Source organism: Sciurus vulgaris, assembly GCF_902686455.1.
Source record: "Sciurus vulgaris genome assembly, chromosome: 8".
NCBI classification, from domain to species: Eukaryota; Metazoa; Chordata; class Mammalia; order Rodentia; family Sciuridae; genus Sciurus; species Sciurus vulgaris.
The window spans coordinates 19171844-19243932 of NC_136468.1; the positions used below are offsets into that span (position 1 = coordinate 19171844).

General features: G+C 39.4%; 1 protein-coding gene across 1 annotated transcript; it reads left to right on the plus strand.

Annotated features, from left to right (window-relative positions):
• Positions 1 to 5097: 5097 nt before the first annotated feature.
• Positions 5098 to 41577, plus strand: MTPN (myotrophin). The gene is made up of 4 exons (XM_079152221.1): positions 5098 to 5448; positions 18956 to 19069; positions 19916 to 19999; positions 38455 to 41577. Exons 1-4 carry the CDS (start codon positions 5377 to 5379, stop codon positions 38539 to 38541), a joined length of 357 nt encoding a protein of 118 aa, XP_079008347.1. The 5' UTR covers positions 5098 to 5376; the 3' UTR covers positions 38542 to 41577.
• The last annotated feature ends 30512 nt before the right edge of the window (positions 41578 to 72089 follow it).

Consider the following 72089-nt stretch of genomic DNA (forward strand, 5'->3'; position numbering starts at 1 on the left):
CAGCCCCAGCCCTGTGATCATTCTTCTTATTTGTGTTTTGAAGTAGACCTTAAAATTCTTGCTTTTGGGAGAATGTTTAGATCTTGTTATCAGTGTTCTCTTTCCCTACCACCATGCAAAGTAAAGTGACTGCCCACCCAGGTAAGAATCTTGGTTAATTAAGGTCCTTAATTCTGTTACGAAAACTCACTCATTGAGTAATTAAAAAAATATTCATTGAACACCTACTATTAGCCAGGTGTAATGCTAAATACCTAGTACATACCTTATAGCAAGATAAAAAAAAATCTTGTCCTCATTGAAACTGTGTTATAAACTGCATGATTATATGGCCCCAAAATTCCTATGCTGAAATCCTAGTCCCCAGTATGATGGTATTTGGAGTTGGGGCCTCGGAGTTAATTAAGACAGGAGGGTGAGGTCCTCATGCTGAGATTGGTGTGCTTATAAAAAACAAAAGAGCTTTCTCCCTCCCTTCCTCCCTCTCCCCTCCTTTTCCTATTCCCTCTTCCTCTCCACCCCTCCATTTCTCTCCCCATCCTCTCTCCTCCCCTCTCTCCCACCATGGGACAAAATCAGGAAATGGGCCGTCACCAAAACCCAACCATACGAGTACCTTGACACCCTGATTGTGGTCTTCCTAGCCTCCAAAGCTATAAAAAATAAATGTTTGCTGTTTAAACCACCCAGTCTGTGGTGTGCATTTAAATATTTGTATAAACACACATAGTCAAGCATACTATGACATTCTTCTTCCTAATGCAAGAGGCAGATGATAAATAATTACGTCATCCCAGATAGGCTGTTATTTCACCATAATATCCAACTCCTGAAATTTTAGTGGTGTTAAACATAAAACATTAATCTCTAAATGATGCTACAGCTACATGCCTATAACAGGCAATAAGGGAATCTGCTTGCCAGTTACTCCAGAACCCAGGCTGATGGCTACCACTCTACTGGAAAAGAAGGTAATGCAGAAACTCACAATGGCAAATCAAAGTTTAAATGTTTTGCTCATAACTCATTTGTTATTTGTCAGAACTACTCATATGTCCCCACCCAAACACTAAGGAACCAGAAAGTGCCCCAAAGGTGACAGTCTGCCTTCTGATCCTTATATAATGGGTTTACCCTTCTTCCCACATGTTAAACATATGCATACTGCCTTCCAGGGAAATAACCAGAAAAGTTCTTAACTATTACAGTATAAATCTTAAAGTCAGGACTTCACAGTAGTTGGTCTCCTCTTGATCTGAAGGTACATAAACTAAAGAAATGAAATATTCCTTCTTCTACCTAGCATATAACAGTAGAGTAGGAACATGATAACCACAATCACCACCCCCATTCAAGAAGAGGAATCCTGCCCAGGCAGACTGTGCATGGGCTGTTCCTCCAGGGCAGGACGTGTTCCTTGATTAAGCCCTGATTCTGATCCATGGTACAGTCCACCCCTGCACACTGCTTCTGGAGGTCCTCAGCTTCGCCTTCTAAAAGGGCTCTTCTTTCCCACATTCCCACTTGTCCTTATTTCAAGTAGGCACTGGGGAACATGTTCTCCATGGAGTGTGAGCAGTTTTCTTGAGTTGCTTCCTGTCCAAGGAGGACCAGGTTCTTTTCAAAACTATTTACAGCTCCTATAAATATGACTGATAAATATTTTGCCATTGCTCTCAAAATTGTAGTCAGTTTCTTCTACATTTGGTACAAGTCAGCTCCAGTTATCATAATCCCAGTCACTGTAATTTCTGAGATACAACTCTCTCATGTCTTTCTTTCTCACAGGTACCTTAAGCCTATCAGGCTTTATCATGGGAAGGTCTGGATCATTTTGTCCAACCGAGAAGTTTGACTGAACACTACCTTAATCTAGGATTTGGTCCTTGTCATAATTCTGAGTTTTAATCACCATTTGTTACTCAGTTTTATTTTTTTATTGATCGAGGATGAGAATCACTTGCACCTTCCACTTGGGCAAGTCTCCAAATTTCTGGACTCTATTATAGTCATTTTGTTCCTACTTGCAAGCTGGACAATTATTTCCTGGACTGATCTTGTCCTTTACTACTTTATGTAATCACTAGTTACCAATACACGACACCAGCTTTCCATTTCCAGCCTCTTCCAATAGAGCTTCAAGTTTAAGGAGAACATTATTTGCCTCCCATGCTTCACCATGCTAGCACAGGAGTTTCACTAGAATGTTTAACTCCTAGAAATACGAATCGCCATCCTTACGACTCCTATTACTTTGTTGTGTGCTACCTAGCTCCAAAGCCAAGGCAACTTATTTACATTTTTTATTCTAGTAATCTCCCCATCCTGGCAATAATCTCTGTATTAGTCAAGATTGGCTCATCCAGGAATAAATGCCCAAATCTCTTAAAGCAATAAAAATTTAATTCTTGTTCATACTTCATATCCATCATGGGCTGGTGGGGCATCCTGGGCCCCAGACTGACTGTGTATCCCTTATCTTGAATATTGCTGGTTGCTGTAGCTCTGGAGGGTCTTGTGTTGGTAAGTCTGGAAGTGACTCATGTTACTTCTGCTCATAAACTAACAGGACAAAATTAGTTACATATTACTCAATAACAAAGAAGCCAGGAAGAGCAATTCTCTCTTACATACAGAATTGCAGACAAAAGGAAGTATTTGTGGAACATCATGAATGCCTATGAAAACAGACATTAAAAATAATGAAAACATTTGTGATAAGTACCATGATGGAGGATTAAAACTGGCTATATGACGGAAGGAACCGAGAGGCCTACCTGAAGTGGATGGTCTTGGGAGTCTTCTCTGAAGAGGTAACATTTTCACTGAAACCTGAAGGAGTGAGAATTAAATGAACATTTTAGGCTGGAAACAACAGGTATAAATACCCTAAGGTAAAATGTGCCTGGTTTTTCATGAGACTGACAGAAGACAAGATTTATGAGAATAGAAGCAGCAATGCAAGGTGGGAGAAAAATGTCATAAGACAGGAGAAACCTCTCAGGGACATATTGCAGAGGGCCCTGAAAGCCACAGCAAATAATTAGAATTTTAACCAAGTGCAGTAGGAAGTTATTGAAAATTGTTTGGACAAGAAGAACATAGTTATGTTTTAAAATGGAAGCTCCTATGTGGGCAAATACCTGGAAAAGGACAAGCTAAAATAAGGAGACCCACGGAAGGCTATGAACACAGAGATGACAGTGGCTTGGGTGGTGATGAAGAGGAGTGGTCAATACTGAAGGTGCTAGAAGTGAACCAATCTAAGATATATTTCAAAACTTTTACTGGTGGAAAAGTTAGGAACAACAGGAGCTATTAGGTCTACCATATTTCTGGTTTTAATGACAGGGTGGAGGTGGTGCCATTTATCAAAATAGGGAAGTACAAAAAGAAGCAGGTTTAGAATCTAAAGGAGATTCAAGCCTATTTTAAGTTCAAGACATTTGAATAGGTAAGAAGGTAAAAGTAAGAAAAGATCACATAGGAGAAGTCTGGGTTGCAGAAGTCAAGAATAATCATTTTAACAACACAGATCACACAAGCAGAAGTGTGTCATGAAGGAGAGGACTGCAAGGTTTACTTAACAAATTCATCCTTGAGATTTATTTCTACAAATGTATCATCATTACGTATGTGGATTCATATTTCCAACAATTGGAAAGTAAAATTAATGGAATAACAACATACATAGCTGGTAAAATCTTTAGAAAATTTTTCTTTGGATTTGAAATCTTTGCTATGACTAAATGACAGCAAATTTATATTTATTGAACACCACTATTATCTCTGTTTTGCACACATGGAAAACTAAAGCAGAGGTAAGAAAGTTGCCTGATATGACACAAAATTAGTAATGGTGGGTCCCATGTTCAAAAACTAAGCAATCTGGCCCCAGAGTGTGTTTCGACCCCTATACTATGTGGTAACTGTGGTATAGTAGCCTGACTTATTTGTTTAGGAAGTTGTGAATAATAAATTTTATACATATATATAAAAGTTGTAATGAGAGTTTTTATTGCATCTCTCAGTGTTCATGCATGCATGTCTGGATCATTAGGGTTATGAGCTACAATTCACCTGGTGGATGTGCCCTAAGGTATTACAACCAACCCTAGAAAAAAGATACTGACTTCTTAAGAAAGGTCTTGAAGCTCCAAACATTTAAAGAGTAATAATAATAACACAAAGTGTGCCAGGCAGGTTTGCTCTGCCTTGTGTCATCGAACCTAATTTCTAGTGCTGGAAGTCATTGGATGGGCAAGAACATGATTTTTTTTTTTTTACATCACACGCTTAAGCTTTTCCCTGTACAGAACATCGTACATAGTATTAACGCATTAATTAACATTGCTATCTTGTGTTGAAGTTTCCTTGCAGGCAGGAACGCTTTATTCTATCCTATCTTCTTGGTGCTTACCAGAGTCTGGCATGTAGTAGGAACCCAAATAATGCTGCACAGTGGAGGATGAGGAGGAATGGAAGAGGGAGGGAGAGAAGGAAGGAAGGAAGGGAGAAAGGGAGGGAGAGAGGTGAGGGAAGGAAGGAAAGCATGAACAAACCAACTCATCTCCTAACCAGCAAATGACATCCAGGACTGGGAATTCAATTAGATGCCACAAAGCAGAGCAAACCTGTCTCGTGGTATAGTTGAGAGAGTGTGTGTGTGTGTGTGTGTGTGTGTGTGTGTGTGTGTGTGTGTGTTAAAAACGGCTCGAAGCAAAAAGAAAGAAGGTAAGCAATCCAAATCAAACACTTCTGAACATTTTTAGGTGAGCAAGAAGCCCTCCAGGATCTTGTATTGGACAAAAAAAATTAATAATAAATCTTTCCGGTTTATGGTAGTGCAGAAACATCCCAATCCCACCTGAAATCCTCTAATTCCTTCGCCTGGTCCCTGCCTGGCCTGACCTGGGCTGCACCCGCTACACTCGGCCTCCGGCCCCGCCTACTCGCCCCCACTCCTCCCTCCGCCCCGGTTCCAGCCCGCGTGGCCACCGCGCCTGCGCACAAGGGACGTTCGTGCCGTGGTCTGTAGGGGCGGGGTCCGGAGCGCGGCGTTCCGCGTGGGGAAGAGGAAGAGGAAGTTGGGGGAGGGTCCTAGCTGGGAGTGAACCGGAAGTGTAAACGCTCCCACTTCTTTTCGGCCAGGCGGAACCTGCTCTGCTGGGCCCGGTGGCCGCAAAAGAACTTTCTCCCGCCCCAACGGTGGCCGCGGCCAACTGCCTCGCCCGCCTGGCAGCCTTACCCGCTTTCCCTTCACCTCCTCTTCGGCTTCGCGCGGCCCTGTCTCCTCCTCGTGCGGCGGTATCCGCTTGCTGCCGCCACCGCCTCGCTCGCCTTCTGCCTGGCCAAGCGGCCCGCCCCGCTGCAGTGATGTGCGACAAGGAGTTCATGTGGGCCCTGAAAAACGGAGACTTGGATGAGGTGAAGGACTATGTGGCCAAGGTAAGCGGGGATGGAGAGGAGGTTGAGGAAGCTGACGGTCGCTCCGCCGGCGGGGGCGGCGGCGTCGCCGGGGAGCGTCCAGGCGGAGAGAAGGGTCTGGGTAACTTGGTGTCCTGTGCCAGGTGACTGCTGCGTTGGTACCCTCAGGGCTCTTGCCTGCTTGACGCCTTGGAGGAGAGGGATGGAACTGGCCGAGTCTCCTCTGAGCCCTGATCATTTGAATATGGCCCTCTTTTATCCCAGCGCTCCTAAAATCTTTAATTGAATGAAGCGATTCTCCATCTTGGACTTGGCCATTTACCGAGTGAAGTAAGCTAAGTAATTGGAGTCATAGGAACGATTTCTTTAACTTGGGGCCTGATAGGAATTGAAAAGAATTCGTTGACCGTGAGAAAGAGTACTGAAAATAGCAATAGTTAGAATTCTGAAACTTGGTATCACTTCAGTGTGGAGTCTTAACTTTGGGTGTGGCCTTTTTCCTCTTCCCCCCACCACAACAAACACACATTTGCCTCAAGTGGTAAGGTCGTCGATCGGCACCTGGAGTTTTGAAGAAATCTGCGTAGTTTTCAACAAGCATGTTAACTTTGGCTCCTCCATCATCTGAAGTGCTTACTTGTGTCATTGCCATGCAGTTTAGTCACAGTATATTTGGGGGGTAAGATCATGATTAAGAAAGCCAAACTCAAAGCTGAACCCAAAATGTCAAACTGAATCCACATTGTGGTGGAGTGGTGAACTTTTAAGTTCCAACCTAACCTACCTTTGGATCCTGCAACTCTGCATTTAGTGATTATAAAAGAACTTAATGTGATTGTAATGTCATGATAATTTTTTAAACATCTCTTCCAGAACAAAACTATAATTTTATGACATAAACAAGAAGGGCATCTTGTTCAACTTTATTTATTTGTGTGTGGGAGGGGGAGGATTGAACCCAGGGGCACTTAACCACTGAGTCACATCCCTAGGCCCCTCCCTTTTTAAATTTTTATTTAAAGACAGGGTCTGGCTAAGTTTCTTAAGCTCTGGCTTTCTGGCTAAGTTGCTGAAGCTGACTTTGTACTTAATGATCCTCCTGCCTCAGCCTTTCCAGCCTCTGGGATCAAAGGGGTATGCCACTGCAACCTACTCAACTTTAAAAGTATGAGAACCAGGTATAAATTTCACTAGTGTGACCACTGATACACAACTACAGAGGTCTGTGTTAGGAAGTAAGCAGAACAGAGTTTCATAAAACTTGCCTGATTGTGCAAGGCATGATGGTTTTCCCTCTGTTTAACTGTTACAGTTTAGACTTTTTGCATGTATTTGATCTGCTTAATTGTTATTTGCAATGGATTTTTAGAATAAGCTGCCTTCTATTTACTGCCTTCTTACCTAGTGGCAGGCTGAAACCTGAATTATTGCTTATTTCAGAGTAAGTTTAAAAAAAAGAGAGAAATTACTTGGAGCACTTCAGTCTGTGAGAAATTTACCAGTTTTGGGACATTGTTGTACTCTGTAACTGAGTAGCCCTTGGTTTCCCGTCATTGTGGAACCTAGGGTATTTGAAATACAAAAAAGTTGAAAAGTACTAACTGAATTTTCAGCTAACAAAAAAATAACACAGTTTATGTAGTGTCTTCCTGATTTATTTTACATCTTCCTTGTGAGTCTTATGAAATGTCTGTTAGTCCCATTTTACAGTTAAGATTACTGAGTTGAAGGGCACTTAAAAAAGGAATCCAGAATTATAGAGATCATGTATGATAAAGCCAGAACAACTGCTCACTCCAGAACTGAGACTTTTTATAACTGGTTCATACAGTCACAATCCAAGCGTAATTGTGACAGCATATAATACCAAGCTTTCTAGTGGGACATCCCCAAGATCCACATTCAGGCAGATATTTGTGCAGAGAAGCTACACACTAAAACTTTAATGGAAAAAATATGTGACAATAAAGGTGGATTGATTAAACTTATTTCCTGGTCATTTTTAAAGTTAGTTATGTTCAGCCTGACTTCCCCTGCCCCCATTACTACTATACTACCTACTATCATAATAAAATGGATGTACCTGAAGGGGAGGAGAGACTTTGGAATAAAAGTTAAAAGCGTTGAGAACTGGTTTACCCATAAAGGTTTGACTTTAATGAACTCCTATGAACAGATCATTGAGCTTTTTGCTTTCTTAGTGTTCATTGAGAAGTGTGGGTCTTAATGTCTTTTACTTTGTAAATAGGGAAAATTAATTTTAAAAAACCTACCATTCTGGTTTTATACTGACTGAGCTGCCTTATTGTGTCTATTCACACTCAAGTTCTTATTATATGGCTGCTTCCACTCAGCAACCACCTTCTGTACTTATTCATCAACTCACCTTTTTCATCTGTCAATTTATGAACATTCATTATCTTCTGAGTTTATAGGACATGCTTTTATCTGAGTGTGTATAAAGAAAGTATTAAAGAAACACTCAGACTTGTCTAGTTTTCATTATGAGTATTGACTTTAAATTACTCTAGTGAGAGAATACTCTTATTAACATAACAAGGATGAACTTATAGGTAGCATTTGAGTGGTTTTCCTATTTTAACTAATATTTTAAAAATTCAGTAATTGTACTGCTCTACCTGCTTCGGACTTTTCTACAGAAACTTGAAATAGAGATAGTCTTAATTGTTGATGTTGAGTGAGCTTTTGCACTCTTGAGTTTAGAGTTCCCAAAACCACTGAAAATTGCATGTTTCTAAATGGAAAAAGCAGAGTGTAGAGAAAAATGTAGATTTACCATAGTAAATGTTTATCTATAACATTAAAATGATATCTGAAGCAATTTAAAGTTTTTGAACATTGTTTTTTGCCTTCTTGACTGACCTAAAGGCCATGTTTAGTTAATTCATCTGCTTTTATTGGACACCAAATACTATTAGATCTGGGCTAGTCCTAGTAACTAAAAAATTTTGAGCACAGTGCTCAGGAAAGTTAAACGTCTATATTTAGTAGACTTATGTGAAAACACTCAGGCTTTTTAAAGTAATATGTAAATTACAAGTAACATCTCACATAAAATTTGGTAGTCCAATTGGAAGCAAGAGAAAGGCAGAAAGTAAAAATAGCCTGAGCAACTATAGTGGATACTCACAGCCTAATTTTCGATCTATATACTGCATCTGGGTGACAGCATTTTTGCTTCTGTCTTCTATTTCTGTCTTAATGTTAATTTCTCCCATTGAAGTTAATTTTGGCACTACCTGAATGCCAGATTCCTATTGGATACCTCTATTATATTCCAAATGAGCTTTTTTCCTCTCAAAAATTTTATTCCTATTGTCTTCATTTTGACTTGTGACCTCATAACCCAGCCAATCACCCAAATTAGAAATTGGGAGATTTTTCTAATTTCTGAGGGTTGTCAAGACTACCTTCTTCGTCTCCCTCATCTACACCTCACTCTCCATTCTTAGCACTGCTATTTTAGGCCATTTGCTGCTTTTCAGCCTGAATTGTATTTTCCTTAAATATAGTCTCCCCTCCCCATATGTCCTTCCTGGTCTGCTTACAGAGTTTACCTGGAGGAATCTCTGTATAATGTGAATCTAAGCATGTTATCTTCAGCCAAGCTCCTTCTCTTAAGATACCCTTGTGATTCCTTGTGATTGCTAATTTAAAAAAGGCAAACTCCTCCTTGGTTTGGCATACTAGGTCATAATGATCTGACCCAGGTCTGCCCTCTGCTCCAGAACTTACCATGTTATTTCTTACAGGAAGCAGGAGCACTTTCCACGTACTCTTCGTTCTCCTTGAGCAGTTTGACTCCACCTCAGTCCCTAGCCCCCAAGCTGGTAAACTCATGTATCTTCCTAGCATATCACCTCTTCCAGAAAAACATTTCAACTTCATATGGAGCTCTGCTGCTTTTACTGTTTCACTTACCATTTTGCTGTGATTTTTGCTTATGTATCTGTCTTTGATTAGGCTCTGAGAATCTAGAGGGTAGATACTGTATTTTTTTTAATCTTTGTATCTCCAGTATAGTGTCAAAGAACTTCACACATTAAAGTTCATGTTCCTGGGAATTCTCTTCTTCCTTAATTATGATTTCAATGAACTAATACATGTAATAGTAATTACCATTGAGTGGTAAATTTATGTACTCTGCAAATGTTTTATATGTTTCATTTGCTTTCTATCATAGTGTTTCAATATCACCATTTTAAAAATGAGGAAATCAAGCTTAGAGAAGTAATTTGACAAGGTCACAAATTAAATAGTCTTACTGGGATTCAGACTTAAGGATGTCTGAATTGAAAACCACACACTTTTATTTAGACCGTATCATCTGCTTTGAAGTAAGTTGACTGGTTTCTTCCTTTAAACAGTTTATAAGGAGCACTTTAAGAAAAATGGGAGAGGGGCTTGCAAGAGGTAGAACAAATTAGTTCTGATTATGAAGACAGAAAATAACTACTTTGGGTTTTTTTTAATTTTAAGTGTAACAATTTGGAAATAATTAGTATACAGACATACATTTCTGTAAACTTTAATTTTCACCAAAGGCTCTTTTCTCAAGGTGTGTCCATAAATAGAGTGATTGATATCTTGTGGGAACTTTTTCTGTACTTGAAGTCATAATTTTACTTCATAATTTAGGTTCCTAATTGTAATCTTTCACAGTCTAGAAGAAGTTAAAATTGTGTCTGTTTGCTTTAGGACAAAACAAGTAACTCATTACTAAGATTTCTATTCAGAGCAGTTTAAATTAAACAGCACTTTTTTAAAAGATTTGTTCTTGACATTTTGTATATTTGAGCACTGTGGTGCATATATGTGTATTGTTTCATTTACTTTTCACATCAACCCACGAATGTAATTAATAAGTTAACACCATTTTAGAGAGGAAGAACTGAGGCAAAAATTAAATAATTTGCCCAAAGTCATAAAATTTTTTGGATGGTGAAGCTGAGATTTGAACCTAGTTCCATGGGTGCTGAAGAGCTTCAGAACTCCTCACTATTAACCACTTCACATACCCTTCACCTTCATTTCTGAGTAATGCCAGATAACTCAGGGCATACTATATTATTGTGTATATGAGTATTATAAAAAAAAAAATCAGGGCAGGATGATAACAATCCATTGAGACTACTTAAAGATAAACTTTCTGATGGACTTTGAAGATCCAGCACTCTTTCAGGTGAATGCTTATGAGTTATATTGATAAGTAACCCCTTAAAGTCTCCAGCAGGCCTGATAAATGTACTCTTGTTTACATGTACTTCTGTTTCACTTGCTGTGAAATACTATACATCAGGTCTCTAACTTCCCTTTCTCTGTGGTTTCCTTTCCCTCTCCATCCCCCATTTTAATTACATGTGCCTTTGACACTGTGATAAGTTTAAAAAGCAACAATTGTGTGCCATGTGAGAGAACATGATCTCTTGAGCCTGAGAAAGGTCTCAACTCTAATCTTTAGAAATTTCTAGACTTATTGGGATCATTCTTCACTTTCCTAATTTAATAGGCAATTTAGAAGAGGACCTAATTCGATCTGTCTTTTGATTGGTTATAGGTTGTTTCCTGGTGTTTTTTGACTCAGTTGTTTTTATATTATAAACATTTATCACTTTATATTGCTTTTTCTGCAGCAGGACTGGTGACTCAGTAAGAAAGCTATTTTCAATTTCTGTAAGATACAAATGCCATCAATAAATACAGAGTACTTATTAATACTTAGTACAGTATAGATAATTTGCTTTATATTAGGCTTTCAGCCTTTTTTTTTTTTTTTAATAACATGAAGGAGATCTTTTTTACATTGAAATGTAAGTGTTCTCAGGTTTTTTTTTTTGTTTTTTTTTTTTGAAATTTTAGACATTATTCCATTAGTGCAGCTAATTAAAAGTTTAAGAATTAAAACTGATTTAAATGTCTATTATTTAAAAATAAAACTATTGAATAGAATCAAAAACAAACATTTCTTTGAATATTCCTCCTACTTGTGATTTCTTTCGTTAATATGTAAAACTTACTAGGTGTCTTAAAGTCAGAAAAGTGTACAGAAGACAAAAATTAGCCCATAATTCTACCATCTAGATAACTCCTATTAACTTTAAGACATAAAATCACTGATTCCACCACAGATTAGAAAATGCAACAGTTAGGACTGAAAGGGCTGGCCTCCCACCACTAGTCCCTGTGAACAAAGCAAGCCATTCTTAACAGGTTCACATATTTAATTTTGGGAAAACATTAAAAATTCACTTACTCATCCCTTTTCCCCACTTAGATTTTATAACCATACCTGCACTTTGTTTTATTTAAATTTATCCATTTGTCTTAAAGATTGAGATTTATTGATTACCCTCTTTTTAAATGGGGTACAGTATTCCATCTTATAGGTATGCCATAATTTATTTCACTAATCCTCTATGATAAACATTTTGGTTCCAGTTTGTTTAAACAACCTTATAGTGGATCACCTTTGTGTATGTGGTGTGTGTGTATACACTGATGTATACACATTCATATATATATACACACACACATATCTTGACAGATGATATATGTGTACACATATATCTGTGTATGTGTACATATGTACATGCACATGCGCACATCTTAACAACTTTGAGGATATATCTGTATTACACTCTTGATAAGTTCATGGCACATTGGTGTATGAGACTGATGGTTCCCTCACATTGTAGGTAGAACTGGGCATCATAAAACTTTAGTTTTTGCCATTTGGTTAGGTGAAAAATGGTGTTGCTTCATTTTGCATTAATTAGGAGAACATCTCTGCAGAACTTTATTAGTCATTTATATTCTTTTTCCAAATTTTTCATTTATATCTTCTGTTCATTTTTCTTTTAGGTCATTGATCTGTTTCTTACAGATTTATGTGAGCCCTTTATAAATTAAGGAAATTAATTTTTTGTCATATCTTGCAAATATTGTTCCCAGTCTGTCTCTTAACTTTAGTTATTTCATTGTGCTAGAATAGTCTTGTGACTTGTGTATTGTGTACATGTTATTTATTTTGAAGTAAGGCATGAAATAGGAGAAATAGGAGTATAGTTTATTAAACTATATACCATTGTGCCTGTAATATGATGAGTAGTGTACATTAGCTATTGATGATAATAACTGTAAGTTTGTTTAGGAGCAAGACTACTTAAAATGTAGTCCACCTCTCTTATAGATAGGGAGAAATTGGATATTAAAGACCTTGACCAGAATCATACTGCTAATTGAAGTTAGGAGTTCTTTTTTACACTTTCCCTTATGAAATGTTTTTTTTTTTTTTCCACCACACTCTTGTTTTCTAACAGAGTGCTTTATTTACTCTTTATTGGGATATTCTTTTTTGCTCCACTCCTTCTGCTTGTATCAATCAACTTTTTCATTGCTATAATGAAAACCTGAGGCATACTAACTTTAAAAAAAGAGGTTTATTTAGTTCACAGTTCTGGGAGTTCAAGGGCATGGAGCTAGCATTGATTGAGTTCTAGTGAGTGCCTTCTTAGCTGTCACATCATGGCATATTATCATATCTTTTTTAATAACTCTCCGAGAACCACCTTATTGCCTTCCCAAGGGCCTCCCTCTAAGCCCTGCCTCTTAAAGGTTCTATCAGCAGCTCCCCTAACACATTGAGAGTCAAACTTTCAACACATGTGCCCTTGGGGAACAAACTACATCCAAACTGTAGCACTGCTTATTTTTAAAAGTTTTTGTTTATGTCTCTTTGGTTTTGCATAACATTTCATAACCGCTCATGCAGTTAATCCCTCATTTATGCCACTGTGGTATACAATACAGAGCTTTTTAACTGTGTTTATGCTTTATTGTAGAGTTATTTAAACTTGAGTTTATGAGCTCCTGACCTGAGAAGTCAGTGGACTTGAATTTGAAAAACAGTGATTTGCTCTATGAAACGTATCTTTAAGTTTAGAGCATTCCAAAAGAGTTTTGTCTTAATGACTGGTTAAAAAAACAAAGGTGCATTTATAGGTATAGGCTCAATTATTACCATTTATTGTTTCTTGACAACTCAGTGAATCTCCCCTAAAAAATAATCTGCAGGTCTTGATTTAAGATTCAGTGCTCTGTAGGGGAGCGTTTGTCTTGTGAGGTAAAATAAATGGCTTCCCAACAGTTGAAGCCCCTTCCTGTCTTTGAGGCTTTCTCTATTATGAATCTTGATGAAATGCAGGACCTGGCTCCCACCACAACAAAAGCCAAGAAGAACAAATAAATTGCTTTCTCCTGCCAAAACAGGAAATGGGCTCATAACCCAAATATGACCATTTGAATGCTTATGTCTGGAGCCAAGTAGAAAGACTCAGGCACAGTAAAAGATGTATGGCAGCGATAAAACATCTGGTGTCCAAAAACCACAGTAGTGGAATGCCAGTTGTGACATCTCTTCTATGCCCAGGTGGTTCTTATGACAGGTTAAGTCTCTTTATTTCTTGCCCATTTCTTCAACTTTCCCAGCAATTCTGGGAGCTACTTTTAATATATTTTAATGCTTTACATTTATTTTTAATTAGTCTGAATTGGTTTATGTTGCTTGCAGTTAAAACCCCCTTATTTATTTTTACCTGTCAGTCTTCCCAATATACCATGGATTTTTTGAAGATAAAAATTATCTTTATATTCACAACAATTATCACATTGCTTGTTATCAGCCTTACAGTTTAGTTAAATTTGGGTTGGATTGGTGTTTGCAGAAATTAGTTCTTCTTTTATTGTTTCCAAGTTGGTTTACCATATATCTCTTTGTAACAGATGTTCTTAGTATAAATGATGTTCTTTCATTTCCTCTCTTAGAAATAGCTCTAAGTTTTCAAACTCTTTGTTGTTTTAAACTCAGTGAACTTTGTTCAGCTTTTCTACATTGTATATGCACTTATAACCTCTCATTACCATCATTTTAGAATTTCAATTCAGAAATTTTAAAACCACACAGTCTAAAAGTAAAGATAGTTTTTTGCTTATTGTCTGTGTAAAGAATCATCAGTGCATTTTTTTCTTGGTATTAGTGAAAAAAATATTAAAACCTATGCTTAATGTCATATTACTTACAACTACATAAAAGCACATGGCCTCTCTTTATTATTTTTTAAAACTATGTAAAGTGCTTATTATTTTACTCTTTATTTCAATTTGACCAAGGTATTTAATTGCATTAAGCCTCAGCTTTCTCACTTGTAAATGAGTGAGAAAATTCATATGTTTTGTACAATTTTAAGGATAGTAAATGTCAATTCACAAAGTAGTGCCTACACATTGCAGCTGTGCAGTAAATATTTTCTATTTGTGATGTTGTCTATGTAGATCATTTCTTAATTGAAGGCTCATAAGAGAAGCCAGGACAGGGGTTGGCAAATTTTTTGGTAAAGGATAAGCTAGTAAATATTTAAGACCTGTTAGCTATGTAGTCTTTGTCACACTATTTATCTTTGCTATTGTGCAGAAGCAGCCATAGGTGATATATATAAACACATGAGCGTGTTGCTTGTATTCCAGTAAAACTTTATTTACAAAACCGCCAGAGAGAATTTGAATGAAATGCTGAAAAGGAAAATGCAGAATATAACTTGTAAATTTGAACTGTAGGCAAGAGGTCTAGAATTATTCTGAAAATTAGGGGTCAATATTAGTAAATATGCAAAAAGGAACTAATTTAGATTCTTAAACTACAAGGAAATTCAAAGGGCTGGCAGTTCAGCTCAGTGGTAGAACACTTGTCTGGCATGCCCAAGACCCTGGGTTCAATCTCCAATACCACAAAAAAATCTTTGAAAAGTTATAGAAAGGAAATTCTACAAAATCTTTTCAATTGCCAACTTGAAAATGTTCACCAAAAATATTCCAGAATATTCTTCCCAACCCTGATACCAATTCCATGAACCGACTTGGTTTCCAACTCCAACAGTGAAAGAGAAGGATAGTTAGCACAGTTTTTACTGTTTCAGGCGTGATTCATTTATCAAATATCGTAGTGCCAGTTGTATTGGATAAGCATGGAATATACTAGGAACAGTACTTCTGAGGCTGGGTTTTCTTTGGAGGTTCATTTAGAGTGTACAGGAAAACAGCAAATAAGATAGTTATATGGGTTCTGAATAAATTATATCCCTGTTTAATATATGAAATATGAACAAAACTTAGCAACATTTTGGAGTGGTAGGATTAAGAGTAAATATTTTCCTTTCTCTTCCAACTTTTCCTTTATAATGCAACTTAATTTTATAATATAGTACAATTCTAATAATGATTATGTATTTTCAGTTTTTCAATTCATAACATACTGTTTTATTTGTATTTTTGATTCTCTATAGCCTTTAATTTTAAATGTTACATCTCATTGTATTTGAAGTATTCATTAACACTAAATGTTAACAATGACATCATTTTAGGTGACTTGAACTTATAAATAAATATAACTTTCACTTTTTTATATTGGATTATTATCCTATTAACCATTATTTTAAAGATTTTGTTACTTACAAGTGATTACCTCCATTAAATATTTTGAGACCCTGTGTTGGGAAAATAATGTAGAAAGAGGATAAAACAGAATGGAAACAGAATGCCTTATCTTTGAATACTTTATTCCAGGTACAGTGTACATGATTAATTTCAGTGCATACAGATATAATTTAATTCTTGACAACTATCCAGGTAGGCCTTATTCCCATTTTGTAGTCAGAAAAAAAATGGGAATTAATTGGCCGAGATCCAACAGCTAATGTAGTAGGACAGGATTTGAACTCTGATCTGACCCATTCCAAAAGAGTATTCCTATTCTCTTTGCATTGAAATATTTCAGAACTACAAATGAAATACATAAATGCAAAAAATTAAAGATGAGGCATTACAGAAGACTGTGATTGAACCAGCAAAAAATGGGAAGAACATATACATTTGAACTAATAGAAATTGAAATCTTCAGAACTGAAAATATGACTCAAGGTTGTAAATAGACGGTCTACACTTCTTTGCAAAATTAGTAAATACAGATGAGCAAGACACATCCTAGCTAAAATTTTGAAAATCTGAAATTCTATGGGTAGAATAATATTAGTTTCAAGGCAATAAAATGAACTTGCCTTTAGATTGTTTTCTAATACAGGATACCAGAAAACAGTGAAACAATTATGTTAGGAATACAAGGTATAAAAAAATGTTTAATATTTTTAAAATATGTTAATACTCAGGTTATCATTCTGTATGGTGGTTACAGAAAAACAATCTTAGGAAACCTTAATACTGTTCTCACTCAGTAGATTTGTACATGTTACACCTTGAAACTTCAGACTGAATATTTTATCTTTCTCCTCTCTTGTCTCCCCCCCACCCCACTCCCTCTTTCTCCCTTTCTTCTCACTTACCCGTTCATTTACAAATATAGCTTTTAGGACTATAAGCATTGAATTAAGATACTTGATATTTCCTAGGCTTTATAAGATTTTAAGAATAAATTCAACTACAGAGCCATGAATTAGTGTCTTATAAATGAAGCTACTTTTCAATCACATCAAAATTTTTTTGCAAACTTAAGATACCACCATAATGTTTTGAATGAATTTTCTTAATTTTGATAGACTTTCATAATATAACTATATGCATTTGGTTATTAAAATTTTAATTTTATACCACAAATAAAAGCTTTTCTAAAAATGCCATGAAACAATTAGAAATAGTGGAAATTTTTCTTCCAAAGAAGAACTTAACCTATTTACATTTATTGTCACAATGTGTCATAAAAATTAAGTATGAATTTACCAAGTAAATCAGCCTTTTAAAAGTAAAAAATCAGAGTTTCCATAATTTAAATGACTCAAGTAGTTACTTTAAAAAAAAAAATGTAGACAAAAAAAGCAAGTTGATTTTATATTTCCCAGACCTCTCATGCCTGCCTCATGCTCATGCTGGGGGCACTAAACCACTGAGCTACATCCCCAGCTTTTTTTTTTTTTTAATTTTGAGACAGGGTCTTGCTAAGTTACTGAGTCTGACCTCAAACTGGAAATCCTTCTGACCCAGCCTCCTGAGTCTCTGGAATTACAAGCATGTGCCACCACTTGGTTTGACCTTCTTCCTTTTTATTGTCATCTGTTTTCCTGTACTTTGTAAAGTTCCAGATAAAGTATTACCATCTTTTTTCTTTGCTTTGCCTCTCAATGGTAGATTTTAAATCTGAACTAATTGCTATGCTATAATTTATAATTTTGGGTACTGTTTATACACTGTTGTCACCAGTAAATAACACATGATTCTTCTTTGCCAAGTTATATACTGTGTAAGGATTTTTGAGGAAGGGACAGGGGAGAAAGAAGGAACGTACAGAGGGAGAAAGGTAGGAAAAGAAGGAACATAGCATTCATTTTAAAAAGATCTGTCATTTAAAAAATATTGAACACTGCAGTCTTAGGGAATTCTGCATTCTGCATGGAGACAGGTAATACTTAACTGACTTCAAACACAAACTATATATACAACAGTGGTCCAGTAAGATTATGCCATCTACCTATGTAAAATCTGAACTCCTTCAAAGGTTAGGAACAAATACTGAGCTAGAAGCAGCATGGTGGTATAGAAAGAGAAAGAGTGTAGAACTCTGCCATTACTGAGTCACCTCTTTTTAGCGTTAGACTTTTCATGTATTGGAAGTTCTCTATCCTGTTAGGTTAGTTTGAAGATTAGAAATATGCATATAGCACAGTACTAAATACATAGTAGCTGGTCAGTAGAAAAAGATAAATGTCATTATTGTAAAAATCTCTTAGTCCTCAATGAATGAAAACTACTTTTTGAGGGCTTAAGTTTGTTTTCTGACAATGTATCCTGTCCATCACTAAGATTAAGTCATGGTCTTCTGATAAGTCCTTTTTTTATAGCACTTATATTTTGAAATTATATATTTCATTGTACAGTTATTTTATTACACTCTCCCACACACACAGTAGATGGTAAGCTCCATGCACGTGGAAGCCATGTTTGATTTCGCTCACCATTGTCTTTCCAGCACCTAGTTCAGTGCCTGCTATCCGGTGGGACTTTTAAGTAAAAGTTGAAAGAATGAAATGGATTCTCTTTTTTAAATGAATTCCTAGTAGCTAATAGTTGTGGTAATGATAGCTGCCTCCATCAAAAAATAGCAGTGCTTTCTTTATAGAATTAAAGCACATATTGTATGAAATGTACAGAATATCTCACTACCTGAACTTTTTTTTAATTCCTTAGAGATAATGGAGCTCAGCAATACATTTCATTATATTTAGTATTATTGTGCATTGTTTTCAGTTTGATAAATCATGACTTGAATTACTATTATTTTGTATGTTAACGCAAATTTCATTTCAAGTTTTTATTTCACTTTGTAATAAAGACAATTGTTACATGAAACTTAAGTCTTTAAGAAAATAAAAATATCTGGTCCTCTTTTCCTTTCTTCAGTCTCCTGTCACAATAATAAACATTGTTTTCTTTTGGCTTCCCTTATAAGGGAGAAGATGTCAATCGGACACTAGAAGGTGGAAGGAAGCCTCTTCATTATGCGGCAGATTGTGGACAACTTGAAATCCTGGAATTTCTGCTGCTGAAAGGAGCAGATATTAATGTATGTAAAGAGCATACATTAATACATAATAACATGCATAATGTATATAATTCTAGGGAAAAATTTCATGTTGATTTGGGTAATTTGTTTTGTATAGATTTATAAAATAGTTACAGAAATCTCTTCTAATAATACAGTCTGAAATTGTGCCATATTTCCTGTAACTTTGAAACACAGTTGGGGTTTTTTAAAAGTAAGCCAAACAGACTGACTTTTTTTAGCTATTAAACTGAGGGTTCACATTTCCCCCTTGGCTGTTGCCTTTTAAGTTCTAAATCTTGAGGAGTTAGCACTGTCTATACGTAACAAATGCTGTCATGTAGTGGAACATAGGACTCAGTAGTCATAGTCTACATTTAAACTGGATAGTGGGGCAAAGGTCAGTAATCAGACAGAAGTAGTCATCTCTGGACTCTAGCTAGCCTTTTATAACTTCTGCTTTTCAGACTTTTAGAAAGTCATTTAAGTAACCATGACAGCAAGTAAGATGAGATTTCAACATTTTAGGAAAAATGCTATGATCTCTCCATCTCTTCCTTCCTCGACCACATTGGCATTTCTGCAGTAGTAGGAAACTTAGGCTTATAGAGGCTAAGCAACTAGTCACACAGTAAGCGGCAGTGTAAGATTTGAGCTAAGAGCCCACTCCCTCCACTACACAGACTCCCAAGGCTTCTTGTTACCTTTCTGAGAGACTAGAAACTTACTCTGTGGAGTGATTTTGTATAGGAAGGCAAATAGGTGTTTATTGATTTTGAAATATTCTCAAGAATTCCTTGCTCATATGTAGAAAGAAGGAAGAAATGAAAAATGGATAAGGTTCTCTCTTTATTTGTCATTTCATAGGCTCCAGACAAACATCATATCACCCCTCTTCTGTCTGCTGTCTACGAGGGTCATGTTTCCTGTGTGAAATTGCTTCTGTCTAAGGTGAGGTCCTTTGCTCATTTTTATTGATTTTTCCCCCCATCACTGTGCAACTGTTTAAGTATTTGACTGTTAATTTACTTAATTACATGTACCTACAGGGACAGAAAACCTGAGGTAGTTTCCAAAATTGCGATCTACAATGGTTTTACTCAAAGTAACCAGTTCATAAACTGTTACCAGTTTATAATGGGCCTGTGGGAAAGGAGCTTGGGCTAGTCTCTTCCTCAAGAAAATCTTATGATAAAAAGGTTAGCTGAAGTAAGCACATTATACTTAGGGATGTAGAAAATGTCATGGATGAGCAACAGTTTGTGGCCTGGCCCTGGCACTTTCTTTGAATAGCACTGGTTTGAAATTTTAAGTTTCAGTTTCTATAGTCCATACTAAGCAAGATCATTAGAGGTATTTTGCTGTAAGGGCGCTCTTAAGTCATCTGGTTCCTTGATATGATTGAGATAGGGGGTAAATCTGGGGATTTCCAATGGTTTTTGTTTTGTTTGTCTCTGCTACTTAGAAGCTCTTAGGTGGATTTCCAGAATCCATCCTTGGGAAGTAATCAATTAGTAGCAGACATTCTAGCTATATTAGATGTTGGAAGGTAAGAAATCTTTATAAAATAAGACACCAGTATTAATCCCAAGCTTGCCATTTCTTGACCATACTCTGAAAAATGCTGTTCATAATATATTCATTTGGGGTCTTAGAATAAGGCCAGCTGAAAGAAGCGAGGAAGAATAAAAATTAAATGAGTAAATGTATGAAAAGCATTTGCCAGAGTACCTGACACAAAATAAGCACTCTTTAGATAGTAGCTTTTATTATAACTAAGATTGAAAGAGGATTTTGTGTTCGTGCATCTAAGTTTCAATATGGAGAGAATTGAGAAAGGGGTGGCACATTTATCTTTTAACATTGTATTAACAACTCCTTAAAGATACGGTTCTAAGAGCAGTTTATTCGGATCCTTTTAAAACTATAAATTTTTTTTCTATGCTTAGCTTCATATTAAACACAATTATTAGATTTCTTTAAATATGTGGTTTTGTTGTTTTATTTTCTGAGTGTATATTAACAGCAATTTTTAGGTACTACATACCATGCTACAAATGGTATCATCCCAAGGAAACAAAATAAATGGAAATGTTTTTCTTTGCCACTGTTGTAGATCCAGCTTCTCTGATAGGGTGTGCTCACAATGATTTCCAGTCACTATGTTGTCTAGTTTCATCCCTGAGGAGATATTTGTTGCTCACTGTAGCAAACACTTGTTGCCACAGGCTACAAATACTGATTGACAATTCATGAAAGATTGATACAATTCCAATATTCTATTAGTTTGGACTCTCTATTTCAGATACCTAAACCAGCATGGACAAACAAATAGTAAAGAGATCTTATTGACTCATGACTGTATAGAGGCCCAACTTGACCCTGGTTTAAGCCACATGACCTGATGTCTGTCTCTCTGCTCTTTCCTCAACATCACTTAAATTCTCATGGCCTCAGCCTGTCTAGCTGAGTATATAGTAAAAGAACTGAATGACTCCTTCTTTCCTCTCTTCCTTTGACCTTCTCTCCTCACCCAGGGGTTTTCTCTGAAAATAAAAACTTCTGTGGGATCCTTATAATTTAGGATTATTTACTAAATGAATTGCCCCTTAGCATGCTCTTTCATTTTAGCTATATCTGGAACTGTATCAGAATGAATACTGTTTCTGATAGTCCTCTTTTTCCTCCTAGGAAGACAAAACAGCCATAATTATTGTTATGCTAGAGAGGGCCCTAATCATTGTTCTGTAGACCTTTGTCTCCAGTGTTCCAGCTCTTTGAAACCTTGTGGTTTTAAGTTTTCATTGTTATGCAATCTTCTAGAATAAAGAATTCCTTGGTGGAGTGCTTGCCTAGCAAGTGTGAGGCACTAGATTCAATCCTCAGCACCACATAAAAATAAATAAGTAAAGTAAAGATATTGTGTCATCTACAACAAAAGAAAAAATTTAAAAAGAAAGAATTCCTGAAAGTCCAACTGATTTGCATGTACATTAGGCCCTGATATCTTTAAAAAGTTCTCCCTCCCACCCTTCATTTCTACATATGTACTGTGTTGCTAAATTATTATCTAACTTTTAAACAGTTGATTTTTTTCTTTCACATTTGCTCATATCATTCTTTCAGTTTGTGTTTGAGCCTTGTTTTTGTAGCCAAATAAATGACATTCAGAGGCGGCTATATTGATGGAAGATTGACTAACCCTGTAGAGCCATTATTTGTTTTACATGAATTCTTTAACTTTTTTGAAAGCAACATAGAAAATTTTAGTTCTACCGTCTCAAAATTAATTTCTTTGATTTGATTTGATTGTGTGAACTTCTTTAGTTCTTTAGTGGACATGCTGTAGTTTTGTTAGCCTTTTTTTTTTTTTAAATTAGTTGTGGTCTTTCAGAAATCCTTAATTGCTAAATAGGGCAATTCCAGTGCATCTTTTAAAAGTTAAAATCAGTATTTTTATTGTCATGTTCTGCCTTTTATCAAAGTAGAATCCTTATGGATTCCAGAATCATTGACATTGCTAATAATTTTCCAGCCAATATATCATTTTTAGCATAGGAAAAAAGGCAGCATAATAAATAGCAATTTAGAAACTCAGTATGATCACAGCTAATGGAACGGGATTACAAAAAAAAACAAAAAGTTGCTAGAATATTTCAAATCAAACTGTAAATGATATGCTGTTTATAATTTGTTGTCAATTCAAGCACATAGGTATGTTATCTCCATTTTATGGATAAGGAAACTATATGTCTCTGAGAAATTTAACTGCCTGAAGCCCAAACAATATAGTAGACTCAAGATTTTGTTCTAAAATGTATGATTCAATTGCCTGTATTCTTTCTACTACTTGAGATTGCCTTTCAATATTAGGGCAGTTATGAGAAATGGAGCCTGTGTGTATTTGCAGGTTAAAATACATGCAGCAGATGTTTAATTGTTGAGTTGATAAATTAGAAAAATGTAGAGATTAACAGATGTAGGAATTCCACTTCTAGATTGAGGTCTGAGCACATGTTTGCTATCCCCTTTTTTTGCCCCTACTGACAGAAAAGGTGTTTTTAAAGCGAATGAATCAATATCTGCTTTGGACCATAAGAAGGAATTTATTAGACAAGAAGAAGCAAATCCTTGAAAGACAGAAAGCAGGCAAGACAGGGTCAAAGAAGAAAACAATTCTAAATATGCACAAGAGAGTAAAAGGTAGATGCTGATCCAGGGCTTCTCGAGGGCTTTTCCAGGCCCAGAGGAACCCAGTACACCTGAACAAGTGGAATGAAAAGTTGGATGCACTTCAGGAAGAAGGAGGTGCAAGAGAGAATAATAACCAAGAAATTAACACATGAATAAATCAAAACAAAGATTAAAATACAAAATGAAAATTAACTAGAACCAAAGAATTGGTAAATGAAAACAGATAAGAGGGAAGACAGATGGTCAAAAGCTCCTGGTGTATGAGTATCCAGAGCATATGAGAAACATAGCAAAACTGATGAGAAGAGACAAGGAAGAAGAGAAGCAGATGAAACAGGTTAAAATTCAGGCTCAAGAAGCATCCTCAGAAGTGTAACAGCAGCAGAGGAATGAGAGCGTACCGGGTATGTGAAACAGACATCCACCATGGTAGGGAAGTGAAATTTAGGAGCCCAGCAGTCAGCATAAAGGCCAAGCCCAGCACACTTCAGCCTGTTTTTATCAAAGCAAGAACAGTTAGACTGTGTAATCATGTGTCATTTAGAATTGTAATTATCTTAGCTTAATACTCTTTATTTGCCTTAAAAATGTTAACAGGGAAACTTTTGAAATAAAAGGATATTTAAAATATGGTTTTAAAATGTTCTGTAGTACAGAGGTGGTCAGACTTTCTTAAAGAGTCACATATGCCTTTGCATTTCTGCTGTGGCAGATATAATTTTGCCAAGCAGCTCCAGAGCTGCCATAGACAATGGGCACGACTTCATTTCAGTAAAACTTAATTTACAAAAGCAAGTATCTGAGCCATAGTTTGCCAACCAACTACTGTTGTTGCTCATTTGTAGTTTTAGAATTTGTATTATGCATCATTTTAAAGCCTTAACCCTCAATGACAAACAGTTCTTCCAAAGTGATACAAGTTAAGTATGTGTCACTTGGGGTGTTTTTATTAGATTATGCTAGCCTATTTGTTGAATAGTTTTATGAAAATATAGTCAAGCATAAGCTTGTAGGACAGTCATCTGGAATTTCCATTGTTCACTTCTAAACTAGTCTGATTAAAATCACAAATACCTGGTTCACAGAAAGCTATATAAGCACAATTATTTAGAAAAGGTTAATCATGAGGTAGTATTCTTGAACTATGATTATCTTATAGGCTTTCATAAGTTAAATTCATTTAGTTTCAAGTTATATGCGACATTTTATTCTACTTTTTGGTTACAAAACAGCGCTATAAGAAATAATAGTTTGCCTGTTAGCATCAGTACATTATGTTAGACATTTCTTATAATATTAATAATAATACATATTAATATATTTACTATATATTAAACTTTCTAAAATATTAATAATTTAAATTCCTTATGTGTAATCCCTTATAACATATAATGGATAATAAAGGATTTTTGAGAAATCCAGTATTCTAATCCTAATCCTAGGGAAAACCATTTCTAAATAATTTTCTCCAGGGGATTGTGGGGCAGTGTTTCTGTTGTCAATACTTTAAAGATATTACATTTGCTGTAATTTATACTTTAGACAGGTAAGTTTTCATTTACCCTAGTGTGTATTCACACTCTGATGCTCACATGGTATGTCTTGATATTAAAACTGACCTCAGCCTCCTATGGGAATAGGAATTCTTTTAAATAATAGAAAATGTTGCTGGGCACGGGTGGTATACTCCTGTAATCCCAGCAACCTGGGAGGCTGAGACAGGAGAATTGCAGGTTCAAGGCCAGCCTGAGCACCTTTGTGAGACCCCGTCTCAAAAATAAAAAGGACTAGAAGTGTGGCTCAGTGGTAGAGCACCCCTGGGTTCAGTCCCCAATGCCACATAAAGAAGGGAGGGTGGGAGAGAATGTTGTATCCTAACATTAAAAATCAAAATACCATGAACTGAAAACAATGAGAACTTAAAACATTATAAGTAGTTTTATTCGTAGATTACAAAAGTAAACTGACAGCATACTTTTTTTTTTTTAATTACATATCATCATACTGTCATCCTGTTACTAGAGATATTTGATATTCTAAGCTGTATCTGAGAGGAAGAAGTCCAAGACAAATTTTACTTTGTTTTCCTCTTTGCTTCACACTGTCAACAGAATTTATCTCCTTAGGACGTCTACTCTGATCTTACAAGAAAAAAACTATGTGTAACCCCTGATGATTGTGCAACACTAATTTTAATAACTCATGGCTATTTTAGATCACTTGGTTTGGTTTGTTTGTTTTGCAGTGCTGGTGATCAAACCCAGGGCCCTCACATCCTAGGCAAGTGTCTTACCACATATCTACATTCCCAGCCCTGTTTTGGACCACTCTTAAGTCAACTGTTCCTCATTTGCTGAGATTTTTTTTTTTTTTAAAAATCAGTCTGCTAAGAAAATACAGAAAGCCATTTTATCTATTATCATTGATGTTTTTAGTAAAGATATTTTCTGCGTGTATTTTTTTTTTTCAATCAAGCAGTCATTTGAATATCCCTCTCAAGTACTAGTATTGTTGATTCCACAAGGAAGTATCTGTGGCACAGATTTTGCTGCTGGATTTAAGAATCAGATGTATATAATTGCTGGGCATGATGGTGCACACCTGTAATTCCAGCAGGTTGGGAGGCTGAGGCAGGAGGATCACGAGTTCAAAGCCAGCTGTAGTAAAAGAAAGGTGCTAAGCAACTCAGTGAGACCCTGTCTTAAATATACTACAAAATAGGATTGGGGGTGTATAGCTCAGTGGTCAGGGGCCTCTGAGTTCAATTCCCGGTACTCCCCCACACCCCACAAAATGTATATGATATAAGCGCTGAAATCAGTCTTTCAAACATAAGCAAATAGATGTGCTTGCTGATAGAGCCATTTTTTACCTGCTTTACTCACTGCCCTACCTCCATAAACTATAAGTAGCTTCACATATTCTCAAACACACATTTATTACTTAAAGCCACCAAAGTTCTGTTTTGTATAATATGGATAAGGTTTGGACTACTGACCCTTGCAGTAGCTTTCTGAATTGCCTTAAGATGAGACAGTGTCATAAAGGGCCCACCCAAATGATTACTACAAAATTTACCCTGTAATAATTGAAGGATCAATTATTACTGTTTTGATAGGTTTTACGAATCTCATACACAAGTATGCCCATTGTAAGCTCATTGTTTTTACTCATTTAGCTCTTTAAGACTGGAGTACATCATCATTTTGTATAGTTTCAGTTAGTGACACATTGTGTGTCATGGCACAAAAACAATCCTAAGTTTAGTGCTCATTTCTGCTCCTTAATAGCTCTGTGACTTTGGCAAGTTCTTTAATATCTCAGCATAAATAAGCTTTTTCTTATGTAATGGGGGACCAATACTTATCACATAGAGTTGATAAATATAAGGTAGATCACAATTAAATGACATTTCCAACATAATGTTAAGTCTCCTTTAAGTGCTTGATATGGATAAACTCAGCTTATCACAATAATCATATTAGGCATGTTTTTTATTCCCCATTTCATCATTGGGGAAACATACAGAACAATTAGGAAACATACCCAGGATCACACAGCTTAATAAGGTGTCTTAGTTCATTTTCTGTTCTTTCAACAGAATACCTCAGACTGGTTAATTTATAGTGAACAAAAGTTTTGTCATTATGGTTCTGGAGGCTGGGGAGTCCAAGAGCATGGTGCCAGTATCTGGCAAGGGCCTTTGTGCTACATCATCCCATGGTAGAAGGTAAAAGAGCAAGAGGAAAAAAGAGATAGTGTTGGACTTGTACTTACAACTAGTCCACTTTCATGATAACTCACTCACTCTCCAGTAAGCACATTGATTTATTCATGAGGGCAGAGCTCATCTGACCTAATTACCTCTTGGTATGCCCTCTTCCCAAGCTGTTGCACTGGGGATTAAGTTTCCCACACATGAATTTTGGGGGACCCAGTCAAACCATAAGAGAAAGGGAGTTAGAATTCAGTTTGTCTCCAGAGCCTGTCTATAACTACTGCATTATAGCAAAGGAGGTAAATGAGAGAATGTGTATATAAGCCACTTCTTGTAAAACCCCCAATAAATCATAAATTTTCAGTAGATGCCAAGACTAGTACTTCTCAGAAAAGGGAAGATCTGCTGCAGGCAGGAACAGGCGTTTCCTGAAAAACATAAGCTTTATGAAAACAACTTTGTTTCAAGTATAGGCAAACCTTCAATCAAAATTTATGATGTTCTACCACAAAAGTATTATAACAGTTCAATATTGAGTTTCCTTAAAAGTCATTTGAAGACTCACTTTTGCTTTACTCCGTCCTCATATTTCTTTGATGAATTCTTCTCTGAAGCCTTGAAATAATCTTTGTTCTTGCTAAAATATGGTTGTAGTAGAGATGTTAAAATCATATTTTTACAATGAGTAACATAAGAACAAATCCGCATTTTTTCTGCAACTGAAAATGAAGGTGTGGTCATTGTGTTCAAATGAGAAAATGAAATGTAAAATGTATTTCATTGCTTATATGTATGTGGATTTCATTTGTTAGTTTTTGTTATGTGAATAAGTTGCAATGGTTAGTTGGAAAACTTTTGAAGTACCTGCCTCTTAAGAGTTAATTGAGGCTGCAAGAATTCTTTTATTGTTTTAAGCAAAAGAGATCAGACAACAGCAACACTTAGCTCACTAAGGTAAGGTTCTCATCCAATGCATGTAGTTTCCCGTTGTGTAGTGAGCAGGTCGTTAGACAGAATCATTACAATGGAGGATCTTAACCATGAAGTTAAAAAGCCTGCTTTTAAAGCCTAGTCCTATAACCTAATAGCCAAGAAGTCACTGACATCTGAACTCAGTGGGATTAACAGTATTCATACCTCGGGATTATCCTGAGGATCAAAGAAGGTAGTGATTGATCTGTCCCTCTATTTTTAGTATATACTTGCCATGCTGGTACATTTGCGCAAATGATCCTTCCTCTGTCCCTGCTAGATTGTGAAAATAGGAGTAGTCTCTTCATTCTCCTTAATACCATAGAACAAAGGTCAACAAACATCTTCTGCAAAGGACTAGATAGTAAATGTTTTGAGCTTTTTGTGCCATATGGTCTCTGTCACAGCCGCCATAGCACAAAAGCAGCTTTAAACTACATGTTAAGTGAATGAGTGTGACTGTGAGTCAGTAAAATTTTATTTACCAAGACTTCATCTGGCACTTAATAGAAACTCAGTAAATACTTGTTGAATCGACTTGTGAATTGAATGTCTGTAAATATTCTCTAGTTTCATAGTGCTCCACGGATGAGATGATGCCTCATGCGTATTCATCTTACAAAACTGCATTTTCCCTTAAGAGACATAAATACGGTACAGATATCTAAAGGAAATAAATTCTAAAATATGGGTCTCATTCTCATGTTTTGAACAAGAGGCTATAGAAAATTTTCAAATAAAGATTTCATAGAACACAGGATTTAGAGTCAAGCTTCTTAAAATTTGCTGACATTGAGCAAGTTTCTTAATCTCTAAACTTAAGAATCTGTCTGTAAAATAGAGTTAACAGTGCCTACTTCACAATGCTGCTGTGAGAAAAAAATTAAAATTATGTCTTTTAGGTTAAAAATCCAAAACTGCTACATGGCAGTTCTGAAATGTGTGGAACGTACATTCGCTGTATTTTATATTTTATTAGATACTTTGGGGTATCCAGAAACTCTCTTACTTTGTGTCCTCTATCACTATGTAAATTAAGTATGAAATTAAATGTGCTATGAAATCCTGTACCACTAAATACAGTTATATAACATGTATAATTGTGGGTATTTGAATATTGTTTTAATGTCACTAAATGCCAAATTCATTTTTAGTAGTCACCAAAATTGAACTGTGTAAGTTCTTTGGCAATTGTAACATAGAAGTTATAAATTCAGACAGTTGAAAGTTTTCAGATTCTCAATATTCTATCAGTAGCACTGTGGAATTGCAAACAAATACCCACAATCATGAACTAATGGAGTTGGGTGGTGGTGGTGGTGGTGGTGAATGTTTTGTGGTTTCATTTTTTCGAAGTTTTTTTGGGGAGGGGTGTGTTTTGCACTGCTAGGGCTCAAACTCAGGGCTTCATACATGCTAGACAAGCATTCTTCCACTGACCTATAGTCCCAGTCCAATAAGTTCTTTATGAACATAACATAGTCTCTCAGGACTATTTTAGTATGCAATAAATTGATTGAAAATATCTTGCAGTATTCTTTTTAATAGAGTGATAAGTGGTGCTCAGGATGGTAGAAGAGGTACTTGTTCCTTTTAATTTGGATATATGTATTCACTAAAGGTAATATTTGTTGCTAAATATATACTTACACTGTGACCCAGATGTGATTTTTTTTTTTTTTTTTTTTAACAAATACTTGTTGAGCATCACTGAATACCAGGCGTTACCCCAGGTGTTAAAGTTACAGCAATGAATATAACAAGGACCCTGTCCTTATGAAGTTCAGCCTAATTTTGGGAAGACAAGTGTGTTTACAGATAATTATAGACTCAGTTAAGTGCTGTAAGTGGAGTTCAGCCATAGTAAAAGCACCTACTGTAATGATCTAAACAAGAAAATGGCCTGTATCACGATAGCTGAAGATGCATAGTACAACTGGCTCCACCATGTGTATTATCATCCTTCCTTACACCTCCCTCCATCCCCCTGGGCCTTAGGGTCACAGGATGACTAGGGAACCTCTAAGCATTGTGTGTGTTTCAGAAAAAAAGTGGAAGGAATTAAGGACTTTCCCCTGCAGGGCTTTATTAGAAAAAGAAAACCCTCTACAAGAGAGAGCAAAAATTTTATCAAATGGCTATGTGTATGCTTCCTTTTGTGGGAATTCTATTTCTTTTCAACCTCCATAGTAGAGGAAAGCAAGGAGGGAGGGGTCACACTGGGCAATTGAGTAAGCCAAGCTACAGCGTCCACCTTGGTATGATCAGTAACGCACTGTGGACTTAGAGGAACCAGCTGCCTGGTAAATTCCAGAAGGATTTAAGAGAATAACAATTGAATCAGAGTTAATTGGGTCGTTAAAGGGAAGAATAAGAATTTACAATGTTGAGGTATGTTCCTACTAACCCTAGTTTTTCTAGTGTTTTGAACATGAAGGGGTACTATATTTTGTCAATTGCTTTTTCTGCATCTATTGAGGTAATCATATGATTCTTGTTTTTAAGTCTGTTGATACGATGAATTATGTTTATTGATTTCCATATGTAGAAGCAACTCTGTATCCCTGGGATGAACCCCACTTGATCATGATGCACATCTTTTCAATGTTTTTGTATGTGATTTACCAGAATTTTACTAAGAATTTTTGCATCTATGTTCATCAGGGATATTGGTCTGAAATTTTCTTTCCTTGATGTGTCTTTGTCTGGTTTTGGTATCAGGGTGATATTAGCCTCATAGAATGAGTTTGGAAGGTTTCATGGAATAATTTGAGGAGTATTGGTGTTAATTCTTCTTTGAAGGTCTTGTAGAACTCGTCTGAGAATCTATCTGGTCCTGGGCTTTCCTTAATTGGTGGACTTTTGATGGTGTTTTCTATTTCATTACTTGAAATTGTTCTGTTTATATCATGTATGGACCCCCTGATTCAGTTTAGGTAAGTCATATGTCTTTAGAAATTTGTCAGTTTCTTCAATATTTTCTATTTTATTGGAGTATAAATTTTCAAATTAGTTTCTAGTTATCTTCTGTAGTTCAGTTGTGTCCATTGTGATATTTCCTTTTTCATCACATATTTTAGTGATTTGGGTTTTCTCTCTTTTCATTAGTATGGCTAGGGGGTTGTCAATTTTATTGATTTTATTTCAAAGAACCAACTTTCTTACATGACTGCATAACTGATGTGATCCTACAATATGTACAATCAGAAAAATGAGAAATTATACTCCATGTACGTATGACTTATCAAAATGCATAAGTTCATTCTCCTGTCATGTATAACTAATTAGAACAAATAAATTTTCTTTGAAAAATCAGACCTTAAAGAGAGAAAAGAGAATTCCAGCATATTTTTTCCAAGAAAGAACTTGTAAATGCTATACTTTGATCTCCTCATTACACCAGTGAAGAAATAGGCTCAGACAGAAAAGTCCATGTCACCAGTTGGCCTTTAAACTCAGCTCTGTCTTATTCATCATACCAGTTTGCTAACTGACTTCTTTTGTGAGGGCAGTGGTAACTGGAGAGCCAGACCAGTATGAGTCTGCAAACCCAGGTACTATTTATCAACACCTTACCCTGAACAAAACCCTGGACTTCGGAGTGCCCAGCTCTCACTCTCATGCAGATCTGAAAGTCCAACTCACAAGCTCAAGGTCAAGTAGCTTTTACTCACTACTGAATGGACTCCCTCTCCCCTCACGACTGAGTTCTGGGAAAGATCAGCAGCAACACTTCACCCATTCATAATTATGTGCATCCTTCCATTGCTGGCACACAGGACACTTGAAATGTGTGGCCTTGTTAAAAGAAAGAAAGGTTTTTTATTCTCTTCTAGCAACATAAATTTTATTAGAAGTCATATGTGGGCTGGGGAGATAGCTCAGTTGGTAGAGCGCTTTCCTCGCACGCACAAGGCCCTGGGTTCAGTCCCCAGCACGGCAAAAAAAAAAAAAGAAGTCATATGTGCTTTCTAAAATAAGAAGGTAAAGATAATTAAATAAAATTTAAAGATATCTAAAAATCTCACCACCCACATATAAATCACTGTCAATGTGTTTGTTCTCGTCCTGAATATTTTTATATGTACATATGTATATTTTTCTGTATTTAAATACATTTCTTTTTTTATTTTTGTTTTGGTACCAGGGATCCAACCCAGGAGCTCTTAACCACTGAGCCAGATCCCCCCAGCCCTTTGTACTTTTTTTTTTTTTTTGAGACAGGGTCTCACTAAGTTGCTTATTAGGCTCTTGCCAAGTTGCTGAGGCTAGCCTCAAACTTGTGATCCTCCTGCCTCAGCCTCCTGAGCCACTGTGATTACAGGCATTCACCATCATGCCAAGCTTTAAATACATTTCTCTTACCAAAAAAGGTAGTATTATATTTTCTATTTAATAATTTTTAGTGGCAATAGAAAATTTATCCTTATGTCAATAAATGCACTTCAATACCTAAAAAAAAAAAAAAAAATTTATATTTTTCAGCCTCTTTATGAGATATTTACTTTCCAAACAAAATAAATACAATATATTCATTTAGGTACTGGGAATATATAAATAAACAAGACAAACACAAGTCTGCTGCCCCTGGAGACCTTGTGTTCTAGAGAAGATAGAGTAAACAAGTACACAAAATGTACTTTTGATTAAATGTAATTTAATTTCAGGTAGTAACAAATGCAGTGAAAAAAAGAAAAATGTCTTTGTACAAATAAAAACTGTCTAGGTATTTGGGATAGAAAATTATTAAGGATATTAGGTGCGGTTCTCTTAAGCAGAATAAACACATGGTTAACCATTCCATGAAGACTTCAGCATCAGACACTCTGGGCCTGTTGAACTGTGATGGTTATTCATAGCTCTAGTCCATTGCTAAGCTTTAGCGGTGATTCCATCTTAGTTTGGTTTTGGTTATTTTGCACCAGTCGTGTCAAGCTCCTGTCTGATGGTTCTGCTTTTGGTATAAACATCTTTAGGAGGCTTTCCCTCCTCTTCTGTTTTGTTTCTGATTTTATTTGAACTGCAAAATATCTATGAAATATGAATTTCTGACTGAGGACTCTAGCATGCTTCCAGAGCACAATAAAGAACTTAGACCCTGGGAAGCCGTTTCAATGGTTTTACAAAGTTTTAGATTGACTTCCTAGTTCCTAGTGACATGAGGTTCCCTGAAATACTAACCTGGAAAGTATGCCATAAAATGTTAAACTAGAAACATTTCCTCTCACATGTTCCTTGAATTGGCTTTACACCTCAACTGCAGTCTTAGTCCTTTCAAGCATTCAGTTTGTGTTTGATTCTAAACTGCCTTCTCTCCCTAAGTGAATTATCTATTCCAAATTATCATTGTTAAATTTTTTTCTGAAGAAATCGGTTATATTCTAAGGCTATAAAGTAGTCTTATGCAGAAATGTCCACTAAGATTCAGTGTCTATGCATACACCCGTGTATGTGTGTGTATAGATAGGTAGGTCCATGTATATTTTTTACCATATTAATGTGCATTGAAACAAAACTGGTTCATATGCTGGTAGTTGGATCAGTGTAATTGTAATCAGCATCTTTATCACAGAAGCCGTTGTGAAGATAATGTCATGTTATCAATATAAGCTTAAGAGTTTCATTCTTAAAATGTTACTAGTCCAGTTTTCTTGGCCTAGTTTTGCATATTAAGAGTGGAATTAGTCTATCTTAGGTGGAAAGTAAATAAAGATAACAAGTAGGAGATACATTCTTGTTTCATGCCTGTACAGCTTATCTTTCCAGCAAGGTTATAAACTATTCATGAGCAGAGATAGGATGACTTGAAAATTTTTTAACATTTCCTACCACATACTATCAAATAATACTTGATATCAAAAAGTATGACTGCTAAAAATCAATAAATTACTCATATTGCCTTAAAAGTTTTACTCCCTGGAATGATGACCAGGCTGTTTGCAGAAGCCACTTTAATTTGGCCATAGCAACTTTCCCTACTTCAGAAAACTGTCGCCTGAATCCTGCTCTCAATATAGGCCAGATAGAAGCTATAATGAGAAGAGTCACAAGAATGAGAAAGATCACATTGCGGTGTAGGGTATGGCAGAATCTTTTCTGAAGCTGCAATGTAGGATAAAATGAATATAACACTAAATATGACTAGGGAAGTAGGTAGCGAGCAGACGTGCCTTTTTATGTCATGTTATTTGTCTTTATTCTCTTTTGCAAGGGTGCCACAGGCTTAGGAAGGTGAACAGTATGGTCACCTTCCATTTGAGAGAGAGTACCCAGACAGATGTATGGGGTATGAATTGCATGGTGTGAGAAAAGAAAGAAGAACCTACTGCATCAGTATGTTTACATAGATCTTGAACTAAGAAAGCCATGGAGGGCCTGGGGTTGTTTCTCAGTGGTAGAGCACTTGCTTAGCATGTGTGAGGTACCGGGTTCGATTCTCTGCACTGCAGATGAGTAAGTTAATTAATTAAAGGTCCATCAACAACTAAAAAAATATTTAAAAAAAAAAGAGAAAGCAATGGAGAAGCATAGACAGATGGGCAGTGTTCAGAAAAGTGTGACTCAGTAGCTTGTGGAAAAACTCAGGGAGGGTCAACAAGAACCAGCATAGTGTCTCCATGTTCTTGGAAGGTTGTAGTATTCTTCACCATGATGGAGATTCTGAAAAGGAAGTGGTTTTTTTTAGGGGAAGATTACAGATTCATTTTAGGAGAGGTTGAATTTGAGGTATTTATGGAACTTAAAGTAGATAAAACTCAAAGCCAATATGTATACATGAGCTTAAATTTCAAGGCAGTGGTTCAGGATAGGGATAAAGGTTTGACATATCTGAGATGACTAATGAAAAACACCTCGAGCAAGTCACAAGCAGTTCCAAATAGAAGAACCATGGAGAATAGCAATGTATACGAGACAGCTAGAGAGAAAGAGGGGGCAGAGGGCAAAGGAAAGAGGTGGTGCAGGGAGAAGGAAAGGCAGGCTAGACAGAATATGGACATAGTATCTTGAGCCTGAAGGCTGCATGGGCTAGGAAAATGATTCACCACTGTTCAGGTACCATTGATGATGATTGAACTTGGCATTAAGAGGACATTAATGACTTACTCCAAGTTATTTTTAGAACAGTAAGGGTCAGGTTGTATTTGTCCACCATGTCTATTTTTTCCTTGTTCATTTAGGAAAAAAACCCCAGGTCTTAGCTGCATACATGGCAGCTGGTTGGTTCTTATATCTCGGCTTCCCTTGCATAAGTATGACAGAGTATCTTTGGGCTACTCTGGGATGTACACTCATGATGTGCACCACTTTCAAATCATCACCTGAAACACGAAGCCAGTTGCTGTGGACTTACCCCACCATTCCCATTATAGCAGGCTGGGAGCAGATGTAGAGTTAGGCCAGCTTTAGCCATAGGGGTGCAGAGGGTACTCAAGGAAGGGTAGAAGGAACCCAAGTCCTTACGTGACCTTACCAACGTTGATGTCGTTAGCACTAGACTATGATTTAGAAATAGTACACCAAGTTTAATCCAGTGTGTTCTAGTTCTATACATTATTAACTGTTACCCTGACACTAACAAATAGGTTCAAAAGTTGATGATTTGTAAATAAATTAACAGGACTGTGAGAAACTCAGGCTGCTCCTCTAGGTTTCACTTCCCAATTCTTTCACTAGTCTGCTAGGTTCCACGGCAGACAGTGTTGACCTAGAAATAATTTAAACGTCGTTCTTTTTTTTTTTTTTTTACTGTAAGAATAATCCAATAAGCAAAACACAGTTTTTACAAATCAGAATATAATTGTTAATCTTAAAATAATGGAAAAGCTGGCATGTTAGATAAAAGGGTATGATGAGAAGTTAAAGTACTTTGTGAAATTAGTTTGTGAGAAATGAGATACTATCAAAACTGATGGAATAATATAAAGAAACAAAATGGTATTTTAAGTATAAAACAGTGAGAGAATCTGGGGAAGGTGGTAAACTGAAACCTCATCTACATAGCAGGAAGTCAAAGAGAAAATCTAAAGCTAAAACAGCATGGATATATCACCTAAAGATATGACAGTAATCACTGAAACAAAAAGCAAACAATTAAAAATGGTTTTTCAGAGAAATGATGACCAAATGTATTTAAGTTCTGTATAACTGCATTTAGTACCCAAAAAATCACTTCCTTGTGATATTCTTACCCTGTTGACAAAACCAGTTCATCATCTTTTTTAGAACTGATCTGACTTCATTAAATATATCAAATATTTTATCCTTTTTTGGTGCTATTATAAATGAAATTGTTTTCTTAATTTCATTTAAAATATGAATTATCAATTGTATCTGACTTGTAGAATTAAGAGTTTTGTTTTTCTGTGTGTTCTTAGTTTTCTTTCATAATTGAATATTATGACTAGGGGGAAAAGGTGATTTTAAATGTTTTGAATATTTTATCAGCTAAATATTTTTGACTACAAATAGCAGAAATTGACTGTAACAAGTAGGAAAGGAATTTTTGAAAAGATATTCAACCAGTCATAGAATCCCAGGGAAAGCTGGAGGATCAGGCTGAGAAGAAAATGGAGCTGGATGGCTGCTGGGCTGTTAGTAGTAGGAACTCCTCAGCTTGTCATCCAGGTGACACCATGGTGACAAATAAGCTCTAACTTCTTGTAGTCCCTCTTTTGGTCTCTCCAACTGAGATTCCAAATTAAGAGAGAGTCCTGTTTGACTTTAGAAATCTTCAACACTTGGCAGAGAAAGTACATGGCTTCTTGATTTATATCCTAGGAGTCACACTGCAGGGGACAAAGGCGTCCCTGGTGTGCTGTTATCAAAAGAAGGGAAATAAACTGATGGCTCACCATACTATGTTACTCTTCACTAATGCAGAATTATAGTTTTTAGTGCTAGTCACAAAAAACAGCAGCCATCAAAACAAGTAAGAAATCATTTGTTTTGAGTACAGTGATCTTAGTTATTGTCATTTAACCTATGTTGCAGGAACTCACCACATTGAATTGAAATTCTCATTCACTGATTTCTCTCCTTCTTGAGTTCCATGTCTTCCATGAAACAATTAAATTCAATTAGAAAATGAAGAAATAGAGACTTACAGTGATTGAGGAAGACTTCAATTTAAGACTTCCCAGAATATCTGTCACCTCCACCTCCCTGGTATACCTAATCAGCTTGTATTACTCACCAAGACTCAGCTCAAGCACTGCTTCATCCAGGAAGGCTTTAGCTCTCACACCCTCCCACCACATCCTCTTCTGATTTATGGGCCACTCCCCGACCCCAAGGAATGGTACTGTTACTGTACCCACCCCACTGTGCTGTTTTGACTTGCTAAACTCCCACATCAACCAGACTGAAAGACTATGTCTTGATTTTCTTTGATTCTCTAGTCCCTTACATAGTAAGTCTACATCAAACATTGAGCAGATTCTTGGTTGGATGGTTGGATGGATGGATTTGCCAGAGAAAATGGGGTAAGACATTCCATATGGAGTCCCACATGTTTGAAGGCATGGCTCCTGGAATGTTCAGGAGCTGGAGGGAAATTCTGTAGGATGGGAGCACAGAAGGATTAGTGGGAAAAGAGGTGGATAAGTTTACTAGAGTTAGTCTCTAAAGGACTATTTACACTATGTTTAGACAAGTTTTTAGGCTTAGGAACTGAAAAAAGAACCGGTGGGATTTGGCAAGGGGAGGTGGGCTTAACTGAAGCTGTGTGGTGAATAAGTATTGGTTGTGACTGGGGCTGTGAAGAGAACCCTCAGGTGGTAAGATATTGTCTCTGAAGTTAAAAGACCAAGCTTGGGAGCGAGTTCACTACCTGCCGTGGATCACGCCGTTTTCTCGGTGCTGGGATGCAGTGGTGAGCCCTCAGGATTCCTGCTCCCATGGAGTTCTCATTCTAGAAGGGCCAGCAGATAAGAATATAGAGACACTAATGGACAGCACCTGCAGGCAAAGCGCTCAGCAGTCTGGTGCCTCACTGAAGATTCCCCTAGTGTGAGAGCAGCCTCCGTACAGCTCTCATCCCAATCATTTACTGCTAAGTTTTCCTAAGGAAAATGACCAGTAGCACATACGTTCTTAAGATGCATAACATTTAGCCACTGTAGAGAAAATGTTGTGGAGAAGAAAAAAATAATTTTGTTCTAGGAGTAGTTTCTTTAGCAAAAATATCTTTGTTTCCTACTACACAGAGGGATATTATTTTTTAAGCTTTAATTGGGTAAATATGCAATAGTACGAACAAAAGCCAATCATGCCTGTGTTAATGTCAAGTTGCATTTGTAGATTATAATTTCTGGTGCCTAAAAAAGTAATATGGTATTTTTACAACTTAATTCATAACCTCATCAACTTCTTTCGTGTTTATTTTTCTGTGATCCAGTGAACTCCATTAGGGGAATTTTTTAAATTCTCTGTGTAAACTTTAGCCTATGCCACACAATCTCTTAGGTTTTCTTCAGTTTGTTGGGGTTCACTTAATGCTGATGCTCTTCCCGCTCTTCTCTAGGGTGCTGATAAGACTGTGAAAGGTCCAGATGGACTGACCGCCCTTGAAGCCACTGACAACCAGGCAATCAGAGCTCTTCTCCAGTGATGGATGGATGGACTGATAACTTGGGAAGAATGACTCTCCTGTGGCCTCACACTGCTGCCTGTCTGTCTGTCACTCTCTATCTGCCAGCTTCTTCAGCTAAATACTTTCAGAGGGGTGAGGGGAGAGAGAAATTCATAACAAATCAGACTACCAGAAAAAAAAACAATGCTTTGGAGAGGGGGAAAGCCAGGATCGGGCTCTTACTGGGAGTCCTGATCAAGCCAGCCTCCTTTCCATTTCTAATAAAATAGACAGCTTAGACCCAAGGGAGAGCAAAGACACAATGTACCAGGAACATCTGACCTTTCCAGCTCCCTAGCCAATTCATTAATTAGATTGTGTTGAAGGTCTGATTATACAAAGGCCAACTCTTATTTGGCAGCCCTACCTGCGAGCAGTAGTGGCTGCTCCGATGTAAACCTAGGGTGCTGAGATAAGCAATTAGCTACAGCCTTCTGCCTTAAGAATGCACTCTCCTGGGGAGTTCCTGGCACAGTTAAGAGCGCTGCCTCTGGTTGGTGACCAAATCTTCCCTCGGTGACTTCAAGCTTTATGTGAAAGCTCAGTTAAAGTGAGGTGGGGCACACTCCTAAATTGCTGGATGACTGAACTTTGGATTTTCTCTCCCCTTTCATGTGGATTTCATGTCTCTTTAGATAAAACTGACTAGTTTTATTTATAAAATCTTAAATTTTAGAAGTCTAAAGGAGAAACCATTCCAGTATGCATATTTTTTTTTCTCCTCTAGAGTCAGACATTTATGTAACAGTGAAACACTTTCAAACTCCTGCTGGTAGTAAAAGGGGATTTAAAAACAGAATCATAGCCATAAGCCTGTTAGTATCATATAAAGAGAGAAACATTGTCTTAGTACCTATGAATTTTCTTCATTTTCTGTTTGACTGAATTGACCTCAGTTATGTTTGGAGAATCAAGGAGCATTCTTGGAATGCCTCTCAGACCCATCTTGGATGCTGATTACTTAGTGCACCAAAGCTATCACTGGGGTGAGATTTACTATTTGGACTAATTTAACCCCATCCCTTCAGAGATAGGTTTGTTACCAGGTTCCCCGAGTTGTGGACAGGCTTCTGCTGACCATGCCAACCCACCTGTATAATGTGTTTTTCTTTCTAAGTCATGCATAAAGTGTAACAACTTCAAAATCTATTCTATGTTCTTAGAATCCAGTGCCCTGAAATGCCGTTCTTATGAATTGCAGAAAATTTAGACATATCTCCAAATGTTTATTTCATGAGCAGTAAAATTAAACATATAACCTTACATTTGATATCTTGCATTTAAAATATTGAGATTTCTTTGACTTGCCATCCATATATGCTTACTAAAATATTAGGGTTTTTCCTTAGCAAAGTCATGCAATAATTGAATGTACCTCAAATTTTTAAAGGGGGGGGGCGGGTTAGGGACTTATATTCAGATTGTGGATAATAAGATCTAATGATTTTTTTAAGGCAATGTAGCATTCTACAGCAGGGTTAAACTATTATCAAGAACAGTCAGCTCCTGACTAAAAACAAGTTTTATTGATCAGTTGCTGATTGGTTGGTTGGCGTGTGTGTGAGTGTGTGTATGTAGTGTGTGTGTTCATGAACCCTTTTTTTATCCTGTGGCTTTTTCACTTTCAACTAACCTCACCCTGTAATTTTCCTATGTCCAAGAAAACAATCACAAAATGGTGGTTTAAAATGCTTTGATATATTTGGCAAATTCTGCTGTCTTAATGCAGCCTGTTAGAGTTGGACGTCCTGATTGGAAGTAGAGGGCACTCTGTCAGTCTATAACTATCAGCATAATACAAAGGGTGGTTTCACCTCTTGGCATAATGCTACTTAAAAGGCTTGAATTTTGCCCTTTACACAGTTTTCACCTTTATTTCCGAGTGTTGTGTTGTCATTGGTGTTGCAGAGAGTGCACCATCCTATCATTCCTAAATTTGGTCTGCTTTCTGCAGTCGTCATGGGCTTTTTGTACAGTTTATCCTGATGTTCCTTGTAATGCAGTAGAGGCTATCTCGCCTTCCCTCTTCTTTCTCAGCCATTTTGTAAACCCTATAATTATAAAGCAATTGCTTGAGAAAATAACATATAAACATAGAATAGAATAGACTGACCAAGATGGTTTACACTTTTTTTTAACTAGGTTATTTATAATGTATTTCTGAACCACTTGGCAGAGAAATTCACAACACTTATGTTCATATTTTGAGTAAAGAAGGCTAACACCATGTCTTTTTTTGGTACTACATGCATTAGTAAAAGGTTAAGTAAGTTTCGTTCTCCACTGAAATACTATTTTAACATCTCAGAAAAAGTCTTGCATGTTCAGTAGTTTTGTATTAAATCAGTCATTTCGTATGCACTATATCAAGTAAAAACAGGTTGTTTGCCTGTTTACAGTAGGGTACTAACAAATTCCCCCTGCAGTTGCAGACTGGTGTTTATAGACTTAGAGTTTATACACAGCACCTGAGTCTCCCAGTAGTTCTTTGCACAGCTCACCTTTCTAAACCCAGCTGGGCACAGAGAAGTAGTAGGTAGGTGCAGTGTGTGGAAGCTGCAAATGAGTAAGCCCTTTATTCATTGATTTCTTTCCCCAAATAATGGAGTTTAAATCTACATGTTCCTATTTTTTTTTTTCCTGAAACTTCAACTGAGCTGCTGTTTTCTTCCATGCAATATTGTATACTCAATTGTGTATAGAAGAAGCTGGTAAGAGTGCCCTCCTACATAAATAAGCAATTGCAGTGTTTGCATGCAAAATTTAAAAACTTTAAATTGTCCTGATTCTATTTTGTAAATGGAGAAACAATCATATCTTTCTAAGCAGTAATGGAGGAAGACTAGTGCTTTGTGCATTTTGATATATTTGAGTTCATTTTTCCACAATGTCATACTTTTGACACAATTGGGTTTCTCATAAGTATCCTAGTTCATGTACATCCGAATGCTAAATAATACTGTGTTTCAGTTTTGTGTTGCAAGAACAAATGGAATAAACTTGAATTGTGCTACAGCTAATGTCAGCAGTGTTTTTATCCTTCAGTTACTATCACCTTCCTTTTCTAGTCTTCTCTATACTATTACCAGAACCTTGCTTGACTCAAACCTTAATGATTCAAATTATTTTATTCCACTTCCAGGGAAAAAAAAAAGTGGAGAGAAAATATTCCTAGGCGATGCAAGATTTTTTTCTTTTGCATCATTGTTTCATTGCAATGATTTATAAATGTTTAGCACCCTCTTGGCTGCCTGGGAACCAGGTGCAGCCGACAGCATCAAACTTGTCATTGGTGTTGAAGAAAACAGTCATAGTCAGCCTGGTCCACCCATTCATTGCACACTTAATTTGCTACACATTTCTTGGAATATACATTTTCCGAATTCACCACCACCAGCATCTTTTAGGGTGTTCTTTTCAGGATGAAATGATTACTTTGAATCATAAAACTGAGCACGATTATATATGAAATTAGTTTATTCTATTATAAGCTTGTCAGCACCAGAAGACTGCTACATAATTTACTTTTGAAGTGGTCCATTAATGATAGAAAAAATGTGTGCCAGTCTAAGATATAGCAAAAGCTGTTTCAGAACTTCCATTTTGTTGGCCAAACAGGTAGGGTACCTATGTGGCTTTAGGGTGATATGTTCACGGAAAATGTTTCAAAATTCATTTTAATTGGGGTCTAGAAAAAAGGTGTTTAAATATGCCTCACTATGTTTTAAAGGGAGCAGCCTTTTCTACATTGATTGAAAAGCACACATCTGCGGGAAAGAGCAAGCTTAGAGTGGAATTCTGTGCTTAGAAAACAACTAGCACAGAATTTCTGCACAGCAGTGTACCAGACTGCCACAGAGATCTCCTTTTTGGGTTTGTTTTTTCCTCTCTGTAAGATTGGTGATTCCCAAACTGTAGTCGTGAACCAGCAGCATCACCATAACCTGGAAACTTGGTAGAAATGCACATTTTTGGACCCCAGCCAAGGCTACTGAATCAAACTCTGCAGCTAGCCCCAACGGTCTGTTCCACAAAGCTCTCCAGGTGATTGTGAAGCACACTAAAGAGAAGAACCACAGTACAAGACCCCAGGAGAGAAAGAGCCGAGAGCCTATAAACAGGATGTCATCAGGCATGGCTTCCTAGAGAGAGTGAAAGACTAACGTGACAGCAGAACTGGCTGGACCTTCACCTTTTTCTCTTCTAATACGTACCAGTTGTAGCAGTATTTCCACAGCCTGCAGTGGTCCCCACAGCTGAATTCCTGAGTCTTGAGCCCTACACACATTCTTGGGGGAGGACGTGAACCTGCCTTTCCCTGTGTTACGGGTTGCTGAAGTCACTGAGCTGTGTGCCTGGCAGTCCTGCGCAGCAGGAGGGCCCCCAGAAGACAGTGCTGCCCTGGGGGTGCCCTGAGAGTGGACTTCGTGCCAGGAGCTCTGGATGGAATTTCCCCTTCTCCACACTGAACTGGCCTCTTCCTCCTGCTTCTGTTTTCTTTATGGATGTCACTCTCAGCCAGTTTCTTCCCCAGATGCTAAGCAGATGATCACAAATCAGCCACGGGGTTTTTCTCTAAGGCTTTTATTAAATAGAAGAAATTTCTGAGCAACTTGAATAGCACCTGACACATGGTAGATATTCACCCTATTTGTCCTGAATCCTGTATAATATAGTAAAATGTGGAAACAGATATGGTTCAGTAAATCCCGCCCAAGAGGGACTCAGAACCTCGAGGCTGCCTGAGTAGTCAGCGTTCCCAACCTTTGGGCAAAGCAGCTTCATAAGTTCTACTGGTAGTATAATCTCCAGTCAGTGAGGTGAAGACAAATACAGTTCATGAAGGAAATGCTGACCATGGGGTCAAATGCAGGTCACTTTGAGCCACTGTGGCATATACTAAAGCACAGCTGTAAATGGCATTGCAAAACAAAGCATTGTCTGGCCACCCTAGCAACTTCTACGCATTCAGCCACTTCAGCAGCAAGGACGGTCTTATTTACGAGGTTAGGACAGAACAATGGGTCACATGTCTGGCAACGTTCATAGCAGCAGCATCTTGTCATACAATGGAAAATAATACATAGACAATTGCTAGTCGCCAGATGCCAGTTCTGAGTATACTATTAGATAACTGAAATTTTAAAAGAAGCTATCTTTTCTAAGATTTTACTAAAAAATCTGAAAATGTATCGGGATATGCATTCTCTTCCTGATATCTAATAATGTTCCATTTGTTTATGTGTGTCCCCTGCAGCAAATCTAGGCCACGACTGTTTGTGGCTTGCTTGTTGCATTTCAGTAGACTTGAAAGTACTCGGATCTAAATTAATTTATGTTGATTTTTCAATGAAAAGTTCTTGAAATTATACCACAACACTATGAACCTGTAAACCATCATACACCTGTTCCTTATCATTTAGAGTTTTATGACAGTTTGATGCTTGTACCATTATAGAAACATTTACTGTGATCTGGGCAACATCCTTAAGTATTTTAGGTGAACTGACTCATTTGATCTTCATAATAACCTCATGAGGTAGGGCTGTTGTCCATCCTATTTTCAGATAAAGAGACAAAAACTTGGAGACATTAAGTAACTTGCCTATGGTCACACAACTAGTTAGTGGCAGAGCCAAGCAGTCTGGCTCCAAAGTTTTTGCTGTCCACATCTGTATTATATTGTCTCTCTGACTCACTGAATCAGCTCGTTACATTTTATTCTATGAACACAACTTTTGCTGAAACTTAAAAAGATATTTAGAAAATATTCTGTGGATTTGTTTATGGTTTTACACAATTAGATAAAAATATTACATAACATCAATATGCACTGTTCAATTCCTTCCCACGATGAAATCAGATTCTACAAAAATGATATTTAAGTTTCATGACATTTAAATTTCAAGTTTGAGAAGTAGCAATACTTGAGTATGATACACAATATTTCTGACAGTCTAGAAAATTGTTTAGTCAAGAATTGGCAAACTAAGGACCACAGGCCACACCTGTTTTATAAATAAAATTTTATTGGAATACAGCGATACCCATTCACTTACATGATCTCTGGCTACAACTGCACTTGAACAAGAAGAGGTGAGTAGAAGCTAAAGTTTGTGAAACTCAAAATTTTTATTATCTGCCCCTTAACAGAAAAAACTTGCCAGCTCCAGATAAAGATGTTAGGTGGCACCAGTGGAGAAACACTCTCTAGGACTGACCTGCTCCTACTTACAGAGGGATCAGTAAAGTTAGTCATGGGCAAATGTAGTGAGTTAGTGAAAGCAAACAAAACACCTCTCTTTATACCTGGGTGTGTCACAACAGGGGCCCCAACAAGTCACGCCACCCTGCCTCGAGTCTGGTCATGGGGCTTGCTTGGCCACAACTGGGATATCGAAGGTGAAGCCAGCAGAAGCCTGACAGGTGCCTCCTCCTTGGGGCTTGTCCTCTTGGATCTCAGCACCAAAAGCCGGGTCATAAATCAGGAGAACTGGGGTATCCCTGCCCACAGCCCCGGTCACTGCCATGGGAGAGGGGCCAAAATGCAGCTGCACGAGGAGCCCAGTGAGAGCAACTCCAGCTGGACCCAGTACACACGGCAAACCTGGCGGACAAAGAAAGACTGCTGGCCTTGAGCTACCGAGTTTTGGGTGGGATTTTGTTGTTGTTTGTGTTTTGTTGTTGTTTTAATTTTTTGTTTGTTTCAGGTGCTAGAGGTTGAACCCAGGGCACTTAACCACTGAGCCACATCCCCAGCCTTTTTTATTTTGAGACAGGGTCTCACTAAGTTGCTTAAGGCCTCACTAAGTTGCTGAGGCTGGCTTTGAACTTGCAATCCTCTTGCCTCAGCCTCCTGAGCCACTGGGATATCCTACAGATGTGCACCATGCTCAGCAACAATAATACAACACTCCAGCTAAAGGGCATCTTCCTAATAAGACATCAGGAACATTCCTTAGAGATTAAAAAAAAAAAAAAAAAAAATTTAAATATTAAAAGAAAAACCCAAACAAAAAGAAAAAGAAATCAGTGAGATACCAAGCAAACACCATTAAGGATCCAGAATATTCTTTTTTTAAAAAACTCTTGAAGGGAAGAAAATAGATTTAAAAAAAAAAAAAAAAAAACTGTCTAGGAAGATTAGGAAAATAATAAACTCCTGTGTTTTCTACAGAATCGTTTTGTAGGACAGACCGAAAAAAAGTCTTTCATATCTTGTAGGTTTCTTCTTTTTTGTCTGTGGAGGGATTCAAAGGCTAGTAGAGATTTGCTGGTAGGTGCCAAATAATTGCCAAGCTGGTAACTTCAAGGCAAAATATAATGAAGAAAAGTTGTGACTTCACATAGCATATCCCCCCTTATCCTTAGGGTCGAGACCCTCACCTGGTTGTCCCTCCCCCACCACTGGGCTACCCAATGCGGGCCTTCCGGCAGGCCTCATCTGTGGCCAGCCGGTGTGGGCGTGAGGCCCTTCCCACTTCATCCCAGCACCACTTCTCCCGCAGACATTTCAAAGCAGCCTCCTTGAGACCCACACCAGCCCACAGTGGCTCAGGAGCCTCCAGGTACAGGGACAAGAGGGAAAAGCAAGTTAAGGGTCAGGGAGCCAACACATCTACCAGAGGCCCAGAGAATACAGCTACCATCAAACTCGAGCCATTTCAGCTTCTCACGGATTTAGTGGAGGAGACCGCGAGCCTCTCAGCCCTCCAAATTGTGAACTTCTTTGAAAAAATATCGATTGAGTTCTGAAAACACAGTGGGCCCTGTAGAAAAACAAGAAGCACCACTGACTGACTCCTGACCAAGGGGCAGGCAGGTGGGAGAATGGGGAAATCCAGTCACAAAAAAATAACTGAAAGTCCTGATGCGTGCTGGAGGGAAGAAAGAATCCAGGCTAGAGAAGACACCACGGGTGGCCAACAGGAGCGGCTTGCTCTTGCAGGGTGAGTACCCATGCCTCACTTGACATGGGGCTCATGGTGTTTGTGCATATGAAGCAAAGTTCTAGCATCAGGAGCCCAAGTTCCTGTGTTTAGACCTTTGCCACATTTTAATTTATGGAGTAGCAATGGTGACACAGGCCAGCACACAAGACGAAAGACGACCAAAGGCAACGGCGTAGAGACCAGAGTAGGTGAACAGCCCCTTGCAGGGGAATGGCCCACTGCCCACGCACCCACCCCAGCCAATGACCTTCTACACAGAGTGGAAGGAAGGGACGCTCTGTCAAGGGCCAGCAGCAAGTCCCCACCCCAAAGGGCTCTGCTCCAGAGCTCTCCAACAAGATTGTCCTAATGGGGCCACACAGGAGACAGAAGCCCAGCTCTCTCTTGGGGACTTCCAAGACCCCAGCAGAGGATGACTGGGCTTTATGGCACCAAGGAAGCTGTGTTCTCCAGTAAGCACAGAGGGTGCGGAGACTCCCTTTTCATCTTCTTCTTGCTCCTTCCTTTTCTTTTTGAATATATCTTTGCATAAATCCTATAGTGCATCTTGTTTCAGTAGCTATGAATTTAAATCTTGTTTCAGATCATTATTAGCAATTCTTCCCACAATGATAATAATCAATAAAGACACCAGTTAAAATCCAGACAGCCGCCATGATGTTGCCACAGGCAGCTGAACCGTTCACGCAGGACGGAACATATTGCTGGGTGGAGGTGCTGAGGAATCCCTCTCTGCGGATAACCAAATCGAATGCACAATGTTTTGGTTGTGAGACCCAGCTAGGTTATTTTTTTTTTTTAAACTTCTTCATTTCAAAAGGCTCAGAGTCTGACTTCAAAAGAAGGTCTAACGGACTAAATACTAGGGAGGTTTGTTTGGCTTTTCTTTTTTTAATTTCTCTGCTCTGGAACAATTTCATTTGATTTCATTCATTTTTCTGAGATGTTGCCCATTTTTATTATTTGGAGTCAGAGACATGACTTAAAAAGTCTTGAACAAAAGGAAGGTGTTTGTCGATTATTTTTTCTGGCCACAGTTGTTTATTTGGGTTAGAGATTGCCTTGTGCTTCCTGACATATTATATTTAGAGTTTGGCCGTGCTGTGAATCAACTCCACAATCTTTTTGCCAAAAATCACGTTTGTATTTTGGTCCCACTCTTTCTCCTTGAAATTGCTTCCTTGTGAAGGAGAAAGAAATATGTGTTTTCATAAGCCTCAGGCTAATTATGTCACAGAGTAGGGTGTGGAAGCAGATTTCAAATGCAGGATGCTGGGCTTCGTGAGTCTGAGCTCTGTGGGACCACAGTGCTGGGGCACTTCTTTTCAGGATGTGCTGCATTGTCCCTCGCACACATTGAGACAGTCCTTGGCACACAGACACACTACATCCTGGATGAACTTCCTAGCTTTTCTGTGTTCACACTCAGCTGAGTTAAAGAGTTTCCATGAGACCCAGAGACAATTCTGGTACCAGTGACCAAGTTCGTCAAATCCATAAGCATATCCATCCACTGTGGATTGAACAGAAAAGACCCCATTGCCCAGCCCAGCTCCCTCCCCTGATGAAGTTTAATAGATCTAATAAGGTACAGTTAAAGGCATCCAGAATAATCCAACAGCCCCATGAGAAGCAGTGGTGAGCCCAAGGGTGCCAAAAATAAGGATAGTCAAGAAGAAAGTGCTGAGAACCCTGACACCAGTCAGAAGCACAAAGAGGTTGCAAAATGATCTCAAGGTGTTCACAGTCTGTTTTGAGAGTGCAGTTGTGTCCAGGTGTAAGAGGTATAAACGCACCTTCCGGCAAAGTCAGCCTTCTAAAAGAGTAAAGGCATGGGCAAAACTACCCTAGAATCAAGAATATTAGACCAGTCTCAACTAGTCCTTCTGCATCCCGACTCCTCGGGCACTTCTATCTCATTCTCAAGGAAACTACGGACACAAAAAAAGCCCTGGTGGCACCACCAGTGAATGCCAAGTGCATCTCCTTAGGGTTGGCGACTCACCCCACTGGAGAGAAGTGGTGCACAACTAATTGAGTTCCTAACACTGATGATTGACATCAAAGCCAGAAACAGCCACCAAGAGCCAGGCCAGAGCACAGGCAGCCCCTAACTGGCCTGAACCTTCACCTCCAGGGCAGACCTCCAAATCCACATCTTTCTTGAAATCTCTCCCAGGTTCTGGGCCCTCACCTCCAACAGCCTTCTACATCCTATCTTCAGTGCCCGTCCGCCCACACTAAGAAATCATTTCCGTCCTTCCGAATGGAGTGCTTGTTAAAATGAATTTAATTAAATGTATGTCACAATATTCTTTTAATCACATAGATTTAAAAATCCCTATTTTGTGGGGTACAGTAGCACACCCTGGTAATCCCAGCAACTCAGGGAGTGGAAGCAGAAAGATTGCAAGTTCAAGGTCAACCTGGGCAACTTAATGAGACCCTGTCTCCAAATAAAAAATAAAAAATTGTTGGGGATGCTGTTTAGTGGTAGAGCATCCCTGGGTTCAATCCTCCATACCATGAAAAACAAAAACAAAACACTTTTATATCACCTGTGACTCCATGACTATTCTTTTCGTTTCCCCTTCTGCAATCATTTTTTTTCCCCCATTAAAATTCCCCAGAGTCAGACTCAATGCTCCATTCGCCCTGCTGCCCACGGATCCAATGCTGTCGACCCCCAGCAGGAAGTCCCTCCCACTTCACTTTATTAGCATACATCATTTAGACTCACACTTTTACCAGTTCACCCCTTGCGGGTTAAATTGTACTCCCAGGATATACTGAAGTCTTAACCCCCATACTTCAGAAGGTGCCCTCATTTGGAGACAGGGCCTTGCAGACATGATTAGCAAAGATGAGGTCGCACTGGAGCAGGCGACCCTCAGCCCAACACAGCTGCTGCCCTTCTAATGAGACAACGTGGAAGATGAAGGTGGAGTGCTGCGTGCATATGCAGGCAGAGACTGGAGCGATGCAGCTGCTGGCCTAGGAATGTCAAGGACTGACAGCCACCAAGAGAAACTAGCGCACGAGGCAAGGAAGAATTCTACCAGAGTCTCAGCGGGAGCCTGGCTCTGTGGACACCTTGATTTCTTAGTGTATCCTCTAGCCCAGGGAGACAATAAACCTGCATGTGTCAATCACCCAGGTTGTGACTCCTTGCTTCTGCTGCCCTAGGAAGTTAACCAGACTCCTTTCCTTTCTCAATGGTTTCTGGTCCCCCATCTCATCAAGTTCATCTCAGGTCAGCTCTAGGGGTCCTGCACTTTCCCATCTGACTGCTACTACAGCTCTCCCGCTGTTTCTTCACGACCTTCTCCAAACTCCAGACCACACTTCCCTCTCCCTTCCTCAACATCCTGTGGCCCTTGTCTTCCCTCAAGCGCCTCTCACACACTGACTATGCTTACTCCTGCTGCCTGACCAGGCCAGGAGCCCCTTGAGGAATGGAATGTGACCAACTTTTCTTTCCAAGCTCCCCTAAACACAAATACTCTAAAAGTCCTTATAGATGAATTGATCTACTAGCCATTGCATTAACTGCCCTGGACCCAGAACACCTGTGAAGACTATGAACCACACTCCAGGGACCATTGTTCTTTCTAATCTTTGTGTGGTGGATGCCTACCACAGTATCTGGCATTTCATAGGAATTCAATAAATATTTTACGTAATTCCTTTAAACAATCCAGCATGTAAGCCTATGCTCTGGGTCCATCACAGGCAAACCACTGTCTGCCTTCTTTGAAAGAACTTGCTAATGAAATACATTTGAGTTCTTCAAACAAAGGTAGCAGAAGAGAGGGGGATACCAGGAGCCTCACTAATAGGTCATTAGAAGGGCCCTGGCCTGGAGCCCCAGGAAGCCTATTAGTCCCTGGTGACCCATCCTAGAGAAGAATCTCCTCCAGGTCACCAGGCTTCCTGTTTATTAATACATGACAGGTTTGTTCTTCCACCCCCATTGTTACCTATGCTTCCAGAGCCCTTTGAAAGCATAAATAAATGATGGCTGGCTGGTCTCCTTACCCTAGGACTTTGTCAGTGCTGAGAATCCTGACAGCTCTCTAAGACATAATTTGCCACTACAAATGCCAAGTAGGGGAGCACCTGTCCTCTCTTGTGCATAGAGATGCTTGATGATTCAAAGTGCCAACTCCTTCCCACAGAGCCAGACAGATGGATGTGCTGCCACAAGTCTCAGGTAAGAAGGCTGTGCGGTGAGCTTTTCAAGCAGCCTGAGCCTTCACTGGACAGAGGACCTTTGCACAGCAGGTAAATCATTAAGATCTGCAAGATGCCAGCACTCAGAGAGCCTGCAGGGGCCACAGAGTGACTCTGGGGCATCAGAGTTGGGCAAGGAGCCCAGAAGACATATATTATTGTTCTAATTCTATCTACTTGCCAGTGTTACTTTTTCTCTATCCAAAGCTAGGAATGAGACTCCCTAATAGACTTATGGGCATTTCCTTGAACTTGACTTTGACCTTGACCTTAACCCTCAGAATGCAACTGCTCTTACCATTCTCTGTATGTTTTGAGGGTTAGGATGGAGAAAGGGATCCAGTGTAGAGGAGTCTAACCTTGGAAGGTGTTTAAACACCAAAGAGAGGAAGTATAGACTATCAGAATAGTGTTATTCAAATTTGTTATTCAAATATACTTGAGAGAGAAAAGTAGAGACCAATTAAAATACCAGGTTATAGGAGAAGATCAAGTCTGGGACAGATTTTTCAGGGGAATGTATTTTAGAAAGTGAATATTGAGATCTATGTTGGCTCAAAATAAGGACATTTTTGCCAATATTCTGTCCTCAGCAAACTTTTGACCCAAAATACTCAAAACGTTTTGCACTTTCCTGGAAGAGAGAACGAAGGAATGTGTTTTATGAAGGCAAAAAGAAGAATCAAGGGTAGATTTGGCCTTAGTGTGTGGGGAAGCCATAACAGCTGCCAGCAACCACTTGCTTCCTCTTCCAAGTCCCTTCCTGCCCCACAGGACATGGCTCTCAGGGCCAGGGCAGTTTCTGGGTCTCCTGCACAGAGAACCCACAGCATATAGTGCGATGTCATCACATCGTCCCTCCACCAGGTTTTCAAGCTTTAGAGTCCATCTCTGAGATGACTGGACTACAGCAGAGGGACTTGTTTCTGATCACACAGGTTTCTAGGAGTCCCAGAAGCCCAGGCACTATCACAGGTGGAAGCAAAGAAAAAACTTTCTTTGTCAGGGGGCTCAAACCCAGGGCCTTGTACGTGCCAGAAAAGTATTCTAACACTGACCCACAACCTTGAAACTAGAAAAATATTTTTTAGGGAAACATCCCTTTATCAATGCTCCCCACCCCAGGCTACCCTATAGCAACAAGCCCAGCCTAGATCCAGCTGCCTCCCCAGGAACCAGGGCTCCTTAAAGAAGTGGTGGCTACAGGTCTGAGCAAGAAAACCACACCATGATGCTGTGGTATTTTCTGTCAAAAAGTAAGGAAAGGAATAAAATTTCCTTGCAAAGGCATGAAAACCTTCTGGAAGAACTCACAATGGCCAATTTTAACAACTAAGCAAAAAATATTATTGAATTATAATCCATAAAATGAAAAAGTACATGAGTCTATTCTGATATGATAAATACATAGATTGCCACTAAGACATGGCTTTCCTTACAAAAGAAGCCCAATTAGTCAGTGAATAAAAGAAGGAAATATGAATTCATCATTTGAACCCCACCAGGTGGGCAGGCAAGATCTGCCCATGGATGCCAAAATTAGTGGACAAAAATTTGAGGAAAAACAATATCTGCATAATATAAAAGTTATTTCCCCCAAGATACTTATTAATTACAAAAGGAAACATGATAATTTTGCATCAGACATACCTTAACCCAGTGATCGGGGAAAAAGGACCAGTAATGAGTACCTCGGAATGATGCACTGACACACCACTTCTGAGATGTTATGTCAAAGATACGCAGTCAAATCTAATCCCGGGGGAAAATAAGCTAGACAAACTCAAATTGAAGAGTAGTCTACAAAACAACTCACCACTAATTACTCTTCCAAAGTGCCAAGGTCATGAAAGAGAAGACTTAGGAACTGTCACAGATCAAAGACTAGAAGATATGGTGACTAATGCACCTTGAGAACTGGACTTGAATCCTGTGACAGGAAAAGGAAAACAGGTGACTTTCAGAGTCTACTGATAGTTATTAGTACTGTATCAATGTCAATCTCTTGGATTTGGTCATTGCACTATGGCCTAATAAGATGCTCAACCTTAGGGCAGCAGGCTAAAGGGTATAGGAAAATGTGTTCTTTCTGCAACTTTTCTCTGTCTAAAATTATTTCAAAATGAAAAGATTTTTTAAATTGTGAAACACGATTTCTTTGGGGAGGTGTTGGGGAGAAGTGGAGCTGAAGAGGTGGTATAGAAGGGAATAGCTACACAGTTCCTCTACCCCCCGGGGGGGGGAAAAGGGTGCGGGGGGACTCAGAAAAGGGGACTCATCGCCAGTTTCATGGAAACAGAGGTGGGGCAACAAGGGAGGTGGAGGCTGGCCTATTTCCAGGCATCCAGCTCAGAGGCAGGCAGAGCGCCTTTATTTTAAGACTGTCAGCTGTTTGTGTCCACAAAAGAGAGAGATCTCGGCTTCAACACAAATAGCTCAGTGGACATCTACCCCTGGCTGCTGTCCCTCCCAGCTGGCTGATTCTGTGACTGGCAGCTTTGAGGCTAATTATTGTAGGGATTAGTGCCCAACAGTCTGGGAAGTCCAGATAACTCCTTTTATGTAGGAAGATCCACCATAAAATAAGTGGCTCCCACCTCCATGAGCACCCCACTCTCCCTACCACCTTTAATCTTTTCTCTAAGTGCTTTTTGGGTGTTTTGTTTTGTTATTATGCAAGAGTTTTTGAGCATTCATATTGTTTAAGGCATAAGTAAGCCCTGAAAGACAGAAAATAAGTGTTGGTAACAATGAAACATGAAGACTGAGAGCACAGCTCAGTGGTAGTGCCCATGGTTGGCATGCACAAGGCCCTGGGCTCAATCCCTAGTGCAAAAAAAAAAAAAAAAAAAAAAAAAAAAAAAAAACTATATATATATATATATATATATATATGTATGTAGTAGACCCTCAATTAAGAGCTAAATGAATGAATGGATTTGAATGCCCTTCCTCTGGATTACTTCCAGGAGCACTTTCTATCCTTAGATTATATTAGATTATGGTATTTATGGCCCCCATCTCTCATACACACAGTTACCAGAATAAAATATAAATGGTTGGGCTGAGGAGTAGCTACAAAAGTTGTCAAAAGCATCATCTTTAATGCCTCTATACAAGATGTACCAGGAAACCTAGATTAAGAGTAAATATATAAATAATGATAATAGATTCCAAGGGTTTACTCTATGCCATGTATTTAACTCCCACAACAACCATACAAAGTAGGAACTATTCTGATCTCCTCATGGCAGATGGCAGGCAAATGACACAGTCTGGGTATAACCAGGTAACCAGCAGGAGTCCTGCTCTTTACCTCTCGCTCCACTTCTTTCCAAGTTCCTGACTCCTGGTCCGGCTTTACTATAGGATTTTGGGCAAGTCTTTAAAATCCTCTGGACCTGGATTACCTGCCTGATCTTATCTTGCCTACTTCAAAGACATAATTACCCAAGAAAACATTTTCAGAAGTTGAACATACCATAGTTCACAAAAGAACAAGTCCCCTGAAAATTCAGAGAAGACAGCAAGATCACATCTGTGACCATAATGCAATTATATCAGAAAACAGCTATTAAGAAACAGTTGAAATTTGTTTTGAACTTAATGTACTCATAAATAAGTCATGAGCTAAAGAAATCATGTCTCATTAAGATAAAAACTATTTTCTTAAAGATATGAACGAACCCACAGAATCTGATTGCTAAGCTTCAATGAGGTGAGGACAGCTGAGAATCACTATTTTTTTTTTTTTTTTTTTAACTTTGGGTCTCCCCAAAGATCTAGCTGTGGTAGGAACCAAGAAGTGAGGATGCAGAAAAGTCTGAAAACAGAAGAGGGGTTGGAAACCAGTTTAGAAGGTCCTTGGTCCTTCAGGTGCTGTTCCCCTGGTCCTCTTGACCAGGTAACACCAGGCACCGTAGAAGGTGTTACGTTCAGTAGAAATTTGACCTGAATGTTGAGTCCCCTCTCCTCTCAGCCTTCCCTCAACTCACTACCAAAACACTAGCAGCCAGGATCCTGTGCCTAGGCAAGACCTCAAAGGAGCCTTCACTGGGAAATTCAGTGCAAGGATTCTGAAATCAGTGTTCCCTGAGAAACTGGCCTGGCCAGAATTCTCAGTCAGTCAACAAGCCCTACCCTTGGGGTTAGGTCTTCCATTCACTCCTTTGTTCTATTGTGGTAAAATATATATAACACAAAATATGCCATTTAAACATTTTTAGGTTTCCAATTCATTGACCTGAAGTACATTCACGATGTGATGCAGACACCACCTCCATTTCCACAGCCCTTCATCACCAAAAACAGAAACTCTATAACCGGGAAGCTGTATCTCCCACCTCTGCCTCCCCCCAGGCCCTGGTCACCTCTAACCTACTTTCTTCCTACCTGACTCTTCCTATCCTGGATACCTCATATAACAGAAAGTTCTGAAAATACTTAAAATAACCCTGTCCTTAAGTGTCTTTCTTCACTAGCTTAACGTTTCCAGATTTGTCCATTTGTAGCTTGGATTAGAATTCTGCTCCCATTTTATGTAGATACCACATTTCGTTCATCTGTTCGTCAGCAGATGGACACTTGAGTGATGTCCACCTTCTAGCTATTGTGAATAACATGACAAGGAAGACAGGCATACAAGTATCTGAGATCACCTTTTCAATTTTTTTATATTCTAAGTCACTTTTTTAATTCCTCACAATCATGACATTAAAGGCAAGGATCACCAGACACCTGAGAAAAGCATTTCAATGACAGATACAACATAAACAAAAAAAAAAAGAAAGGAAGTCAGCCTTCAGGAAATAAAGACCATCTTGAAAGAAGAAAACAAAAAACAGTGTATATCCTAAGAAAGATAAAGAATATATTGCATGTAGGAAATAAAGATTGTATGCCCTAAAAAGGAAAAAGAAGAAAAAGAAACTTTCACAGGATGGAAAAGAAGTGTGTTCTTAGAAAATAACTGTATGAGAACAGAAATTAAAAGCTCAACAAATAAAACCTTAAAGTTGAGGAAATTATCCAGAAAAGAGAAAGTAAGATGAAGAGATGAAAAATAGGAAGGAAAAAGCTGAGAAAAATAGAAAAACTGAAGAGAAGAGCTAGCATCTGAACAGAAGGAAGCTCTTTAGATAAGAGAGAAAATGGAAAATAATACCAATGAAACTCATGCTAAAATAAATAATAACAGAAAATAAATTACTCCTATGTTCAAGAACATTTCCCAGAGCTCATGTCCATGAGAAGGGCACTGTTCAGCACTCCAGATGGATGTGGGCCCACTGCACGGCAGTGGTGCAGCCTCAGAGCACTGAGGGTTAGCAGAAGATTCTACAAGCTTCCAAAAAGAGGGACAATATTGCCAGGGAAGGGTCAGGAGTGAGGGTGACTTCTGACTTCTCCCCACGTGTCTGGAAGCTAGAAAATGATAGAGCAATGTCTTCAAAATTGTGGGGACAATATCTTCTATCTAGAAATCTCTATTATTAAAAGCACCTGTACTCCACACACACAGATATGACACCTCACCTGAGCAGTTTGTCTGAAATGTCCGTCATTCCATACTACCCTGAGGGTTTTTGCCATATCCACAGAACACTTGTTCTAATTTTTAGAATTTTTTTCCTAAAACTGAGTCACCTTTTTTTTTTACTTAAATTACTAATGGAATTCAATATGAAAAAAAATCAGCTATCACTTGTGATAAATAGAAAGTAACTGTGAAAATAAAATTAAAAAGCAAAGCAAGCCGACATCGAGTTCTTGTTGGCTTCTGTTGGCTTCTAAAAGCTCAGAGCCTACTTTGTCCGTACAATAAAGGAAAATTAATGTGGATAAAGAAGGTGTTAAAAGACCAACACTGCCTGACATGCTTTTTGATGTGATTGAGAAGACTGAAAGAAATCTGAAAGGACTAATTGTGTGACTCAACCTTATTATGTAATGTCTCCTCGGCACGCCACCTCCACCTCCACACCCCCACCATCCCAACGGCTCCCAGTCTTGGAAGCACTGCACTGAAAGGCCACACAGAGGTCATGTCCCACAGGCAGACAAGTCTTAGGAACGACGAGGTAGCCTGTGTCTATGTGCACAAAGCACTGGAGCCCGTAGACCTCAGCAGACTCAACAACTAATGCCAGACAGGAATAGTAAACCCTGTTTTGGTTTTTTAAACCAGCCCCCCTCTGCTTTTCAAAGCTCTTAAACCTTCCTGCAGAAGGGCAGGTTTCCTCTTGTGGGTCATCTAAGCCCCCACTTGGATCTCTCCAAGTTTACTCAAATTGTCTCAGTATGACACCTCAGATTGCGGCCTCTGCAGGCCCTCTTCGCACAGGGTTGGGAAACAGCTAATGGCAGCTTTGTGACCCTCTCTAGGCCTCTAGAAACATTTGTGGTTTTCCTCTGTGTTAATGCAGCCACAGCAGCTGGTATCCAGACTGAAGGCTTGGCCCCTGGCTGAGATGCACAATTTCATGACTGTTAAGTTTGTGCTCAGCGTATTCTCTGGAGAGGCTAAGCCAAGTCTTGACAGGGTCCAAGACTCTGTCGCCTGCCCTTTGTACCCTCCATGACCCATGCAAGGCCTAAGATCAGTACAAGCAAGGTGTAGTGGCCAGGAGACCAAGAAGGGGAGCCAGGAGATACGGTTAGGTTAAGTCAACAAGAAATCAATCACTCCTGGCCTAACAATGAACAGCTAGTGCTTATGAACCAAAGTCCCAAAGGAGGGTGACCTCTAGAGCCCTCCATAACCTGCATATTTTTCTATAAATGTTGGATCTCTATGGACCTCATCCTTAAACAATCTCTCATCCGTTCTATTTCCGCATTCTCCCTTGCCACCTCATCAAGTCTTGTGGTTTAAATACACCTATATATTGATGGCTCCCAAACTTCCATCTCCAAACCCAAACTTCTCACTCAAAATGCAGTCTTCAATATTCACCTGCATCCTCAGTCCTAACAGCTGGAGTTTTAACAGGCATCTCAAACGTGACGTGTCCCAAACTGAACTCCTGATCTCCTCCAGTCTTCCCATCCCAGTAAGTGGTCACTCCTCGGTTCCATTTGCTCAGACCAAAAGCCTTGCCATCATCATGGACAGTTTTCGTTCTTGTTTTCATTCTACCCTCATCTGTTTCTGCAAATCCTATCAATTTTACCTCCAAAACATATCCAGAGTCTGATCATGAGAGGTGGCAGTCACTGAAACACAGGCAGCTTTTCAGAACCAGCGAGGCCTATTGCTTGACAGTCCTCTGTGTGCGGTCAGCAGTGAGAATGCGTCACAGCTGGGAGCAGGAAGCAACACAGAACATCTTCTCAGGTGTCTCCTAAAGCTTAGAAGGGAACTAGGTTTAATGGGGGCCGAGATACACCAGCACCCTCCCAGTACACGTCGTCTTCCTAACCCAGTGGCGTAGCTGCTGATGGCCTCACTGTGCAAATGAGAAAATCAAGGCTCAGAGAACTGGCAAGTGGTGAGACCCAGTTTGACCTGCATCTGTTTCCTAAGCACAGAGGTGAACTGCCCACTACACAAATAAGCTTTATGGGGAGAGAAGAGCCCCTCTAGCTTTAGGAGAAACTCTGGTCTCAGAGAAGTCTAGTGTTTGAAACTAGATGTGTCCATAATGTGACCCACATTACCAAAACACTTTCCTAAATGGAAAAGAGGAGTGGATGGTGGAGAACACCACACTTGGAGCAGAATGGCCGGTGGGGGTGCAAAAGTTGTTCTCTTACCCTGTGATCTCAACAAAACCTCTTCCCACTCTCCAAAGCTGCTCCTAATGTTTTCCCTGCACCTCAGGGATGCCCTCTAGAATGTGTGAGATTTTTATGGCTGACAGCCTCTACAAACTTCTCATGTTAGATGGACCCTGGGGCCAGAGAGGGATTGTGGTATCTGGTACCTAACAGCTGTGGCTGCTGGCAGAACACAAATCAGTTTCAGGAATGGAGGAACATGAGCTGAGGAGATCTGAAGCAGTCACCAAGGCTGGACCTTCCCTCCTACGTGATCTGCCTGTTACACCTCTGCCATCCATCCATGAGTCACATTTGCTTCTCAGTTAATGCTATCAAGAAGGACGCCATGGCAGAACATAAGGATGCCCAGATGGGAGAAGCCTCCAGCAGCAATGTGGTTCATCCCCTGCTCCAGGGTCGCTACCACCACTCTCCACACGGTGAGGAAGATCTTGGAGGTGGTTTTCCCACTTTCCCAGAGGTGCTTTCTGGAATCTAATCATCACACAAAGAAACTCTTCCTTCCTTACATCTGATTTCAAGTCCTCCAGGGAAATTCCAGCTCACTTTGTTCTCCATGAAGATCTTTTCACAAAAAAATTTAAATAAATTCAAACCACACTACAAAATCAGGAAAGGAAGTCTTATAAAATATTCACTCATAATCCCTTTAGCCTACCTTAATTTTCATTTCTCCACTTTCCCTTTCAAATTTTAACCATTTGTCTACGATTTACAATAGTTATGATCCTAACGTAGGCACCATTTAGTGGTATCCACTGCCCATGTTCACACACAAGCTAATTTTCATTGCCATCTTTCAGGCTAATCCTCATTAACATGCTCTCTTTCCTGTGCATATTATTCCTGGAGTCCTCACTGATGCTTCAGAGGAGAAAGGATGAGTACCTGTGTTTGGGGTTGGGGGTGATGGTTGAGTTTATGTGTCAACTTGACTAGATCTTGGAGTACCTAAATTAAACATTGTTTCTGAGCATGTTTATGAGGATGTTTCCAGATGACATTAGAGATGAAATCCATGGACTAAATAAGGCAGATTAATCTCCCCAAGGTGGATGGACCTCATTCAGTCCATTGAGGCCCTGAATAAAACAAAGGCAAAGGAAAGGAATTCACCACTGTTACCACTACCTCACCCCCACTCACTACTTGAACTGCGACTTCTCATCTTCTCAAGTCCTCAGATGGATTTATACCATCATCTCCCTTGATTCTCAGACCTTTAGACTCAGACTAAATTGTACCACTGGACTTACCAGATCTTCAGTTTGCAGACAGCAAATTGTAGGACTTAGTCACAATAATCCCATGAGTTATTCTTCATAATAAATTTGTGTGTGTGTGTGTGTGTGTGTGTGTGTGTGTGTGTGTGTGTGTACATGCAAAAACACTTGGATGCTTGGATAGACAGACACTTCATACTAGTGCTGTATCTCTGGAGAACTCTGACTAATATAGAGGGTTGCCTAAGTTTGGGGGCGTTTGAAGGTTGCATTTTTTCTATCTCAAACCAGGTGAAACCACTAACCCTTCACTCAGGCCTACACGAGAGAGAAGGCCCCAAGTGAATAGAGGGTCCTTACATTCATGGGCATCCTTCAATCCATTGAGGGCTTGAATGAAACAAAGGGCAAAGGAAGGAGGAATTCGACCCTTTTTCTTTATGAGAGCATTTGGGCCCATTGACGAAGAAGAGGAAAAGACTAAGCCAGTTCACCTAGTCTTGAGCCCAACAACACTCGTGTATAACGTGGATACTTGGGATGACCTCAAGTTTTCCTTACCTTTGGGCCTTGTGTTATTGGACAAGGCCCATTTTCCCCACTGTCAATCATTAAAGTGATTAGTTATGCAATAAAGAGTTTATTCACAAGACAGTCAAACAGGAGGCAGGAGTCCCAAGTCTCAAGTATGGATTAGGGGCTCAGTGACAGAGGGCTCATCTAGCACATGTGAGGCACTGGCTTCAATCCTCAGCACCACATAAAGATAAATAAATAAAGGTAATGTGTCCACTTAAAATTAAAAAGAAAAAATTAAATTAAAAAAAAAAAAAGAATACAGTTTAGGGAGTATTTATGGGACAAAGCAGCAGGGTGGTTTGAGTCAGAGAAAAGGTGATTGGAGGCAGGCAAAGATGAAGTGATCAATGGTCTGTGTAATCAAACTTCCATGGCTCTTCATACAAAGTGTGTTCAGAAAATGGCAGCATTAATGGAGTTTTGAGCCCTCTGGTGACAAAGGGTTACCTATTGGACATGTGAGCAGGCCCAAGTGAAGAGCCAGTGGTTTCAGCTAGTTTGAAATAGACAAAAGCAGCCTTTGAATGCCCAAAAAATCACTTAGGCCCCTGTTAGCACGGTGACCCACATGTCAGAGGTGTTATCTGTAGCAAAGCTAATGGGAGTGGATGGTTTAGCTAGGTAAGCTCAGGGATCGGTGATAAAAGCAAGTAACTAAAAGCAAAGTGAAGCTAGAGTTTTATTCAGGTTTTCCCTCGGCTTCTCTTGGTCCCTGCCCCTTGCCTCCTTTTCAACCTAGATGTGGATTCATAATTCACCTGCTTAGTTTCCCGTACGCCCCGATCATGAAACTTAATGCTTGCTCGTATTGTTGTGGAACTGCAGGCTATGCATTATCCCAGACTTCCTGCCCATTCTTCAGCAAACATTCATGTCAGCACCTGCACACCCAGCTCCATGTTGACATTACAAGCAGGTCTGCTAAGCTCTCGGTCTATTGATGTTCAACTTCACTGAGGCCAAGTCCCAGCTGACACTGCTGCCCCCCTTAGGAGACAGAAGATGTTCACTACCCACTTTTTACTTGAAGTTCTAACAGTTAACTTCAAGCGCACAGCACATAGCCCATGGCCGGGAGATGAGTTTGTTCTCAGTAGAACTTACTCTCTGATGCAGAGTTGAACCTGTGACCTTCCACTATGCTTTCAATTATGGCTAAATAAAAATAAAATATGAGTCCCACACTGAATCTATCCTGGGAACTAAAGAATGTTTTTATAAAGGCACGAAAATTAGAGTACTAGCTCCTGGAAATATCAACAAGCAATGAGTTTACACCTGTAGAAAAGAGATGCCAGCCCAAAAGCAAAAGTTGATTTCAATTAATGAGCCCAAGACTACATGGAACCCAATGTAACCCCTCCCAATCCCAGAGTTTCTTATATCTGGCACCTGGGAAAAGGCTCTCTCTACTTGCAACAATTCATATTGGCAATCCAATTTCTGAGTGTCATTGTTCGTCCTTCTACAAACATAAAGGAATGATGACTTTCTGGCAGAAGGCCCAGGAGAGTTGTCAGACATCCTGATAAATGGGACTCATCCCTATTCTCAGTGTTCGTACGTCTCAATGCCAACCTTCTACAATTTTCAGATGACCATACTGACTTTTCCCAATAGCCAGGCACAGAGCCAAGATAATGAAGGAGCATCCCTGCCCCTTACTGTATAAGTTTTGTTACTCTCAGAATAACATACAGGGAGGCCGTTCACAATGGTGTGTGGGAGCCAGTTCATACCATACTGCAAGAGCTGCCTGTTAAATTTTTGGAAATTTTGACAGCAGATTGACATCACCTGGAGAGCTTGGCATGGGCCAAGATGGGATTATTTACACCACAGAGATTGGCAGATACAATAAATCAGCATTAGCTGTTAAACATATAGCACTATAAAATCCCTGGGATTTTACAGACATTCAGAGAGGGTCAAAGCTTGAGCCAATTCATTTTTTAATCCACCCCTTGAAGCCAGAATTGGGAACAGGTAGTTAGTGTAGAAATAGGGGATCGGGTCAAATCGAGGAAATGGAGGCCATAAAAACATCTGCCTCTGGAAGTTGGAGACTGCCCCTGGAAGAATGGAATGTCAAGGATCTCCGGAGCCCATTGATTAGCAAATTTACCTGCCTTTATCAAGAACTGCAAGCCAGGAGCTGCTAATTAATGCCCCCTGGGCCCTTGCCTGCCTGAATCACCTTGGCCCTCCCCCTGCCCATGGCTTCTCACTTAATGCAAAACCAGGCCTAGTCACGTAGGCAGGAAGGAGAGATAAGGGGGGAGAGAACTGGAGAACAAAAGAGAATTTAACCTATAAAAGATGTAGGGTGCGCTCACTTCTTGGGACTTTAGAACATCAGCCATGGCCCCCTTCTCCCTGCCGGGAGAAGTCTGTATTATTAGCTTTAAATAAAACCTGCTTAATATGCTTGCCTTGGCTGCTTCTCTAGTGTTCAATCTTCAACATTAGAAGGAGCAGAACTCGTCACCGGTAAATGGCGGTATCACCCTTGTCCCCCGAAAAGAACAGGAAAGACAGAAACGGAGAGTCCTAACATGTTAGGGTTTGAAGGGAGGCTAAGGGTCAGCTACTAGTGAACTACTGTGTCTAAGAGAGGTGACAAGAATGTCACGCTGCCAGGTAGCAGTAAAGAGTAAGAGGTCTTGTCTCCTGACCACCAGTCTGCGACAAACAGACAACAAAAACAGCAGCCAGGGAGGAACTGCTTTCTCTCCATTGTTCCAGGAGTAAGTTTTCCCATCTTTTTTTAAAATAATTATTTTACTTATTTTCATGGGATGCTAAGATTCAAACCCAGTGCCTCACACATGCCAGGCAAGCTCTCAGCCACTGAGCCACAGTCCCAGAAGCCCCAGTTTTCCCATCTTAAAAGCAAAACATTTCGTTTTCACCATGGCTTTCCTCAACCCGAGGAGCAAATGTCTCACAGAGTTCCCAAATGTTTCATGGAAAAGTCACTTCCTGTTTCCCTCAAGATTTCCGGGCAGTGAGTCTAGTGCGGTGGTGCATGCCTGTAATACCATCAACTTGGGAGGCTGAGGCAAGTCACAGTCAGCCTCAGCAATTCGAGACCCTGTCTCAAAATAAAACAAAGGGCTGGGGGTGTGGCTCAGTGTGTAAGCACTCCTGGGTTCAATACCTGGTGCCAAAAAAAAAGGATTTCCATGGAGTGAATGAAATGTGTTCTGAACAAGGTGTTGCCCCAACAAGGTGGGGCACCTGCCTCAAGGTTACAGGCCAGTTTAGGTTTCTGGAGTCATAAAGGGTTAAATCAAAAGCACAGAATTTTCTGCAGCTGCTGAGGAGATAAGGTCCCTGCTACCAGATGACCCAGCGCAGCTGTCCTGAGTTCTCACATTGATCACCCATGGCTGATAGACACTCTTCAACCATAGTGACTAGAAAGACATCAGAATTCCTGCACCTGAGATCCCTACATCTCTGTCGCCCCCAAAGGCTCTTGGGAGTTGGGTAGGGAATGGACTGCTAGCCTCCTTTTGTCGTGTGTGGCAGACAAGGTATAGCAACTTGTCCAAGTTGATGACAAAGATACGGCAAAACTGAGAACTTTGTGGTTTATAGATTTATGTGGAAAAATAATTGAGAGCATCTCAAAAAGTAACAGTGAAGTGCTAATGAGCTAATTAGCACCAGTGCATTGTATGCTAATAGTTCATGTGTGAACAGAGTACCTGCCTTTGGTACTTAGAAGTTTGTTCTTAATACTTAATTAAAGAATATTAACTATTCAAAGGAAAAAAGTTAGGTGTTAGATTATATGGGTGACTTTACAAAAAATCACAGAGTTCTTCAAGAAAAGTACATTTGAGTTAATCCAGTCTGAAATCTCAGAGGTTCTTAGTTCCAGTATTTGAAGTAAATGTAACAACTGATCCTATGTTACTCTAAGCAGTGGCAAGACACTTTCAAGGTGCCCAGATTTAATTCACTTCAGTGAAGTGGACTTTGTGACTTAGATTTATTTTGGCAAAAAGAAAGCATCACTGAACTCTAAAGAGCATGGACGGTTTTCTGGCCCTATTCAATTCAACACTCAATGTATGCCTACTGTGTGCAGTCAGTGTTTATTGTAAGGTCTATAGGAGTCTCCTGGGGCTTTTGCTGTTAAGATGTAGATCTGGGCATCTAAATCTGGTGCTGGGCCTGAGAGTCTGCGTTTCCAACAGGCTCCCAGGTAAGGCAATGCAGCTGATCCAGGGACTAGATTTTAAACACCAAGGTGTAAGCAATGGAAATAAAACAATGAACAGGGCAAAGTCTTCACCTCTTTAGAGTCTATAGACACATATACAGGCAATTTCAGAATAATGGTGTGCTATGACAGAGGTACCAAACACACAGCATGCAGGGGCAGAAGGAGGAGGGATCTAACAGGTGGGGAAGGGGTACCAAGGAAGTCCTCTGGAGAGAAACGGAGAACTTTTCAGAAAGGCCTTTTCTCTGTGGCTCCAAAGTTCAGAATTTGTTAAGCAGGAAGGAATCACTGAAGGTCATTATTGATTTATGGAAGCAAAAGGAGTTGGTTCAGAAAACTACTCTGTAGCCACTGATGAGGCTGGGGAGACATCCTGGATGCTTTCCTTTGAAGAACCTATTGATTCTGCACCCAGATTATATTCCAGTCCTATCCACTTCTTTCCAATTCTCCTGCCACCTGCTACATCCAGCTGCCATCATTTATAATCTGGACTAATGCAATCACCTCCCAAGTCACTCTCCAACTTCTAACCTTGCCCTGTGCTGACTTTTCCATGCAGAAGCTGAAGTCATCTTTTGAAGGCAAATCAGGTATGTCACTCTCCTGATGAGCACCCTCAAATGGCTCCCCATGACCCAGATTTCCAGTCCATTCCATGGCCTGCAGAGCCCACATGATCCCACCTCATCTCAAACTACCCTTCCCTTCACCTGAAATCCTCCAGCCACACCAGGCTGTTACCTGTCCTTCCAACACGCCGAATGTAGACCTGTGTCAGAGCTGTTCTATGTGCTGTTCTCTGTGGGAAGCCGTCCTTATTTAGCAGAATCAGACTAGGTTGAGCCATGGGACGCGAAGGCGTGGCTTCTAGGAACTGCTGAGAAGCATGTGGCATTGTATGGGAGTGGTTCCCTGTCTCCTTCTGGAATTTTCCCCTAAGAGGATGGCTCCTCTAACTCCACCCTATCCTTTCCATTACAGAAGATGCTCCTCCCAGTCCTGGCCCCCTTTACCTGTATGTTATAAATGAAGGAGATTTGGGCGACCCTATGTTGTTATAAGAGACCAGAGCTGGTATGGCCACGCCCATCACGCCCCCACTCAGAGTATTGGCGCTGTGTGTTCATTGAGTAGATAAGTTTTTTGGGTAGTAGAAAGAAAAACCACCAACATCCTCCTCAGGCAGTTAACCCTTTTCTCCTCCATGCAGGACGTGGCAGAGAGGACCCCCACAGTTCTCCCTGCCCAGGATGCCCTTCCTTCAGGCCTCCAGAGACTGGCTCTTTTTTGTCATCACTTGTGTCTCTGCTCAGATGCTGCCTGTTCAAACAGCCTCACTCTGAATTTCCAAATTTAACCCCTCTTCAGTCACTCTCTATCCCATTATCTTGTCTTCAGAGCACTCATTGGTATCTTGTTCAATGTATTATTTAGTCACTGACACATTACATGCACACTCACATCCCCCACACAAATACACACGCACACATTACCATGGTGTATGCCCAGTGGCAGCAGATACTTTGTTTCTTTTGTTTACCACTATATCCCCAGCCCCTAGAACAGTACATTTATGTGACAGATGTTTCATAGACCTTTGTTGAGTGAATGGGATTGTTGGAGGTAAGACAGGTGCCAGGGAGATCTATTAGAAAGTTTGTGAAGTCACCCAGGCAAGAGGAGGGGAAGTCTAAATTAGGGTGCTGGTAGCAGAAAAGGTGAGATTATTGGTTGAGAAATACTTAGAAGGTAGATTCAAAGTTACTTGGTGATTGAAGAGAGATGGTGCACGTGAATGAAAGAAGAAATAAACATGACTCAAAGACGGCTATCCCACACATCCATTGGTAGGTGATGCCACTGAATGAGAGAGGGAATCCTGAGTGGGACATGATGAATTCATTTATGGATTTGATAAATTTGAACATCTGGCTGGATGAAGAATGAACATGTGAATCTGGAACTTGGAGGAAATGACCGTGCTGAAGATACAAATTGGGAAGTGATCAGCATCCAGGTAGGGGTTAGATTGCTCAGAGACAACATATTTAGGAGATGGAAGATATGTAACAGACAAAATTTCGAGGTACACCTAAAATAAGATGATGGGCAAAGAAAGCAGAGCCCACAAAGGAATAGTCCAAAAGAAATGAGGAAAGCCAGGACATCTTCCTACGTGTCATGGAAGCCCAAAGGAACATGAGAGTTCCAAGGAAGCAGGAGTGATTAATGGTGTTAAATTTAGCAGGAGGTCAAGGAAGATAATGAATGGAAAGTGCCCACTGGATTTGGCAATTAGGTGCCCATAGGCTCCTAACGTTCAGTAGAACTGTGTGGGTGGAAGTCAAATTGCAGCATAATGAAGATTGAATCAGAGGTGAGGAGATGATTAAAAAATCATTCTTTCAAGAAGTTTGAATGAGACAGAAGGAGAAAGAACATCAGTTAAAGAGGTCACTGGAATATTTTGTTTGAGAATGTCTTTAATGATGGGAGAGACTTGAATACTGCATGTTTGTGAGCTAAGGATAAAAAGCTAGCAGAGAGGGGAAGGTTAATATAGGAGAGGACAGAAAAGTGATGGAGCAAAAGGGGCGACAGGAGAGCAGGGACAGAGGACGGGCCTGGGACACAGAGGGTGGCTCAGCCTTCGGCAGGGAGGGTACGCTTCATTCAGAGTGCAAGGTGGGGTGAGATAGGTAAATGAGTTCAGTTACATATATGGATTTCAAGTTTCTCCATAAACCAGGCAGCAGCTAAGCAGTTTAGAGTTTCTAATGTAAGAAGCAACATTTTTGTTGTAGACTGGAACTAGACAGACCTTGGAGAGGCTGCTCCAGACTGGAATGAGCAGCAACAAATAAGAACCAAGTCTCTTAATGTTGTGTGGGAAGGAAATCACAGACCGCATCAGCCCCTCTGGGACATAGATGCTGACACTCCATGAAAATCCAGGACTCATACAAGACCTTTATGTCCTGCCCTATCATTCTTCTTCCATTACCTATCCAAATGTCTCATGGTGGTGGTATGTGTGTAAACCAGTTAACCAGAGCAGTTATCAAAACCAAGACTACTACCCGTAGAAAGAACAGCCTGCACAGTTGGAATCTTGGGAATTCAGCACTCCAAACAGTTCCCAAAGTGACACGGTTGGTTTACAGTACCTGGGCTGTTTGTGCAAACTGTGTGGTTTGTGCCAAGCACTTGCTTCCTTCTGGGAGCCTGGAATTTTGGCAGGAGTCACACCATTGGGTACCTATGTGATCAACACCCAACAAAATTCTTAGGCACGGAGTCTTTAATGGAGTTTCCTGGACAGAAGCATCATACACCTTTGCTGAATTTTTATTGATGGGAGAAGAGTGAGCCGTGAGCTCTGTATGACCCCTCATGAGAGGAAGAGAGAATAAGGAGGGTTGCTCGTAATTGCCTCTAGATTCTGCATGTGGATTCCTCAAGATCTACCTTCCTTTTTTCCTTTGTGACTGGGTATACATATGACAGTACTGAAACTAATTTTGGCCATGAGTACAATTATATGCTGTGTCCCATCAGCGCTTCTAGCACAACTCCACATGGAAGCCTTGGGAACCCCAACACATGATCTGCACCTGCCTCCCATTTTTCTGTCCCCTCCCATTCATTCTGCCACCAAATGCAACCCAGCTCCCATTCACACCACTCCACTGAATGATGCTTACCATTGGACATCTCTGCCAAGCAATATCACAAGAGTCATATGAATCAAATGTTGCAGCCATATCATGTATGTCAGAATACAACTGTGCGCATAACGTGCTTTCATGGGTGATTCAAAATATGTCTGCCAAGGTTTCAATGTCCCCTCCAAAATTCATTATTTTCCAAATGCATACGTTCATGGTATTTGGAAGTGGGGCTTTTGGAAGGAATCGAGATTAGATATCATCATCATAAGGGGCCCCATGGTAGGCCTGGTGGATTTATAAGATGAGAAGAGATCAGAGCTGAGGCATGTTTGCTCTGTCTCACCATGTGATACCCCTGCCATGTTAGGACATAGCAAGGAGGCCCTCACCAGATGCTGAACAGAGCTGCCATGCTCTTGGATTTCCCAGCCTTCAGAATCATAAGCTAAATATACCTTTATCATTCACAAATTACTTGGTTTTAGGTATTTTGTTATAGCAACAGAAAATGGACTAAGACCTGTCTCAAGAAGTTTCTTCAGGAAACCAGATGTCCTTAACTAAATACCAGGCCCATTAGCTGAAGACTAGTGTGTAGCTCCTTGACTTTGGTGAATGCTGAAACAAACCCAAGATCAAGAGTCAGCAAGCTAAGGGCAAATTCAGCTCTATGCCTATTCATGTACATAAAAGATTTTTGAGAACACAACCACGCCCATTGGTTTACATAATGTCTGCTATCGTTTGAATACGGCCTGAGTTTGTTCATGTATCAGAAGTTTGGTCTCCGTGTGGTGATGCGAAAGGCAGCAGAACCTTGAAGAGGTCAATCCTCATTGGAGGTCCTTAGGGACCCTGCCCTCAGAAGGGGTGAACATAGCTCTCATGGGACCCTTGGCTAGTTCTCAGGAGAGTAATTTGTAAGAAGTATGCGTCACGTCCCCAAATCACTGTCTGGTTCCCATCTTGTGATGTGATCTCTTTCTCCCTCATGTGCTCTCACCATGTTGCCACAGTCATTCAGCCCTCATCAGAGACCCAATCAATGGGGTGGCCCAATCTTTGACTTTCAGCTTTCAAAATTATGAGCTACAGCCTTCATTTTTCATAAAGTTGCCTGCCTCAAGCACTTCATTATAGTCACAAAAAACAGACTGAAACAGTGTTCATGGTTACTTTGTCTCTACAATAGTAAGGTTGAGTAGTTTCAAAAAAGAAGAGACCCAGTGACTCAAGGAGCCCACAATAATAATTAACTATTCCTTTACAGAAAATGCTGGCTTATCTTGCCTTTGTAGATAAAGTTTTGCACAACAGAACAGAACACAGAAGGATGGAATTTAAGAGACAAAAAGTTTGTCTCTTAAATTTTACATGTTTGCCTCAGACTTTGAGATGTTGCTCATGAAACTGTTTGGTCTTCATTTTTCCAGCTGTGAGTCGAAAGTGCATATCAGGTACTATTTTTTCCTCATCTCTTGCTAATTTATAGGAAATTTAACTCTTAAAACTCTACTAAAACTTAAAACTTATCTGGGTAAGGTTGAGTCAGATTTCCATAAGATCTAAACGCCCTGAAAACCTTCCCTAAATCTTTCAGGTTGGTTTTCTTTGAAAGAGACAATGTATGGGGTCAGAAATAAAATTCGATCCTCAAAAAATTTAAATGTATTCCATCACCTAAACAGCATATCCAGATTTGGCAAGAAGCCTCCTTATCTTGCTGGAAATTGTCCACACAGATAAAAAATCAAATTATTTATAACCCATAAGGATTCAAGAGCCTGCAGAGAGTTGCCACCACAGTAAATAAATGACATGGCCATTTCCCACAGCTGGGTTGTTATCTGAACATAAGAAATAAAGCCTTGTTCCTTGGAAGCCACTTCTTTCCTCTCATCTGGATAATACCAGCCCTGTGGAAGGTTTAGCCTCAAACTTGCCTGGGGACTATGATACAAATCTTAAGAAGAAATCTTTCCCCATCCCAAGAATCACCCTTGTCCATAGGTTGATCTCCTGAATTTCACTCCCAGATAATGTTGAGGATTTGGGCTGGAAAAGCCAGAAAAGACAAAAGGCCAGGTTGCTTGTCTGGACTGGAATTCCCTTGAAAGTTTCTGACTGTTCATTGTCTTTGGCAACTTTTGCTCTTCATACTGGGAAAGAAAGTCTCCCATTACTTTTCACCATTGGTCCCAGTTCCACCTCTGGCTGCCATGATGTCAGGTAGATCTTTGACAACTGTATGGACTTCTCTGTATCTTCCCTCTTCACTAATCCCGATGTATCCCATCATGTTGAGGTGCCTCATAAAGCAAGGAGTCCAGACCCATATGTAAAAATTCCAGGGGAAGTCTGATCCCCATGGAGGATTTCCACCTCCTTTATGCTTGGCATTGTGTTCATAGTCATGAGGCCTGAAATCACACATTCTGAAGGCAGTCACGTCGTATCATTTGTTCTTTTTACAACCCACAAATCCCAATTACGTGTATCATTACTTTAAGAAGTAACTCTTTTGAAATTCAAATGCTTCTGGAAAAGCTACGTAAAACACCATAGAAACTTTATTGTGAGTTGATTTCTCCAATTCCTTGGAGTGTGACAACTGGGCACCAAAATGATATTCAACTTCAGGAAAGAAGAGGTGGCATTGGAGAAGCCGGGTCTACTGGGGTCCACACAGTGGAGCATGAAGGGGAGGAGAGGGGAGACCCAAACAGAGGAGCTGGGGTAGTTCAACTTCTCTATAGTTTTTCAAGAATTTAGAGTTGCTTGAACCAACACAGCTTCTCTTTTCCTTCCAGTGACTTCTACAAGAGCTCTCTCAGATGGATTATTTCAAATTTCAAGTTCTACAACCTCTTCTGTCGGGTTCTAGTCCATCACATTTTCCCTTTAAGCCTTCTTTAAAAATGATCTTCAGGGCTGGGGAGATAGCTCAGTTGGTAGAGTGCTTGCCTTGAAAGCACAGGCCCTGGGTTCAATCCCTAGCACTGCAAAAAATAAATAAATAAATAAATAAACCAGGAAAAAAAAAAGATCTTCATTTTTCCTCCAATCAATATAGTCATAAACAGCTGTGACTCTTTAGCCAAGAAATTAATCATGGCAGGGGTGAAAATGGGGACGCAAGCCAGACAAGTCACCCGAATAACAGCTGTTGCATGATGGACCCACGACATTATGGAACTAAAAAGACATCAGCAAAAGAGGTTTCACATGACTTACACTGCAACCAAAAAAGGTGAGGTGCTGTGAGGGAGGGCGATTTTGCTAAAATCTAGTTCATTGAACAATCAGATGAAAGAGAAAATTAATACAGGTTGAGTATCCCGTATCCAAATGAAATGTTTGTGACCAGAAGTGTTTCAAGTGTCAGAGTTTTCCAGGTTTGGGAATATTTGCAAAGACTTCACCTGTTTCAACATCCCTAATCTAAAAATCCATAATGTTCTGAAATTGAAACATGTTGAGTACTAAAATGATGTTCAAAAAGTAAAGATTTGAGAGCTTACAATTTCAAATTTTGAGATTAAGGATGCTCAGTCTGTACATTCTGAGCCCTCCAGGAGCAAGCCGGGGGTTTTCCTTATGTTTAACACTCACATTAACCCGGCAGAATATGTGTTGTAAGTTCACAGAGGGTAAGCTCACAGACCTTGCCCAAGATCATACAGATGGAAGAATAGGATTTGAACAAATTCAAAACCCATCCTGCGTCTGCCTTACTACACAAACCCCAAAGCCAGAACAATTGCATCTGCAGGCATTTATTCCATTTGATCACTTTGTCAGTCTTCAATATCACATCTGAAAACCATGGACACAACCATATAACACC

Excerpts from the sequence above, each read along its gene's own strand:
- MTPN (XM_079152221.1), top strand. The coding sequence starts at position 5,377 with ATGTGCGACAAGGAGTTCATGTGGGCCCTGAAAAACGGAGACTTGGAT. Across the intron at positions 5,449-18,955 it reads TGAAGGACTATGTGGCCAAG|GGAGAAGATGTCAATCGGAC; the intron begins GTAAGCGGGGAT and ends TTCCCTTATAAG. Across the intron at positions 19,070-19,915 it reads TGAAAGGAGCAGATATTAAT|GCTCCAGACAAACATCATAT; the intron begins GTATGTAAAGAG and ends GTCATTTCATAG.